Raw genomic sequence first — 72,089 nt, 5'->3', positions numbered from 1 at the left:
TATAGGAGCTATATCCAAATCTGAACCGATTTCGATATAAATTGGCACATATATTTCTAGGCCATTATCCATCACACATTCTAAATTTCAGCGCAATTGAATATATATAGCGTGCTTGGTGCATAAAATACAGCAAATCGGCCGAAAATATATATGGAAGCTATATTCAAATCTGAACCGATCTCGATATAATTTAGCAGATTTATTTCTAGAACAAATTCCGTCAGACTCTCCAAATTTCAGCGAAATTGGACATATATAGCGTGTTTGGTGTATCAAATGTGGAAAATCGGCCGAAAATATACATTGGAGCCATATCCAAATCTGAACCGATTTCGATATAATTCGGCACATTTATGTCTAGGCCAAATTCCGTTGCACATTCCAAATTTCAGCGAAATTGGACATATATAGCGTGTTTGGTGCATCAAATGCGGAAAATCTGCCGAAAATATATATGGGAGCTATATCCAAATCTGAACCGATTTCAAAATAAATTTGCACATATATTTCTAGGCCAATATCCATCACACATTCTAAATTTCAGCGAAATTGGACATATATAGCGTGTTTGGTGCATAAAATAAGGAAATCGGCCGAAAATATATGTAGATGGGAGCTATATCCAAATCTGAACCAAACTCGATATAATTTGGCACATTTATTTCTAAAACGAATTCCGCCGCACATTCCAAATTTCATTGAAATTGGACATAAATAGCATGTTTGGTACATAAAATAAGGAAATCGGCCGAAAATATATGTATGAGCTATATCCAAATCTGAACCGATTTGAATAAAATTTAGTAAATTTATTTCTACACCAAATTCCGTCACACATACAAAATCTGGAGATTGTATCTGTAATAGTTCTAAAGATATTTGCATACAAAATCTAAATTTTTTGGAGGTACCTCCGGTTTTGATGCTATATCTCCAGATCAACGCGTAATTTCAAAAAATGATATAGCCTATTTTCATTCCAGGCCATGTAGCAATGTACCCTTAACATTTCAGTAAGATCTGTTCAGCGGTTTTCGAGTCTATAAGGCACAAACAAACAAACAGACAAACAAATTTCAATTTTATATATATAGATACCTTATAACGGTGTTCAACTTTTAATAGCGCACTTAAAAGAAATATTCCATATTTCAGCAAGACAAAACATTTGCAACTCACTCCGCTGCTATATAAATAAGGCTCAAATTATGATTTTTATACCCTCCACCATAGGATGGGGGTATATTAAGTTTGTCACTACGTTTGTAACTACTCGAAATAATCATTGTAGACCCCACAAAGTATATATATTCTTGATCAGCGTGCAATTCTACATCGATATAGCCATGTCCGTCCGTCTGTGGAAATCACTCTAGCGTCCGAACGGATTGACGTAGGTTGATGAAATTTTGGGAAAATATGTTAAATTTACGTAGGACTTTTTTTTTGGACGTATAGCCCCCATACAAAATGACGCGTGACGCGTCGTCGTTTTAAGGAATTTTTAAGATATTTGGCCCATTTTACCACCGAATTGGTTGTAATTTGATACTTTGTGTATCCAGAGGTCAAACAATATTCCTACCAAAGTTGGGTTATATAGGTCCACGTTTTGGTATAGCCCCCATATAAGGCCCCATATAAAGTACGCGTCATTTTAATATATTTTGAATGTATTAGACCCATTTGATCACAGAATTGGTGGTAATTTGGTATTTTGTGTCTTCAGAGGCCAGAAAACATTCCTACCAAAGTTGGGTTATATAGGTCCACGTTTTGGTATAGCCCCCACATAAGGCCCCTTATAAAGTACACGTCATTTTAATATATTTTGAATGTATTAGACCCATTTGACCAAAGAATCGGTTATAACTTTGTATTTTGTGTTTCCAGAGGCTAAAAAACATTTCTACCATAAAATGTTTATATAGGTCCACGTGTTGATATAGCCCCCATAATACAATATCTCCCGATTTTCGATATTTTGAACGTTTTAGCCTCATTATTACACCGAGATGGCTGAAATTTGGTATTTAGTCTTCTTTAGGCGTATAAAACTTTCCCTTAGAAATTTGTAGGTATAGGTCCACGCCATCATATAGCCCCCATAGAACGGTACCTTCCGAATTTCGGTATTTTGAAGGTTGTGGCCACATTAATCCAACGAAATTCCTGAAATTTGTGGTGGAGGGTATAAAAAGTTCGGCCCGACCGAACTTAACGCTTTTCTTACTTGTTTGCATTATTTTTGGGTCACATCCAGATTTTTATTAGTTAAGGGTCTCTTTAAGACTGAATACACCAATTTATAAAGTTAGAAAATCTACATAATGGATAGGAACATAATAAAAGGCCTAGGAAATCGTATAACTGGGGAATATAATCTAGTATTATCCCTCAAAATAACTTATAGTTGAATACGAAGTCCACTCAAAATAAATTCAAAGCATTTTTTCACGTTTTTGTGTGATTTAGTCGGCTGAAGTTCATATAACGAGGGCCTGATGTGAATAACGCCCCCATATCGGGCCCATTTATGAAGGTTCCTTAAAACGACAGAAGTGACAAATGTTGTGTTTGTATCAGAATTAACCTTAGAAAAAACATTACGATAATATAATAACATTTGGACGATATACAGACTGAAATTGTTTCAGTCTATTTCAGTAGAACGATCTAGTTCACTACGCAGTTCCAATCATCCACATCGTATGTATGAAAAAACTGCGTATACGTAATTTCACACGTAATTTTGACATTACTCATACTTTTTATACCCTCCACCATAGTATGGAGGGTATATTAAGTTTGTTTTTCCGTTTGTAACGCATTGAAATACTCATTTGCGACCCTATAAAGTATATATATTCTTGATCAGGGTAAAATTCTAAGTCGATCTGAGCACGTCCGTCCGTCCGTCCGTCCGTCCGTCCGTCTGTGGTAATCACTCTAGCATCCACAAAAATGGAGATAGGACGCTGAAATTTTGGGAAAATGCGTCTTTTGTTAGCAGGCAGGTCAAGTTCGATGATGGGCTATATCGGTCCACGTTTTGGTATAGCCCCCATATAACTGTACCCCCCGATTTACGGTATTTTGACGTTTTTAGCTACATTTTCAGACCGATTTGGCTATAATTTGACATTTAGGGTTCTTAAGTGTCAATAAACATATATAACAAAATTTGTGGACATAGGTCCACGTTTTGGTATAGCCCCCATATAACGGTACCCCCCGATTTGCGGTATTTTGACGTTTTTAGCTACATTTTTAGACCGATTTAGCTATAATTTGATGTTTAGGGTTCTTAAGTATCAATAAACTTATATAACAAAAGTTGTGGACATAGGTCCACGTTTTGGTATAGCCCCCATATAACGGTACCGCCCGATATACGGTATTTTGACGTTTTTAGCTACATTATCAGACCGATGTAGCTATAATTTGACATTTAGGGTTCTTAAGTGTTAATAAACTTATATATTAGAAGTTGTGAACATAGGTCCACGTTTTGGTATAGCCCCCATATAACGGTACCCCCCGATTTGCGGTATTTTGACGTTTTTAGCTACATTTTTAGACCGATTTAGCTATAATTTGACATTTAGGGTTCTTAAGTATCAATAAACTTATATAACAAAAGTTGTGGACATATGTCCACGTTTTGGTATAGCCCCCATATAACGGTACCCCCCGATATACGGTATTTTGACGATTTTAGCTACATTATCAGACCGATGTAGCTATAATTTGACATTTAGGGTTCTTAATTGTTAATAAACTTATATATTAGAAGTTGTGAACATAGGTCCACGTTTTGGTATAGCCCCCATATAACGGTACCCCCCGATTTGCGGTATTTTGGCGTTTTTAGCTACATTTTTAGACCGATTTAGCTATAATTTGACATTTAGGGTTCTTAAGTATCAATAAACTTATATAACAAAAGTTGTGGACATAGGTCCACGTTTTGGTATAGCCCCCATATAACGGTACCCCCCCGATTTACGGTATTTTGACGGTTTTAGCTACATTTTCAGACCGACTTAGCTATATTTTGACATTTAGGGTTCTTAAGTGTAATTAAACTTATTTAACAAAACTTGTGGACATAGGTCCACGTTTTGGTATAGCCCCCATATAACGGTAGCCCATTTGGCAATTTTAGCTACAATTTTTAACAGAACTAACTGTAATTTGACATTTGAAGGTTGTAGTGGTCACCACACATCTGCATCAACAATTTTCAACATAGCCCCAATATAACGATACTTCCCGATTTTCGGTACTTTGAGGATTTTACTTAAAATGTTTAACCGAACGTAGGTCCGTGTTTTTGTATATCCCCAAAACAAACCTCCCGATTTTCCGTACGTTAGCTTTATTTTTTGGGGCGAACTTTCTGTAATTTGAAATTCAAAAGTCAACAAAAATTCTGCAACAAAAATTGTTAATTTAAGTTCATATTTTCGTATAGCCCAGATACCTCCGAACTAGCTGTTAATGACATTTAAAGTTCCCACGTTATGTACCGATTTTCGATATTTTGAGGATTCTAGCTAAATTTTTTAACCGAATTATCAAAAACTGTCAACATAGGCCCATGTTTTATTTTAACCCCTATATAACAGTACCTCCCAATTTCTAGCCCACCAAAAATTGTCAACAGTTAGATATAGGCACCATAAAAAAGGGCCTCCCGAATGAAGCATTTTATGTACATTATCTGACATTTTAACGTACTACCTTAAAGTTGGGGACAAGAATGAATATTTTATGGTGGAGGGTATGAAAAGTTCGGCCCGGCCGAACTTAATGCTTTTTTGTTTGTTGGAACTAAGGCAGTGAACTAGGATCTAGATTGTCCAACTCTAATACAGACACCATCTCGCCATTACCAACTTAATTATTTGTTGCATTATGCCTGGTGGGGCATTAGTCGCCAGTAAGTTTGAGAATATGGCAAGAGGGGCTTCCATTTATAGTCCAAGTGCTTTTATATAATCGTAATATTTTTCTATGGTTAATTCCGATACAGAACTAACATTTTTCACTTCTGTCGTTTTAAGGAACCTCCATAAATGGGCCCGATATGGGGCCGTTATTCACATCAGGCCCTCGTTATATGGACTTCAGCAGACTAAATCACACAAAAACGTGAAAAAATGCATTTAATTTATTTTGAGTGGTATTTTGAGGGATATAAGGTATTTTGAGGGATAATACTAGATTATATTCCCCTGTCATACGATTTCCTAGGCCTTTTCCAAACGTGTCAAGTGTCAAATAAAAATTATATTAAAATGTTATGCTCCTATTCATTATGTAGCTTTTCTAACTTTATAAATTTGTGTATTCAGTCTTAAAGAGACCCTTAACTAATAAAAATCTGGATGTTACCCAAAATAATGCAAAAAAATCATCATTTGAGCGTTATTTATATAGCAGCGGAGTGAGTTGCAAATGTTTTGTCATGCCCAAATATGGCATATTTCTTTTAAGTGCGCTATTAAAAGTGGAACACCGTTATAAGGTATAAAAACTAATTGTGGGTGTTTCCTTTGGAGTATGAAGAACACCTTAATGCTGAAAAATTGAGCAAAAAGTTGATTTTTACAAATATTATAGCGCTAAAACTAAATTGTATGTGTCTGTTGCAAATGTTTTGTCCGATACAGTATATGCAGCCTATTTTCACCAGGATTATACCGGTACATTCCCTGAAATTTGTAGGAAAATCGGCTCAGAAGTTTCAGAGATAGAAATTGGGCGTGGTCGGGTCTTAAGGTCCCAAAATAAGTACCTAGGGTAGGAGAATCGAAGGCAGGGTGGTTCGTCGCAGAGTGGTTCGATATGTAGAAGTTCAGAGCGGGGTGGTTGGGAGGTTGGTCCCGAACGGGGTGGTTCAGAGTTGTTCGGAAGAATTAATTCAATCACTCGTTTCATTTTTGCTAAAATAGCGGTTTTATTACATCAGACATAGTGAAGGTACCAAACCCCTCCGAAATTCAACACAATGTATAGCCTATTTTAACCACGGGTCCTCCCTGTACATTCTCTGAAATTTTCAGGAAAATCGGTTCAGTAGTATGTAACGTATTTAAAAAGTGGGCGTGATAGAATAGGCTATAGGGGAAGTAGCCCGCCCCTTCCGAAATTCAACAAAATTTGTAGCCTATTTTAACCAGGGGCCATCCCTGTACATTCCCTGGCAATGTAAGGCAAATCGGTTTAGTAGTTTTTGTAGAAATTAATAAAATTGAAATTTAAAAAAAGTGGGCGTAAAGGTGGGGTTGGTCAAAATTTCTTTGCATAATAACCCAAGTCGGGTTTTGGCGTACATTTTACAGAAAAAATTATCGAAATCGCTCCAGCCGTTCTCATCTGATGCCATTACCAACGAACGACATTTGATTTTTATTTGTATAGATATGACATTTTTAATGATATAGGATATAGGGGAAGTACCCCTGCCCCAAGTCGGTTTATGGCGCACATTTTACAGAAAGAATTATCGAAATCGGTCCAGACGTTCTCAACTGATGCCATTACCAACGAACGACATTTGATTTTTATTTATATAGATATGACAGAAAAGCAAAAAGGTTAATTTCAATACATTTTAAATACCCAAATAAACACCAAAAAAATGAATCTATTCGGTATTTATCATAGTGCAAGAAAGAAGGTGATACAATAATACCAACTGATGTCTTCATTTGCTGTCAAAAATTTTTTTAATCAAAAATAAATAACAATATTTTCACTTCTATTAAGAATTTGTGTTTACAACATCTTTACTTAAGCTCAATGAAGAAAATTTTACCGTTTTCTTCTACATTTTGGGGATATTTCGCGCAAAAAAAATTGACAGCAAATGAAGACTACGGCCTAAATTCGCCCATTGGATCACCTTGTTAAATTCGCCTTGGTATTTATCCAAGTTTTGGGTAAATACCGAGTAGAATCATATCTATATAAATGATGTATTTTTACCAGTGCGCATGCTTGTTATTAATTAGAAAGAGGGTAATAACAATCATACGCAGTTGGGTTCAAAGCTAAAAATACAACAACAACCCAGGAAAGTATCGAATTCGAGCGGAGCCGACTATATGATACCTTACACCACTGTGAATATGTAAAATATATATGGAAGCTCCGAATCTAGACCGATTTCAATATAATTAGGCAAACTTATTTCCTGAGTGAATTCCGTCACATATTCCAAATTTCATACCAATTGGACAGATTTAGCGTATTTGGTACATTAAATACCTCAAATCTGCCGAAAGTATATATGAGTGCTATATCCAAATCTGAACCGATTTCGATATAATTTGGCACATTTATTTCTATACCAAATTCAGTCACACATTTCATCGAAATTTGACAGATATAGTGTGTTTGGTGCATCAAATACATGAAGTCGGCTGGAAATACTTATATATGGGAGTGAGTTATGTCCTAATCTGGACCGATTTTCACAAAAACCAATAGCGTTCCTCCTATGGCTGAAAAATATCTTCCCGAAATTTTTGCCAAATCAGATAATAAATGCGACCCGCACGTTGCGAACAAATATGTATGAGCAAGCGGACAAGCATGTACCCTAAAAGGAACTATGGGCCTGTGTCGTTTCATTATTCATATATGTTATAAGGGAAATGTGAAAAATTTTTTAATATTCTATGTGAAGAAAAGATTGTTAAATATTCGTAAAATCTTACTCAATAATCGTGAAATTTGAAAAAATTGAATACTGTTTTAATGTTAACCATTTTTTTTTTAAATAAAGGACCATCTGTCCGTAATAAAATTGCTTAAAAAATTGTTTTAAATCAAAACTTTACGGGGAATCTAATAATAAGATGCAAAATCTACATTTATATAAAAGATTTTCCATTGAGGAAGAAAATCGGGTTGTTGAGATAAATCCATAGACTTCTTAAACGGAAATAGAGTTCAAATAAACCGTTTTAATTTATATGCAGTTTGAAAATATGTGTTAATAATCGCGTAATTATTAAAATCACTTTGTCCTCATGGGGTTTTCAGTCACATCAAAACCATACCTTCCAACATGTACATAATTTTCTGAATTTATTATAGAGGCTAAGATGCAGCGTCCACTGTGGAAATCTACATCGATATAAATATCCATTTTGGTACGGTTAATCAAGAACCGTGGAAGTAGCAACCCACTATATTTGGTATAACAAATGTGTATATCGCGTAATTATCAAAATCATTTTGTACCCTTAAATTTGTATATATTTTTAAAAAAATAATTTTGAGGTTAAGATGTAGGATCGGCAGTATCTTAGTGCCCAAGTACCTATAAAACGTCGCTATTCCTTGGCTTGCCAATTCTGCGTTCACCGACATGTGACTCGAATTTATACGACTTTTTAGCGGGTTCATCATCGCCTAGCCAACGCAATAGCTGCATCTCGATACGTTTAACTATATTGATGTCGTTGTATAGCAGATACAGCTCGTGGTTCATGCGACGTCGATATTCACCGTCAACGCAGATTGGTCCGTAGATCTTTCTAAGAATTTTTCTCTCAAACACTCCAAGCACTGCCATGTCTGCTTGCGCAAGTACCCATGCTTCGGAGCCATACATTAGCACGGGTAGTATCAGTGTTTTGTAAAGCGTTATTTTTGTTTGACGAGATGTGGCTTTGTTTTTAAACTGCTTACTTAAGTCAAAGTAGCATCTGTTGGCCAATACAATTCTTCTTTTTAAGTCACAACTGATGTCGTATGTTGTGTTTACGACGGTGACGAGGCAGACGAAGTCTTTTACTTCCTCAAAATTATAGGAACCAACTTCAACAGTTGATACGAGCTCAATGGACGCATTGCGCGTCGGCACCATCAACTTGGTCTTCCCGCCGTTTACCGTCAGACCCACATTAGCAGATTCATAAATGTATCAGTTACTTCCTTTAATGATCGTCCCATGATGCCTATATCATCAGCATAATCAAGTAGCATGTGGCTATTGGTGTAGATTGTGCCACTTCTTTTGATGGTTGCTTTGCGGGGATACCAAATTCAGACATGGCTTGGAATACCTTTGAACGTAGCGGGCTGTCGATCTGCATCTCTTCGGTCTTCTCCAGGATTTGTCGCAGGGTAAATATCTGGTCAATGGTGGACTTGCCAGGTCTAAAGCCTCATTGGTATGGCCCAATTATCTCGTTGACCATAGGCTTTAGTCGTTCGCATAATATCCCTGACACGATCTTGTAGGCAACCTGGAGTAGACTTATGTCCCTATAGTTAGAGCATACAGTCTTATCTCCTTTCTTGTCGACAGGGCACAGGATACTAAGGTTCCAATCGTTGGGTACTCGTTCTTCCTGCCAGATGGTGCTAGCTAGCTGATGAATTAACCTTATCAGCGTGTCGCCTCCGGTTTTGAACGGCTCGGCTGGTAGCCATCGGCTTCTACTGCCTTGTTATTCTTCAGCCGATTTATTGCTGTCTTTACCTCATCTTGGCTGGGCGGTATACATTCAATACCATATTCTGCGATTGGATCTGTTGTATCTTCGTCGTCTTCGCTGCTATTGGATACCAACAGGTTTGAAAAATGTTCGCTCCATATCCAGAGCACACTATCTGTATCAGTTACCGAATTACCCTGCTGGTCTCTTCAGGAGGTGGTGCCTGTACCAAATCCATCAGTTTAATGCTTCACTCTTTGGTAGAATTTTAGGACTTTAGGACTCCCGCTTTTCCAGCGGAAAAGATGTTTCTCCTCTCTCCTTTTCTCCCGATAACTCTCTCGTGCGCTACGCGTTGCTACTGATTGTAGAGTAGCCCTATATGCCGCATTTTTCTCTTCGGTAGCCACACGACACTCCTGGTCATACCATGGATTCCTCTGGCATCCAAGTATGGATTTTGCGGCTGTTTGCATGGAGAGGGCAGTGCTTTGCCATTGCGCTGATATGTTATCGGGTTTAGGAGTGCTTTGATTAAGCAATTGGGCTAGTTGAGTGGAGTATGCTGTGACTATCTGTTGTGATTTCAGCTTACCGATGTCTTACTTTCGTGTTGTGTCTGTTCGTACTTTGTTTGCTACGTTTAACCGGGTGAGTACCTTTGCTGCAATAAGGTAGTGGTCCGAGTCTCCTCGGAAAAAACGCACATCCAACACGCTCCATGAATGTCTTCCATCTATCACAACGTGATCAATTTGATTTCTTGTTTTCTGATCTGGTGCCCTTATGGATGTCGAGATGTTTAAATCTGGTGGTTATAACTACCATGTTTTTTTGCCGCTGCGAAGTCTATCGGCCTCATACCATTGTCAGATGTTTCATTGTGGAGACTGAATTGTCCGACTGTTGGGCCAAAAATATTCTCCTTTCCAATTTTGGCATTAAAATCGCCTAGAATAATTGTAATGTCATGGGCAGGGCAACGGTCATATGTTTCTTCTAAGCGCTCGTAAAATATATCTTTGGTCTGTTCGTCTTTGTCTTCAGTGGGAGCATGAGCGCAAATAAGGCTGATGTTAAAGAGGGTTACTAACACGACGCCCAAACCCAAGTTTTTAACGTTCTTATGGGTGAACGCGGGGCACATGTTAGTTCACTACCTTTAACGGATGTTAAAGGCAGCTACCCCAGGTGACACCACGGGTGGTCAGTGTCCACTTGAGATGAGAGAGGGACCAAGATAAATCCTTAACTTTGCCATGTTAAAGCAGGTCATGACCGTTCATTGGTATCTCTCATCCCCTACGTCACCCTTTCATTAAAAATATATGAAAATTGAAAAGCCTGTTATTCGCGAATTAGTTAAAATCAGTTGATACAAATCCGTTTTTAGATACAGATAATCAATCTCTTTCAATATTTATGCATATTTCGCTGTTTCGCATAGCGGCCAAAGTGTGCCTTCAGTTGCATCACACAGTGCAAAAACCTTAAAGTGGGTAGAAGTCGCTCAATATGGATACGATTTTGGGGCGCATCCGATTTCGGTAGAACCCATGAAAAATACGTCTAGATTTAAATTAATAAGACAGACAACAAAGCAAGTTAAATAAAAAAATTAATTAAGTGCAGATTAAGGGCTGTTCGAGGCTCGTTCGAAAATTTTTAGCGAAAGTACTTCATGTGGAAATGTGGTGCAAAAAAAAAGATAATGTTATCAGTCATCTGATAACAGACCTGTTTCTTTACGTGCAAGAATCTTCAAGTTTTACAACTTTTTACTAGAATGTGTTACTTTACTTGATGTAAGCATACAATTGATAGGAGAGCATTTCAGAACTGTTGCTACGTTTGCAACTTCTACCATTTTTAAAAGTAAAGGAACAGACCAAACTTTAACTTATTTTTTATATTATATTTGTCGTGACCGCCCACATAAAAGGGACTACTTACTACTCGTTAATGGAATCAAATAGTACAAAAGCTCAATGCAAAGAATTTGCAAATTTTTAACCAAAAAGAAGACAATGTGTGACCACGACACAATTTACCAACAAAAATGAAACTTTTTCTATCGTTTGGAGAGACGTGCACAACACAATGCAAACAGAGAACCCAGAGTGTGCTGTCAAACAACCAACATACCTACCGACCACCCATCCATCCAGTCAGTAAATGGCCAGTCGGCAGAAACAACGATGACGACGACGAGATGCACGTTAATTGCACCAAACCAAAAGTGCAAAAGCTTTATCAACAAGTTCCGAGAATGAGAATATGACGAATATGACGAGCAATTGCAAAAGCTTTTGGCTTAGTGTTGTTAACTACTGAATGCTGCTTTATAGCAAAAAAGAAAACAAAACAAGCATAGACCGACCCGACGGACTGATGAAAAACACAGCAGTTGCTTGCTGCATTTCTTTGCCAATGTGTTTTGGTATCATAGGCAAATGACGTCATATCTAGAAAAGAAAAAAGCTCGGCACACTTTTGACTCTTGAGAATTGAATTTGTGGGGCAATTGGAAACTTGGTTTGTTTTTTTTGTTGTTGTTTGTTTTTGTTTACTGCTGGGCCACTTGTCCTAGCAGCATTTGTCATATTTGTGCCACACAAGAGCAGCGCATTATAAGAAAGACAAAACGCCAATGCAACTGATGCGTTGTCGTTACGCAAGTTGGGGTATGGTTACAGGGCCTACTTCTCTATACGCACATATGTAAATGTATACATTCGTAGTTAGCTGGCACTGCATTTAACCTCCCCGACTAACAGCGTACCTAAATGAGTCATGGGGTGGGACATTTGAACTATACACGAACAGTTAGTTGGCTGGCTTTTGGCGTTTTTAGTGCTTAGTTAATTGGTTGACGCGTTATTGATTTCGACTCGCAGCAGTGATTTGCATGTAATTTGCAGTAAAGATGTCAGTCAGTCGACCAGCCAGCTAAGCTACTGCAACTGCATTACAGCTTTTTGGGTACGTGTATTTCGCTGTATGAGTGCTGTCTGTGTATCGGTGTTTTTGCGCGCTTTTTGTGTGCTTAGTCAGTTTGTACTCAACAGCCGTTGAGTTTGGTTGGGCTTTTTTGCTCGTGCTAATATTCTAAACTGCATAACGGGTCTGTCTAACGCGCGCACCGCCACTAATAGGGGGCAGAAAATTAGACACTCGTACAGCACACACACATACACTAAGAAGGTACGAAAGCGACAGTTGCATACACACACAAATGTATGTGTGTGTCACGTTGTGTGCGCGTTTCTGTGACAACTATTTGGGAGCATTCATTTGTTTTGTTGCAACCTAATTTCGGATTGCTTTCGCACGGAACGAAAGAAGCAAATGTTTTGGAAGGAAAAGTAGGAGGACCTGTTAACATCATATACTGCATATTGCAATTTCTTGACTTTCGTTTTTATCGAAAAAATTGTTTTGCAGTTGTGGCAGGAGGCTTGCCACTGCATTGCCGTATTTGTCATTTGGCTGAGTATCCATCCACAGAGTCGAATACAACATTACCACACCAGGAGTAGTTAGAAAACAACAACCATTACCACGTCACACGTAGGCACCATCGCTGCAAGTGCGGCACTTTGCGACGACGACGGTCAGTCGCACAATTCAAGGAACGCCGCCACCCACAGTAAAAGTGCTATTAGCACCAACCAGGCGAACCAATCCGCCACCACGACCACAACAATGAGTACACGCAAAGATGATCCCGTATTCAATGTGAAATTCGTGCAACTGGTAGAATCAAAACCTTGCCTGTGGAATTCAACATTGCCCGAGTACAGCAAAAAAGATGAAATCCAAAAAGCTTGGCAAGAGGTGGCCAATGAAACAAAAGATACGGGTAAGTGTAACCACAACAGCACCACCACCACTAAATGTGCCTTAGCTTAGCTGGCGTGCTAGCACCAGTATGCATGTGGGTAAATTGCTTAGATTGTTGCATTCATTCTTACTTGATTCTCTAGTTCTAAACGACGCAATGGCATATGGGTAAATCTGTTTGAACATTAGTCTTACGGTTGAATTTGCTCCAATGGAAGATGGTGTAACATCTACTTTTGATCTCTTTCGATTTGAAGTGTGCAAAACATTTTCTATGAAAAATGCGTACCCACATTGATGTTTTGTTGTTGAAACTAAAAGAGGGTGTGTGTGCGAGTTTGTCACGTTGTGTGTTAATTTTTCGCATCTATGTCACTTGAACGTGGGGCTATACATACACACACTTAGAAAAGCGTTTCGGACACCGCCACCACCGATACATCGTGTTGCTGTTTTGCTGTCCGTAGGTATGTAAGCTTCTTATTCGGTGCATTTTATGATTCGCACACAAAAACACAACTGGACGCACATAAGTACAACATTGTGCAAAAGTGCATACATACTATGTACATACATATGTGCATACGTACATTATATTCTCGTCGTCTTCGCGTGTGCATGACTCGCGACATTGGAGAAAAATACTTGCATGTGCTATTGAATAGTTTTTGTATAGTTGTTGTTGTTGCTATTGTTCTATTAGACTTCTGTTTCTAAATATTTATTTTCTGTGTTCGTATCTAAGAGTAAGTTATGGTTTGAACGAAAGCTTTTTCATTGTTGTTACGATTTTCGCATTTTGCGCCGTTTGCACTTTGGTTGTTTGTTGTATTCAACAAATATCAGTAGCTCTTGATGTCGATGCAAAGAGACCTTTTACGCATCATCTAACCAAAGTTGCTACATTCTATAAAAGCGTCAATAAATCTAATGAGTTCTACGAATATTAACGTGGTATGCAATGCCACCGTGCAATTGCGTGACTGCCTTGCACGCAGTAGGTCGAGGAATCGAGACTCTTTTTTTACGACCAAAATAATTGTAAAATAAGCGACACCCCTCAAAACACATAGTGGAATAATACAAGCATGTTTACTTTCAAGACATCTATTTAATCTCTATTCTGGATGGAATTCTGATATACACCAATAACTTTGTGCAACACAAAAATTAGGGATTCGGTTTTGTTGAAGTCAATGGATGCCGAAAATAGCTTTGGGTTTATATGTCACTTCATAAAGTTATTTTATATCGGTTATATGCTGTTTATATTAGAGCTTCTTGCAGGGTTAACCTTCTTTATGAGGATTTGTTTGAAATATAAGCAATGGAATTGACATTTTAAACCCAGTCGGTTTGTTAAATCCGGTTATATATAAACGGGGCATTAAAGTACAGAAAAAACGGATTTTCTTAGATTTTAAATTGTAAACACAACTTATTTGTTCATAACGGATTTATATTACGTTTTATATGCTGCGCCACACAGTGTCACGACCGTGGCCAAAAATGGTAAAAACTAAATACTTCGTTGAACAAATTTATTGATGGGGAGTGATAGAAAACACATTAATTAAGAAGAATCTGAATTTTGGTACTGATACGTGAAGTAGTTTTTGCTATATGAGGATTTAAATCCGACAATTTTAGTTAATACGTATTTTTACAGTGTTTTTTCTAAAATTAATAAATTATATTATACGTTAATATTTAAAATTTAAAAGTAACGGTCGCTGAAAAAATGGTTCCTAAGTTCTCTTTGGATGTAATAAACTTGGCTACACCTTTGTTTGCATGTAAATATTAAACATATGGTGTTTACATTTACCCAAACATGTATTACTAAGTTTATTAATTTTCTGAAGCAAATTTTAAATTAAGTGGAGTGGGAAAAAAATTGTATAAAAGTGTATATCGATATTTTTTACTGTATGAGTAGTAAAAAGTGAGTACTTCAAATATATAAAGGTCCCAGCTGCAGAGGTTTGCAGACGAATGTGTCACTTCTCTTTTGCAGCGACCACCTCACTGAGAGGATACCCCCTTTTTTAACAAATCGTTTTGCGGTGTTGGCTATAGCCCGAAAACGAATGAACCGATCATCATATATTTTTGTGGGCTTATTAAGTACCTAATAGTCTTGCTTTAAAACGAGAGAATTTTTAAAAATATACATTTTAAAAAAATATGTGAACAGCGAAAATCAAAATTCGATTTTTTACAAAAAATTGACCGTTTTTTGACCACTAATCGGTCAAAATTTTTTTTAAAGGAAATTTCTCATATATATAGACAAGAGTTTGATATATTCAATATGCTCACAAACAATATGAGGACTAAACACCAAATTTCAGTCATATCGGGTGGATATTGAGGCCACAACACTCAAAACACCGAAAATGAGGAGGCACGGTTCTATGGGGGCTATAGGAAGACGAGGACCTATACCGACATATTTCTGGTCGAAGGTTATAAGTCCCCCAACGCAGACTTAATACCAATTTTCAGCCATTTCGGTGTGATAATCAGGCTAAAACCTCCAAAATACCGAAAATCGGGAGGTACCGTCCTATGGGGGCTATATGAAGGCCTGGACCTATGCAGACAAATTTCATGGTGAAGGTATAATGCCCCCTGCGAAGACTAAATACCAAATTTCAGCAATTTCGGTGTAATAATGAGGCTAAAATCTTCAAAATACCGATAATCGGGAGGCACCGTTATATGAGAGCTATATCAAAACGTGGATCTAGGCCCACAATTCTCTGTTGGAATGTTTGATACCTCTGCCGAAGACTAACCACAAAATTTGAATACTTTCGGTTGGTCATTGTGTCTTAAACATTCAAAATACCGAAAATCGGGAGGTACGGTTCTATGGGGGCTATATCAAAACGTGGACCGACCAACCCAAATTTTTGTCCTGAAGATTGTAAGTCAATAATAGGTACGTGTACCAAAATTGATGCACTTACGACAACTCCTTCTATTTTTGGCCACAGTTAATATGAACTCGCGACATAGTGCGCCATAATATGGAGGGTATAATTAAATTTGTATATATCGCGTTGAGCCTAGAAAGAGAGAAAATCAAAAAAAAAAAAAAATCACCGGAGGGTTTTTTATATAAATCGCTGTCAAAGTTCACATTGGTACGGGTTTGTAAGGTTTTCACGATTTTGCTTGGAAACCGCAAGTTCTATGGAAATGGGGCTAGATAAAATGTTGTAGCAGTTAAAATTCTATATCTCAAAAATTATAAAACCTAGGAACAAACCATAAAGGTCAATCCGTCTTTAGCCCCATTTTCGATTTCAAGCAAAATAGTGAAAACCTAAAAATGTGACTTTTGACCGCGATGTATTTAGAATATTATTAATATATGTATTTTTCCTACCCAAATTTTTCCGACTTTAAATTTTATGCTGATCAAGAATATCACGGTGCGCCTTAACCAACTTTAAATGAAAGGAGCTTACACCTCGGAAGTTTTTGCAGAATCCACACTACAATGTTCATAGATAAGAATAATTAAAAAAACTAAAAAAAAATCGCCGGAGGGCTTTTTAAATAAATCGCGGTCAAAGTTCACATTGTTAGGGGTTTGTAAGGTTTTCACGATTTTGCTTGGAAATCGCAAGTTCCATGGAAATGGGGCTAGATAAAATGTTGTAGCAGTTTAAATTCTCTACAAGATTGCGTTCACGATATTTTCGTACGTTTTACCGTTTCTGAGATATAGTAGTTGAAATTGGGGCAATGCACTGACTGTATCACCTCCTTATAAAACAATGTCATGCACGGTGCGCCTTAACTAACTTTAAATGAAAACCGCTTACACCTGCGAAGTTTCTGTGCATTCTGAAACAGCATTGTTCACAGATGAGAAAAATTAAAAAATTTAAAAAAATCGCTGAAGGGATTTCTAACTAAATCGCGGTAAAAATCAGATTTTTAGGGTTTTTTAGGTTTTCACGATTTTGTTTGAAATCGAAAATGGGGATCGACCTTTAGGATTTATTCGTAGGTTTTATAATTTTTGAGATATAGAAGTTCAGGTCACATTTTTAGGGTTTTTATTAGGTTTGCACGATTTTGCTTGCAAACGCCAAGTCTTATCGAAATAGGACAAAAGAAAATCTTATAGCTGTGAAAATACTCTACAAGATTAGCTTTTGTAATTTTTTGCCTAGGTTGTAGCATTTTAGAGATATATAAGTTTATGTTGGAAAACTGCAGTCATGGCTTTGTTTTATAAGGAGGCGATACAGTCAGTGCCTTGTCCCAATTTCAACTACTATATCTCAGAAACTGTAAAACCTACGAAAATATCGTGAATGTCAATCTTTTAGAGAATTTTAACTGCTACAACATTTTATCTAGCCCCATTTACATAGAACTTGCGGTTTCCAAGCAAAATCGTAAAAACCTAAGAAACCCCTAACAATGTGTGTGTGGAATCTGCAAAAACTTCCGAGATGTAAGTAAAGTTGGTTAAGGCACACCGTGATATTCTTGATCAGCATAAAATTCAAAGTCAAAAATTGTGGGTATAGATGTATGTTTTAATACTGTCCCCATATAAGAAGTATTGCGGGTTCTCGGATTGGAAAGTATACCGCTCGATGTGAAGTTTTTTTTTAAGGATTAGTCTACTGCAGTGACTGTAACATGGTATTTCAGACTCTGAATGGGTAAAAACGTGTTTAAAAGAAGCCATATTCTTCAGTTAGCGCGACGGAAGAGTTAAGTACTTTCATAAGCGAATGAAAACTAATTGTTCCAGTTTAATTCAATATAATATTCGAACTTAACGCTGTTCTTAATGTTTTATTAATAGTACTTTTGTATTTCTCCACATTGGAGCCCCAGTGCGTATGAGCGTGCGTATGATTGTTATCAATTAGAAAGATTATAACAACAATGATACGCACTGGTGTTCCAATGTTAAAAAATACAAAATATTTATAAACAACTGAGCAAAGGCTATAGTCGGGACGGGGCCGACCATGTGATACCCTACACCACTACCCCTGTGCATAAGCTTTTCACTGGTAAACATTTCTTTTAGGGAATATAATCCGACTACCACCAAACATAATATGCCTCTTTCTCTCTGGGACCCCCATAAGCAACAAAAATTTCGCGACCATCCGATTAAAATTGATTGCAAAAAAATCGAAGAATTGGATGCATCACCGACTATTGCGGTATCTCTCATCTTTGACAATGTAAAGGTAATGTTTTCTTCTTTTAAGAATAAAACTTTGAATTTGTCTCCACATGAGTTTTTCCCCATTCCGACCCCTAAATATTATCCGACTATCACCAAAATCAATAGGCTTCTTCCCCTGTGGGGCCCCCATCAATCCCAAAAATTTCGTGACTATCCGATCAAAATTCCAACGTGTAGCGTGATTACAAAGAAATCGGAAAATGGGATGCATCACCGTCTATTGCGATATCTCTGTTGTTTGACCACCTACGACAACCTACTTTACATAGTTGTAAAGGTGATATTTTCTACTTGCCAGGTTTTGCTTTTGATATACCTCTTAAAGAAACAGAGATATTGGCTTCGAAGTAAAACATTGACTTTTTCTCCAAATAAGTTTTTTGCCCATACGGACCCCTGAATATTATCCGACCATCATCAAAATCAATAGGCTTCTTCCCCTCCGGAACCCTCATCTATCCCACTCCAAAAAATGTTTATTGTCTTTTTATTGGGAGGATATTCAGATATGCGGATAGTGTAGAATCATTTTGAAAGAAGACATTCAAACTTTTGATTTGATTTTTATTTACATGTATTATCTCGCATATTTTCAGAAATATACCGTAATGAACCAAAATTGTCAAAATGTTGTTAACCTTTGGATTTTGTTATTTCTAATAGAAAACTGATGCTGTACTATGCTGTGACAATTCAATTCAATAGCAAAGCCGCTTTGAATCTGCTACGCCTATTTATGATATTCTTCCAACGCTCTTGTGTGTTGACAGATCAGTAGTGCGATTCTCTAACTCATTTTTTGAGTTACCGACAAAAATCGGTAAAATTAAAACGCAAAATTATGAATGAAAAGTTCAAATAAAAGTTGACAACACTCTTGCTATCAGTAGAACTTTACAACTGCTTTTTATTCGTCGGTAACTTACAAAAAACAATCGGTAATTACCGAAATTATAAGCATTTCAATTTTTCCGACAATTGTCGGTAAAGCACTACAGATGAGATGTAACAACTAAAAACTGCTTTAAATACTCTTACCACAAATTGTACTGAGTGTAAAACCTTAAAAATATATATCAGAAGTCCCCATATAAAAAACATGGACCTTAAAAATTCTTAGACCCTGTTGCAGTTTTAGACCTCAGCATTCTACGAAATATTTAGTTGGTGTGTATACTTTACATTAAAGTTCAGGCGGTATTTCTTAATAGCTACGGTTATCTATTGATGAAACCGCCTTTTCCTGTTTTTTTCATTCAATTTTAGGTCAATAGTTACTTTAAGGAAACCCAGTAAGGAAAGGATCAAGTCGGGCGAGGCCGACTATATGATACCCTACATCACTATGAATATGTAAAATATATATGGGAGCTATATTCAAATCTCAACCCATTTCAAAATAATTTGACAACCTTATTTCTAGACCGAATTCAATCACACATCCCAAATTTCATAAAGATTGGAGAGATATAGCGAGTTTGGTGTATCAAATACCTCATGTCTGCCGAAAATATATGCATATGGGAGCTTGGATATATCGGAACCCATTTCAATATAATTTGACACATTTATTTCTAGACCAAATTCCGTCACACATTGCAATTTCCATCAAAATTTAACAGATATAACGAGTTTGGTGCATCAAATACCTCAGATTCAGACATGGAATTGGTTAAGATTTCGACATTATTTGGCACATTTAATTCTATATCAAATTTCTTCATACACTCAAAATATTATTGAAATCGGAAATACATATATAGCGTGCTTGGTACATAAAATACATGAAATCGACCGAAACTGTATATGGGATTTATATTCAAATCTGAACCGATTCTTGCCAAAAGCAATAGCGTTCTTCTTATGGCTATAAAAATGATCTTCCCCAATTTTTAGCCGAATATGACAATATATACCATCTGTTCGTTGCGAACGGATAAACGGACGCACATTTATAAATCGACACAGAAAGTGATTCTATGTATATCCGCCAAAGGAACTATGGGTCTATATCGTTTCCTTATGTATGTTACATAAAAAAGCACCAAGACATAGTACACACAGTGTGGTGTAGGGTATAAAATCTGATACTCCATTCATACCAGAGAATTTAAACTGATAAACTGGTCAGTACGATTGCACGTTCAATATACAGTATGCAAAACTCATATTCGAACACCCTTCAAAATGAGTAAAATCAAGTGCATTAATTTCTTGGATAGAGAATATTTACGAATAATTAACATAAAACAAATTTTTCTTAACTAGTTCCATCATTTAACATAGATGGCGTTAAGAGTCGAGGGAAAATTCATATTGGAACACCTCAAGGCACAGCAGTTTTCCTGCTTTTCTAGGTAAAGTGTGACTTGTTTGTACTTGAATATCCTTGCGGAGGCCTCTGGTGTTTAGAAACATAAAATTAAGTAATGTTAACGTTGGAAAATTTTTAAAAATTGAATTGTTAAAAAATATAGTAAATTTTCTAAAAAACTAAGCAATATTCTTCAAGAAATACAGTAATGACCAAATTTTTATGGATGTTGCTAAAAATAGCGAATCCTTGTAGTTCTAGGACAAAATACGTGGTTCTTAGTAGAAATAAATGTTGTCAGCCCATAAAATGTAAACCTGCCTAATTTTATGGTAAGACATTTATAATTTCTACGTGTGAAAATGAATAAGTATCCTGCAGTAAGTGGTTTAAAATGCATTATAATTTGAGAATACAATTCATTTTGCAACAATAATTAACGATAATTGCAAAAAAAATAGTTTTTGAAAGTCGAAATGTTGGCAGAGTAAAACTGAAATTTTAGGTAGGTAAATAATGGGGTAATAAAGATTTTTTATCTGAAACGTAGCTCATTTGTTATAGAAAATTAAAAAAAAAACATAGATTGCATTTCGACATTTCAATCCAGGTTTGCCCAGTGATTTTCCATAATTATTGCAGTAACGTGAATTTCGGAATCCTTCCCAAGTATTCAAAACCTACTTATACCACTTAGTGAAGGATACGTGTTCATTTTCATGCGTATACATGAGAAATGTCCTACCATAAGCTCAGACAGGCTTAAATTCTCATGAGCTGGCAGCATTTATTTTTTTAAGGACCACGTGTTTTGTCATAGAACAAATAAGATTAGCTATTTTTAGAAGTATCCATCCAACATTTTCCATTACTGTTAATTTTTTGAACAATATTGCTTAGTGTTGTAGAAAATTTAAAATAATTTTAATCAATTCAATTTTTTAAAAAAATTTCCAACGTTAACATTACTAAATTTTATGTTTCTGAACATCAGAGGCCTCCTCAAGAATATTTAAGTACAAAAAAGTCACACATTACCTAGAAAAATCCTTTAAAGAAAGCAAAAGTGTAGTACCTTAAGGTGTTCGAATATGAATTTCGCTTCGACTCTGAACGACATCTACTTTAAATGATGGAACTAGTTAAAATATATTTTTGTTTCGTGTAAATTATTCTTAAATATTCTCCTTTCAATAATTGAATGCACTTGGTTCTGCCATATCTGCAATAAATAACGATTTTAGTCATTTTTTAAGGGTGTTCGAGTATGAGTTTTCCATTCTGTATTTCTATTCTTCTCTGTGTGAATATACAGTAACGACATGTGACTTCAGAAAATTCCGGAAAGGAGTAAAAAAGTAAAATCAATCTAACTCTCTTGCATAAAAATATGAGTGTTTTTTACAGGAAATAAGAAATAAAAAGATATATATTAAAAATGTCAAACGTCAATAAAGAAGCTATAATAATAAAAATATTAAAGAATAACAGTGTTTGATATGATTTTGTTTAGATAGACTCAATTTGTAGGGTAATCCAACTATAGTCTTCCATACCTCCGCCCCACAGTGGTTCAGATTCGTGTTTCCTGGTCAAAGCTTAACTTTTGAAGAGATTGAGATACATATTTTCATATTTTTTTGTAGCACAGTGTAATTAACACATCGGTAAATCTTGTGCCAGACTATGAGAAATTTCAATAGAAAACTCTTTTCCACTCTCTTTTAAAATTGACGTCCACACACATATAGGAATCATATGAAATTTTTGATATTTTTATTGCCTTACATTGGTCTGAGAATTGCGAATTTAAACACAAAGAATAATTTCAGATCACAGAACCTTGTGTACAGAGTTTCCCCCCTTTCAACCTTTTGACTATAAACTCATTTTCACGTTATTGCAAATTTTCATAGTCTGACACAAGACTAATGCTTCTAATGTCTTCTTTAGTGGAATTCTGTAACTCATTTTTCGAGTTACCGACAAAAATCGGTAAAATTAAAACGCAAAATTATGAATGGAAAGTTCAAATAAAAGTTGTCAACACTCTTGCTATCGGTAGAACTTTACGACTGGTTTTTATTCGTCGCTAATTTACCGAAAAACATTAATGACCGAAATTATAAGTATTTTTATTTTACGGACATTTGTCGGTAACTCAAAAAATGAGTTAGAGAATCGCACTACTAAATGAGGAGCACGGTGCTCGTGAAGCCGTTATTGAGATATAGAAGTTCAAATTGGGACAATGCATTGACTGTATCGCCTCCTTATAAAACAATGTCATGACTGCAATTTCCCAACTTAAACTTATATAACTCGAAATTGGACAACCTAGGAAAAAAAATTACGAAAGCTAATCTTGTAGAGACTTTTCACAACTAAAAGATTCTCTCTATTACCATTTCGATAAGACTTACCTTTTCAAGCAAATCGTGAAAACCTAAAAAAAGCTAAAAATGAGTGAACTGAACATCTATATATCTCAAAAATGGTAAACCCTAGGAACAAATCATGACTGTCAATCCTCTAGAGAATTCTCACAGCTACAATATTTTCTTTAGCCCCATTTCGATAGGACTTGCGGTTTCCAACCTAAAAATTGCAAACCTAAAATAAACCTAAAAATGCGAATTTTGACCGCGATTTATTTAATAATCCCTCTAGCGATTTTTTCTTGTTTTTGGATTTTTCTAACCTATGAACAAAATCCGCAAAAACTTCCCAGGTGTAAGCGGTTTTCACTTAAAGTTATTTAAGTCGCACTATGTATGACATTGTATCATTAGGTAGCGATACAATCAATGCATTGTCCCAATTTGAACTTCTATATCTCAATAACGGTAAAACCTGCGAAATTATCGTAAATGCCAGTTTTGTAGAGAATTTTCATAGATACAACATTTTTGTTAGCCCCATTTCCATTACGGTTTCCGAAATCTAAAAAACCCCTAAAGATGTCAACTTGAATCGCAGATTATTTTAAAAGCGCTCCGCGATTTTTTTGTTTTTTTTTTTTTTTATTTTTCTCATCTATGAACATTGTAGTTTCAGAAACCACAGAAACTTCCCAGGTGTAAGCACCTTCCATTTAAAGTTGCTTCAAGAGCACCATGTGAGTTGTACAAAAACTATTCATGCAAACTTCGTTACCATTATGTCTACCAAAAATTTATGTTTTCTTCATGTAATCTGAAATAAGAATTTAAAACGGGAGTTTATATTATAGTTTTTTAGTTTTTTAATATTTTTTATTTGTATAGTTTATTTATTGTACGAGGGCGTTTCGGAAACTTCTTAGCCTATCAATGAAAGAGAATAGTTAGTTTTTCAAAAATATTTTTATTTTTCAATATAATCTCCTGAAACTTCAATACACTTAGTCCAACGCTTTTCTATCAATTCTATCCTTTGATTAAAATAGTTTTCCTCAAGGTCTTCAAAATAGTGGTTTACAACTGTAATTGCATCTTCATTTGAGGTAAAACGCTTGCCAGCAAGGAATTTTTTTAGATTTTGGAACAAGTAAAAGTCACTGGGAGCTAAATCAGGAGAATAAGGTGGGTGGTCAAGCAACTCGTACTTTAATTCGTTGATTTTAGCCATTGTTAAAACCATCTTGTGCGCTGGTGCGTTGTCTTGATGAAAATTATTTTTTTGTTGTAAGCCAGGAAGTTTTTCTCGAATTTGTACATTTAATTGATCCAAAAGGTTGCAATAGTACTCTGAATTTATTGTTTTACCCTTTTGCAGATAGTCAATCAATAAAATACCTTTGAAGTCCCAAAAAACCGTTGCCATAACCTTACCAGCCGATTGAATTGTTTTTGCCTTCTTTGGGGCACTTCCTCCAGCTTCAGTCCATTGTTTGGATTGTTCTTTTGTCTCTGGAGTATAGTGGTGGATCCATGTCTCATCAACAGTTATGAAACGACGCTTAAAATCCATTTTATTTCGCTTAAAACGATCCAAACAAGCTTGAGAAATGTTCATTCTTATGCGTTTTTGATCGACTGTTAACAAATGCGGCACCCATCTTGCAGAATGCTTTTTCATCTGTAGTTCTTCATGCAAAATTAAATGGACTCGATTATTTGAGATGCCCATGATATTAGCAATTTCACGAACTTTTATTCGTCGATCATTTAATACCATATCATGCACTTTGGCTACAATTTTTGTTGTTGTTGCTGTTTTTGGACGTCCACTACGTGGTTCTTCTTCAATGCTTGTACGACCACGTTTAAATTCAGCAACCCAATGTTTTACTGTTGCATATGAAGGAGCACTTTCACCTAACACATTCACCATATCATTATGAATTTCTTGTCCCGATAAACCATTTTTATGTAAATATTTAATGACAGCACGCATTTCTAATTTTTTCATTGTAAACAAATTGCGGATGCGTCTTTTTTGAACACCTGTTTCTATATGAAGGAGTTGCCAGATCAAAACAAAATTTAACAGAGATGGAAGTTTCCAAAACACTTAACTTTTTTCTGTTTATACCGCGCTTTTTGTGCTAGGCTAAGAAGTTTCCGAACTGCCCTCGTATTGACCTTTTAATTTTGACCATGAATTCTTCTGCAACTGCTACACCGAATCAAAGACATAAAGTAATAAAGACCAGACAAAATGCATTCAACAAAAAAATGTTTACGAAACTATGTATAGAAACCCTTAACATGTTGCAGTTAATTCAAAATCGCAACCATGGAGGAACATTTCATGTAATGGTATCAGAAACGAAATTTATGAATTCAAGGATCTATTCAAGAATAATTTCATGTCAATTGGATCGGTAAATTCGGTTAAATACGTAAAAATGTATACAAGATAAAAATGTTATTTCACCATATCGTAACATAACATTATGTTAAATTCAAAATCCATTCACTGAAGAATGATAGCAAAATAATGTCTTATCTTGTTGTATTTATGTCTTTGACCGAATTTGTTATTCAAATATTTGGAGTAACAAAAAATGAAATTGACCTGAAACAAGTGAGCGAAGGCTATAGTCGGGACGGGACCGACTATGTGATACCCTACACCTCTACCCCTGTGGATAATCTTTTCACTGGTAAAAATTCAATTAATTAAAAACTTCTTTCTTTTAGGGAGTTACTAAAGTTATTATAAAAGCCAGGGTGCACAGTGCGTAATATGGGAAGTTTAGTGGAACTTTAAGGGATTTTGGAAGTACATAAAATTATTTAAATTTTAATTGAATTCGTTAACTAAGTACTCCACTGCAAATAACCCATACTCAGTTTGCCGATTTACTCCGCGAAACGACTTAAAAATGCACTTAAAGTTGCACTTTCGTTTCATAATTTTTTTCTAAAACATATAATTTGGATTCATTAAAAAAATAGCCTGGCGCGGACAAATGGTAGGTCAGTATGCCATGATTTATTTTTCTTAATATTTTACAAAACTATTATAATATTTGACTCTCATAAAAAATGCAAAAACTCTTATTGTTTTCGTGCAATTTTAATCGGAAAGAAGTGCTTTTTTGAATTTTTCAAAATAATTTTTTTATTTTCCGTGGATATTTCAAAAGTGATTCCCGTACATTCACGTTTAAAGATATATATGATCTGAAAGATAGGGGTCTCCTATGTTCGCAAAGCTAAAAAACAGCTGCGGTAACGTGCGGTCTTCGGAGAAATTCAAGTTTTTTAAAATGACTTCGGAAACTTCATTTAATTGCATTTTCGAAAGTGGAAGGTAAATGCGGCGATGAACGCCGTTGTTGACTGTGTTTTGAAGAAATGGACTCACTAATGTTAACAAATGATGATTTCTGTTAAATTAAGAATCCTCTCGCAATTTTTAATAGTTTTGACCTGTAAATGTTGGTGATTTATATATATAGTGCAACATTTGTGGATGCTGTGGTACAAGTACCAATATACGTTAAAAATTGTAATGCAGTTCCAACCTGACCTTGATCTGAGAGACATTGTTAATAAAATTAATGGTACAAACCTGCTAAATAGACCAATAAACATTATAGCTACAAATGAAAACAAAAAAATATTGACATTTACTCCTTAATGATGTGTAGGGTTGTGGGGCTTCACTCAGAAGTGGACCTATGTTGACAGCTTTTATGTGAGGAGGATTTTTATTCGCTAACATCTTAAAATTTACATTTCATCAAAATCTGTTACAATTTTTGTCTTCAACATTTAAAATACCTAATATGAGGGAACCCGTCATATGGGGGCTATACCAAAAACGCGTACCTACGATGTTAATATTTCCCACAGAGTTTTTCTATCTACAAAGAACATAAAATGCCAAAATAATCCAAATACGTTGGAAAATGTGTCTGTAACATTTAAAATATGTCCCATCGACCGGTACCGTTCAATGGGTTCTATACCAAAACGCGAACCTATATTGAAAATATTTTGTACATAAGTTTTCTATCCGCTGAAAACTCAATATACCAATTTGCAGCAAAATCGATTGAAAAATGAATGTAAAACGTAAAAACGACAGCCGCCGTTACATAAACGCTACGGGAAACCGCGGGCCTATGTGGCCCAATTTGAGCCCCACAATATCCACTAATATAAGAAACATTTTTGCAAAATTTTAGGAATCTACGCTCTTTACTTTAAAAGTTATTAGTACAGTTCCACTAAAGTGCTCATATTTCGCACTGTGGGGTGGTTGGATTTTATACTAAACTAGAGGACCCGGCGAACTTCGTCTCGCAGTCTGTTAGGTATTGAACTTGATGAATTTTGTTCAGACATATAATAAAATTATTGCTATCACGCAGAGTATCCGAGACCAAGTGAAAATAATTTTTTGCTTTGAACAATTTAGGCCGATTTATAATCTTTACATTGCATCATCACGTCCATGTTCGTTTCACAATCTATGGTTTTCAGAAAGGTTCGGAAGATGGGATCCTTTTTTGTTGAGATAAAATTGTGACAACTCTATAACATAATAATTAACTGAATTTCAACGCTGTATGAGCGATTATTGATTATTGAATTTTTGTAGTCGCTATATTGGATTTTTCCATTAAACATTTTTGATGAATCGATTAGAAAGTTAGAATCAAATATATTTTATAATCGAAAGAAATGCAGGTAATGCCGCGATTCAAGGGCACAGTTTGGAAATTTTTCAGAAAAGTTAGACCGATTTGAAAAGATAAGTAAGATCGTTTTGTGGTGACCACCTTCATTATTCGTCTAAATTTCTTCCTTTGTGGTGTATAAAAATGACACTCTTCTCGTGCAAATTCCCTGTTATATGCGATCTGCCGAATTCTACATGCAATTGGTGATATAAAATCAAACATTATTAAGATTACTATCACACTGGGTTGAAAGACGATTTAGAATCTTTGATGTAGTAAGAGATATTTTCCAAGTAAATAGAAAATTGTACTTGTATTTAATTTTTGCCCAATTATGCGAAGTTATTGTTCATCAGATTTTAATTAATGTACTTAATTGAGCCATATGAACTAAATAGTTTTTATTAAAAAAATGGTATCTAGCTAAGATATGTGCATCACACATTAACCTCTAAGAGACGATCGTTTTGGTAACTGGTTAGGTTTATCGCATCAGACATATTAGATGTGGTTAGACAATTTTCTATATTCGGAAACTCATATTTATACGGACAGTCTTCCTATTTGTTCGCATGTACGATTTAAATTTGTTAAAATTAGTTGAACTGTTGTTGATGCAAATTAATATTACCGTTCGATAGAGTTCATTTATCCTCTTAAAGCAAACTCAAGCAATTGTTGCTAATATGGGTAGCTATAGGGTCCGGGATTTCATAAAAGGGGTGGGTCCCTCTTCGTTGAGATTAAATTATGAATATTTTTCGGAAACTTAATGTATCCATTTGCAATATCGAAATGAATAGACGCTGAGATTTTTATTTTATATAGAACATGTGTTTTAATTTTAATAACGCGTGAGTGAATTGGTAATATTCAAGATGGGTGGTCGCAATTTTAGATGAAGCAACTTCTATGGTCATTTCTATTTTGGACGTATGTCACCCATGTGCCGCTTAGAATTTTTAGAATTAAAGATTTTGTATAATGAAATATGAGAATATAAAGTCCAAGTTATGTGTATGATAGGGAAAGTTATGACTCTTATTTTTTATTGGCATAGGCAATTGTCATAATTAAATTGTCCACTGAAGCTGTATAATCCAATAGTTGACCCAATAAACTGGCAGAATTCAAAGAGAAGAGTGTGAGCAGTAAGTAGTCAGTTAGGCAAACGTAAATTCTCATGAGCTGGCAGCATTTATTTTTTTAAGGACCACGTGTTTTGTCATAGAACAAATAAGATTAGCTATTTTTAGAAGTATCCATCCAACATTTTCCATTACTGTTAATTTTTTGAACAATATTGCTTAGTGTTGTAGAAAATTTAAAATAATTTTAATCAATTCAATTTTTTAAAAAAATTTCCAACGTTAACATTACTAAATTTTATGTTTCTGAACATCAGAGGCCTCCTCAAGAATATTTAAGTACAAAAAAGTCACACATTACCTAGAAAAATCCTTTAAAGAAAGCAAAAGTGTAGTACCTTAAGGTGTTCGAATATGAATTTCGCTTCGACTCTGAACGACATCTACTTTAAATGATGGAACTAGTTAAAATATATTTTTGTTTCGTGTAAATTATTCTTAAATATTCTCCTTTCAATAATTGAATGCACTTGGTTCTGCCATATCTGCTATAAATAACGATTTTAGTCATTTTTTAAGGGTGTTCGAGTATGAGTTTTCCATTCTGTATTTCTATTCTTCTCTGTGTGAATATACAGTAACGACATGTGACTTCAGAAAATTCCGGAAAGGAGTAAAAAAGTAAAATCAATCTAACTCTCTTGCATAAAAATATGAGTGTTTTTTACAGGAAATAAGAAATAAAAAGATATATATTAAAAATGTCAAACGTCAATAAAGAAGCTATAATAATAAAAATATTAAAGAATAACAGTGTTTGATATGATTTTGTTTAGATAGACTCAATTTGTAGGGTAATCCAACTATAGTCTTCCATACCTCCGCCCCACAGTGGTTCAGATTCGTGTTTCCTGGTCAAAGCTTAACTTTTGAAGAGATTGAGATACATATTTTCATATTTTTTTGTAGCACAGTGTAATTAACACATCGGTAAATCTTGTGCCAGACTATGAGAAATTTCAATAGAAAACTCTTTTCCACTCTCTTTTAAAATTGACGTCCACACACATATAGGAATCATATGAAATTTTTGATATTTTTATTGCCTTACATTGGTCTGAGAATTGCGAATTTAAACACAAAGAATAATTTCAGATCACAGAACCTTGTGTACAGAGTTTCCCCCCTTTCAACCTTTTGACTATAAACTCATTTTCACGTTATTGCAAATTTTCATAGTCTGACACAAGACTAATGCTTCTAATGTCTTCTTTAGTGGAATTCTGTAACTCATTTTTCGAGTTACCGACAAAAATCGGTAAAATTAAAACGCAAAATTATGAATGGAAAGTTCAAATAAAAGTTGTCAACACTCTTGCTATCGGTAGAACTTTACGACTGGTTTTTATTCGTCGCTAATTTACCGAAAAACATTAATGACCGAAATTATAAGTATTTTTATTTTACGGACATTTGTCGGTAACTCAAAAAATGAGTTAGAGAATCGCACTACTAAATGAGGAGCACGGTGCTCGTGAAGCCGTTATTGAGATATAGAAGTTCAAATTGGGACAATGCATTGACTGTATCGCCTCCTTATAAAACAATGTCATGACTGCAATTTCCCAACTTAAACTTATATAACTCGAAATTGGACAACCTAGGAAAAAAAATTACGAAAGCTAATCTTGTAGAGACTTTTCACAACTAAAAGATTCTCTCTATTACCATTTCGATAAGACTTACCTTTTCAAGCAAATCGTGAAAACCTAAAAAAAGCTAAAAATGAGTGAACTGAACATCTATATATCTCAAAAATGGTAAACCCTAGGAACAAATCATGACTGTCAATCCTCTAGAGAATTCTCACAGCTACAATATTTTCTTTAGCCCCATTTCGATAGGACTTGCGGTTTCCAACCTAAAAATTGCAAACCTAAAATAAACCTAAAAATGCGAATTTTGACCGCGATTTATTTAATAATCCCTCTAGCGATTTTTTCTTGTTTTTGGATTTTTCTAACCTATGAACAAAATCCGCAAAAACTTCCCAGGTGTAAGCGGTTTTCACTTAAAGTTATTTAAGTCGCACTATGTATGACATTGTATCATTAGGTAGCGATACAATCAATGCATTGTCCCAATTTGAACTTCTATATCTCAATAACGGTAAAACCTGCGAAATTATCGTAAATGCCAGTTTTGTAGAGAATTTTCATAGATACAACATTTTTGTTAGCCCCATTTCCATTGCGGTTTCCGAAATCTAAAAAACCCCTAAAGATGTCAACTTGAATCGCAGATTATTTTAAAAGCGCTCCGCGATTTTTTTGTTTTTTTTTTTTATTTTTCTCATCTATGAACATTGTAGTTTCAGAAACCACAGAAACTTCCCAGGTGTAAGCACCTTCCATTTAAAGTTGCTTCAAGAGCACCATGTGAGTTGTACAAAAACTATTCATGCAAACTTCGTTACCATTATGTCTACCAAAAATTTATGTTTTCTTCATGTAATCTGAAATAAGAATTTAAAACGGGAGTTTATATTATAGTTTTTTAGTTTTTTAATATTTTTTATTTGTATAGTTTATTTATTGTACGAGGGCGTTTCGGAAACTTCTTAGCCTATCAATGAAAGAGAATAGTTAGTTTTTCAAAAATATTTTTATTTTTCAATATAATCTCCTGAAACTTCAATACACTTAGTCCAACGCTTTTCTATCAATTCTATCCTTTGATTAAAATAGTTTTCCTCAAGGTCTTCAAAATAGTGGTTTACACTGTAATTGCATCTTCATTTGAGGTAAAACGCTTGCCAGCAAGGAATTTTTTTAGATTTTGGAACAAGTAAAAGTCACTGGGAGCTAAATCAGGAGAATAAGGTGGGTGGTCAAGCAACTCGTACTTTAATTCGTTGATTTTAGCCATTGTTAAAACCATCTTGTGCGCTGGTGCGTTGTCTTGATGAAAATTATTTTTTTGTTGTAAGCCAGGAAGTTTTTCTCGAATTTGTACATTTAATTGATCCAAAAGGTTGCAATAGTACTCTGAATTTATTGTTTTACCCTTTTGCAGATAGTCAATCAATAAAATACCTTTGAAGTCCCAAAAAACCGTTGCCATAACCTTACCAGCCGATTGAATTGTTTTTGCCTTCTTTGGGGCACTTCCTCCAGCTTCAGTCCATTGTTTGGATTGTTCTTTTGTCTCTGGAGTATAGTGGTGGATCCATGTCTCATCAACAGTTATGAAACGACGCTTAAAATCCATTTTATTTCGCTTAAAACGATCCAAACAAGCTTGAGAAATGTTCATTCTTATGCGTTTTTGATCGACTGTTAACAAATGCGGCACCCATCTTGCAGAATGCTTTTTCATCTGTAGTTCTTCATGCAAAATTAAATGGACTCGATTATTTGAGATGCCCATGATATTAGCAATTTCACGAACTTTTATTCGTCGATCATTTAATACCATATCATGCACTTTGGCTACAATTTTTGTTGTTGTTGCTGTTTTTGGACGTCCACTACGTGGTTCTTCTTCAATGCTTGTACGACCACGTTTAAATTCAGCAACCCAATGTTTTACTGTTGCATATGAAGGAGCACTTTCACCTAACACATTCACCATATCATTATGAATTTCTTGTCCCGATAAACCATTTTTATGTAAATATTTAATGACAGCACGCATTTCTAATTTTTTCATTGTAAACAAATTGCGGATGCGTCTTTTTTGAACACCTGTTTCTATATGAAGGAGTTGCCAGATCAAAACAAAATTTAACAGAGATGGAAGTTTCCAAAACACTTAACTTTTTTCTGTTTATACCGCGCTTTTTGTGCTAGGCTAAGAAGTTTCCGAACTGCCCTCGTATTGACCTTTTAATTTTGACCATGAATTCTTCTGCAACTGCTACACCGAATCAAAGACATAAAGTAATAAAGACCAGACAAAATGCATTCAACAAAAAAATGTTTACGAAACTATGTATAGAAACCCTTAACATGTTGCAGTTAATTCAAAATCGCAACCATGGAGGAACATTTCATGTAATGGTATCAGAAACGAAATTTATGAATTCAAGGATCTATTCAAGAATAATTTCATGTCAATTGGATCGGTAAATTCGGTTAAATACGTAAAAATGTATACAAGATAAAAATGTTATTTCACCATATCGTAACATAACATTATGTTAAATTCAAAATCCATTCACTGAAGAATGATAGCAAAATAATGTCTTATCTTGTTGTATTTATGTCTTTGACCGAATTTGTTATTCAAATATTTGGAGTAACAAAAAATGAAATTGACCTGAAACAAGTGAGCGAAGGCTATAGTCGGGACGGGACCGACTATGTGATACCCTACACCTCTACCCCTGTGGATAATCTTTTCACTGGTAAAAATTCAATTAATTAAAAACTTCTTTCTTTTAGGGAGTTACTAAAGTTATTATAAAAGCCAGGGTGCACAGTGCGTAATATGGGAAGTTTAGTGGAACTTTAAGGGATTTTGGAAGTACATAAAATTATTTAAATTTTAATTGAATTCGTTAACTAAGTACTCCACTGCAAATAACCCATACTCAGTTTGCCGATTTACTCCGCGAAACGACTTAAAAATGCACTTAAAGTTGCACTTTCGTTTCATAATTTTTTTCTAAAACATATAATTTGGATTCATTAAAAAAATAGCCTGGCGCGGACAAATGGTAGGTCAGTATGCCATGATTTATTTTTCTTAATATTTTACAAAACTATTATAATATTTGACTCTCATAAAAAATGCAAAAACTCTTATTGTTTTCGTGCAATTTTAATCGGAAAGAAGTGCTTTTTTGAATTTTTCAAAATAATTTTTTTATTTTCCGTGGATATTTCAAAAGTGATTCCCGTACATTCACGTTTAAAGATATATATGATCTGAAAGATAGGGGTCTCCTATGTTCGCAAAGCTAAAAAACAGCTGCGGTAACGTGCGGTCTTCGGAGAAATTCAAGTTTTTTAAAATGACTTCGGAAACTTCATTTAATTGCATTTTCGAAAGTGGAAGGTAAATGCGGCGATGAACGCCGTTGTTGACTGTGTTTTGAAGAAATGGACTCACTAATGTTAACAAATGATGATTTCTGTTAAATTAAGAATCCTCTCGCAATTTTTAATAGTTTTGACCTGTAAATGTTGGTGATTTATATATATAGTGCAACATTTGTGGATGCTGTGGTACAAGTACCAATATACGTTAAAAATTGTAATGCAGTTCCAACCTGACCTTGATCTGAGAGACATTGTTAATAAAATTAATGGTACAAACCTGCTAAATAGACCAATAAACATTATAGCTACAAATGAAAACAAAAAAATATTGACATTTACTCCTTAATGATGTGTAGGGTTGTGGGGCTTCACTCAGAAGTGGACCTATGTTGACAGCTTTTATGTGAGGAGGATTTTTATTCGCTAACATCTTAAAATTTACATTTCATCAAAATCTGTTACAATTTTTGTCTTCAACATTTAAAATACCTAATATGAGGGAACCCGTCATATGGGGGCTATACCAAAAACGCGTACCTACGATGTTAATATTTCCCACAGAGTTTTTCTATCTACAAAGAACATAAAATGCCAAAATAATCCAAATACGTTGGAAAATGTGTCTGTAACATTTAAAATATGTCCCATCGACCGGTACCGTTCAATGGGTTCTATACCAAAACGCGAACCTATATTGAAAATATTTTGTACATAAGTTTTCTATCCGCTGAAAACTCAATATACCAATTTGCAGCAAAATCGATTGAAAAATGAATGTAAAACGTAAAAACGACAGCCGCCGTTACATAAACGCTACGGGAAACCGCGGGCCTATGTGGCCCAATTTGAGCCCCACAATATCCACTAATATAAGAAACATTTTTGCAAAATTTTAGGAATCTACGCTCTTTACTTTAAAAGTTATTAGTACAGTTCCACTAAAGTGTTCATATTTCGCACTGTGGGGTGGTTGGATTTTATACTAAACTAGAGGACCCGGCGAACTTCGTCTCGCAGTCTGTTAGGTATTGAACTTGATGAATTTTGTTCAGACATATAATAAAATTATTGCTATCACGCAGAGTATCCGAGACCAAGTGAAAATAATTTTTTGCTTTGAACAATTTAGGCCGATTTATAATCTTTACATTGCATCATCACGTCCATGTTCGTTTCACAATCTATGGTTTTCAGAAAGGTTCGGAAGATGGGATCCTTTTTTGTTGAGATAAAATTGTGACAACTCTATAACATAATAATTAACTGAATTTCAACGCTGTATGAGCGATTATTGATTATTGAATTTTTGTAGTCGCTATATTGGATTTTTCCATTAAACATTTTTGATGAATCGATTAGAAAGTTAGAATCAAATATATTTTATAATCGAAAGAAATGCAGGTAATGCCGCGATTCAAGGGCACAGTTTGGAAATTTTTCAGAAAAGTTAGACCGATTTGAAAAGATAAGTAAGATCGTTTTGTGGTGACCACCTTCATTATTCGTCTAAATTTCTTCCTTTGTGGTGTATAAAAATGACACTCTTCTCGTGCAAATTCCCTGTTATATGCGATCTGCCGAATTCTACATGCAATTGGTGATATAAAATCAAACATTATTAAGATTACTATCACACTGGGTTGAAAGACGATTTAGAATCTTTGATGTAGTAAGAGATATTTTCCAAGTAAATAGAAAATTGTACTTGTATTTAATTTTTGCCCAATTATGCGAAGTTATTGTTCATCAGATTTTAATTAATGTACTTAATTGAGCCATATGAACTAAATAGTTTTTATTAAAAAAATGGTATCTAGCTAAGATATGTGCATCACACATTAACCTCTAAGAGACGATCGTTTTGGTAACTGGTTAGGTTTATCGCATCAGACATATTAGATGTGGTTAGACAATTTTCTATATTCGGAAACTCATATTTATACGGACAGTCTTCCTATTTGTTCGCATGTACGATTTAAATTTGTTAAAATTAGTTGAACTGTTGTTGATGCAAATTAATATTACCGTTCGATAGAGTTCATTTATCCTCTTAAAGCAAACTCAAGCAATTGTTGCTAATATGGGTAGCTATAGGGTCCGGGATTTCATAAAAGGGGTGGGTCCCTCTTCGTTGAGATTAAATTATGAATATTTTTCGGAAACTTAATGTATCCATTTGCAATATCGAAATGAATAGACGCTGAGATTTTTATTTTATATAGAACATGTGTTTTAATTTTAATAACGCGTGAGTGAATTGGTAATATTCAAGATGGGTGGTCGCAATTTTAGATGAAGCAACTTCTATGGTCATTTCTATTTTGGACGTATGTCACCCATGTGCCGCTTAGAATTTTTAGAATTAAAGATTTTGTATAATGAAATATGAGAATATAAAGTCCAAGTTATGTGTATGATAGGGAAAGTTATGACTCTTATTTTTTATTGGCATAGGCAATTGTCATAATTAAATTGTCCACTGAAGCTGTATAATCCAATAGTTGACCCAATAAACTGGCAGAATTCAAAGAGAAGAGTGTGAGCAGTAAGTAGTCAGTTAGGCAAACGTAATAAAGCTCCATTCAAACCGCCATTGGTCACCATTATGGACCAATTCAAGAAGAGGTCGGGTTCAGACTGGAATAGACCCCTATTGTTTGGCAGTGATCGTGAAATGGAAATGGTAGCTTGCAATTTAATGTGATAATCAGATAATATTTACCTGTTTAAATGGACCAGAACTTTTGTGTGAAAATTAGTAACATTTTTAGTATAATGACTTGAAAATTGGTAACATTTTTATTATAATGACTCCTGGAACATATGTTCCACACACGTAAGTTATATTCAGAAGAGGAAATCTTGACCTTTCCATTGAAGTCGATTATATTGAAGTACATGGTCAGATAACAGAGTTGCAGCCTTTTATATACAGAGATCTCACAGATTTAATTGTGGGAAGTGTAAACATAATCAAACTAGACGTCGCAGCTATAGTTCAATACTGACAACTTTTTGCACGAGGTAAGAGGTTTAGTCAAGGAAAATGCCAGTAACTTTGGATAATGACCGGATAGTAACTTTGGATAATGATCGGATACGAGGGCAGTTCGGAAACTTCTTAGCCTAGCACAAAAAGCGCGGTATAAACAGAAAAAAGTTAAGTGTCTGGAAACTTCCATCTCTGTTATGAATACATGTTTGTTTCGATCTGGCAACTCCTTCATATAGAAACAGGTGTTCAAAAAAGACGCATCCGCAATTTTTTTACAATGGAAAAATTAGAAATGCGTGCTGTCATTAAATATTTATAAAAAAAGGTTTATCGGGACAAGAAATTCATAATGATATGGTGAATGTGTTAGGTGAAAGTGCAACAGTAAAAAATTGGGTTGCTGAATTTATACGTGGTCGTACAAGCATTGAAGATGAACTACGTAGTGGACGTCCAAAAACAGCAACAACAACAGAAATTGTAGCCAAAGTGCATGATATGGTATTAAATGATCGACGAATAAAAGTGCGTGAAATTGCTAATATCATGGGCATCTCAAATGATCGAGTCCATTTAATTTTGCATGAAGAACTACAGATGAAAAAGCTTTCTGCAAGATGGGTGCCGCATTTGTTAACAGTCGATCAAAAACGCATAAGAATGAACATTTCTCAAGCTTGTTTGGATCGTTTTAAGCGAAATAAAATGGATTTTAAGTGTCGTTTCATAACTGTTGATGAGACATGGATCCACCACTATACTCCAGAGACAAAAGAACAATCCAAACAATGGACTGAAGCTGGAGGAAGTGCCCCAAAGAAGGCAAAAACAATTCAATCGGCTGGTAAGGTTATGGCAACGGTTTTTTGGGACTTCAAAGGTATTTTATTGATTGACTATCTGCAAAAGGGTAAAACAATAAATTCAGAGTACTATTGCAACCTTTTGGATCAATCAAATGTACAAATTCGAGAAAAAGGTCCTGGCTTACAACACAAAAAAATAATTTTTCATCAAGACAACGCACCAGCGCACAAGATGGTTTTAATAATGGCTAAAATCAACGAATTAAAGTACGAGTTGCTTCACCACCCACTTTATTCTCCTGATTTAGCTCCCAGTGACTTTTACTTGTTCCCAAATCTAAAAAAATCCTTGCTGGCAAGCGTTTTACCTCAAATGAAGATGCAATTTTAGTTGTAAACCACTATTTTGAAGACCTTGAGGAAAACTATTTTAATCAAGGGATAGAATTGCTAGAAAAGCGTTGGACTAAGTGTATTGAAGTTTCAGGAGATTATATTGAAAAATAAAAATATTTTTGAAAAACTAACTATTCTCTTTCATTGATAGGCTAAGAAGTTTCCGAACCGCCCTCGTAGATAGATCAGATAGTGGTGAAATTGGCCATAATTTGTTGTTGGAAAAATATCTAAATATAATTTTTGGTGCATGTTTGAAATTCTGTGGGGCATATTCCTAAAAGTTAGGAAAGTGAAACTTGAAAACCATGAAAGTTATATCAATATAATGGAAAATGTATTAAAATCATATCAATATAATGGAACTACTGTCTAACATATACATATGTACATAGGTTCCTTTATCGTTTAGGTTTGTGTGTAAGGAAGTGTATTTACCTTTCATGCTACAAAATGTCGCAATAATGACAGAAAAGTTTTTCTTTCAATCATGATAGAGAAATACCTATTTTTTATTGTGAAAATTACAATGCTGTACGAGGTTTTGAAATTTTTGTAAAAGTAATGTAATATCCTCGAAATATTGTTGTTTTTTCAATGATCAATTCGCTCGGTGCGCCTGAACTAACTTTAAATGAGAAGTGCTTACACCTGGGAAGTTTTTACGGATTCTGGAACAACAATGTTCAAAGAGACTAAAGAAAATGTTGTAGCAATGAAAACTCTCTTTAGTCTCATGTCGATAGGAGTTGCCGTTTCCAAGCAAAATCCTGAAAACATAAAAAAAGCTTAAAAATGTAAACTTAAAATGCCTCCAGTGTTTTTTTTTTTGTTTTTGAATTTTTCTCATCTATGAACATTACTGTTTCAGAATCCGCAAAAACTTCCCAGGTGAAATAAATAGCCCAGTGAAAATAGAAATTGAAATAGCATAAACTCCCACAAAGGGTTTGCTATTTGAAGCAATGTCCTAAAAGTCCCCATCAATCCCATGCGTACAAAAAAGTTATTCGGGGTCAAAGGTCAAAATTTAAGGTTTTTTTTTAGGTTTTCGAAATTTTTGTTGAAAACTGTGGGACTAATCAAAAAGTAACTGGAGTAAATGTTGTAGACGGAAAAATTCCCTGCAACAGTGGTCTGTGTGAATTTTTCTTAGAAGGAACCATTCTTGAGATATAGCTGTTCTAAAACATCATTTATATGCATACTAGCAAAGTGCCCGCTACTTCGTGTTCGGAAAAGATATAAAAGAACAAATAAACAATAGTTTATGGAAATGGCGAACACTGAAAATTATGTTGCACTAATACCAATTTTAATCAATATTAAATTTTGTTTAAGTACTGTTCGCAGTCACCTTTTTTGAAGCATTTTAATTAAGGGCTTTCTGTGCTCAGAAGGTAAAACATTCTTGTAAACCAATAAAGCCAAAACCAACTTAAGTACCATTTACTACTTTCCGTACAAATAATTGCGAATTTCCAAAACTACCTCTAGATCTGAATCCTTCACTTCAACAGTAATCTTAATCAAAACCACTTCCCAAACTTGATTCCCACCCAAATATGAAGATTCCAGCTATATCCGTTAAAATATACAATTGATACAAAATTTAGTAGCTTTTAGTACTTTTCGTACACTTGTAGTCTGAATTTCCAAAAATCCCTTAGGTACATCTTTCTACCACTCTATTAGTAACCCTCATTCCAGATTTCAGAATTCTAGCTCTTCCCGTTTGCCTAATACAAAGGGTACAATATTTAGTACCTTTTAGTACTTTTCGTACCCTTCCAGTTCGAATTAAAAAAAAACCGTCCATCTCACCCCTACACACCAACAGCAACCCACACTCAAAATTTCAAGCTAAACAACGGCTGAAGCTAACCGTTTCGTCTGGGCAATGATCTGTCAGTTCACTAAGCTCTTTTTTATAATAAGAATAGCAAAGTGCCCGCTACTTCGTATGAGGAAAGGATATAAAACAAAAAAAGAAAATAACACATATTAAATTTGAAGGATATTCGATAAAAATTTAACAAGTTGTAGCAACATCGCGAAAAGATATATATGGGGGCTATATAAAATCTGAACCGATATATCTCAAACGGTTGCAGGGATGGGTAGAATGTTTTTACACATTTCGTTTCGAAAGAGATGTCCAATTATCGGAAATCAAGAAATATTAAGAATTTATACTTTTTTATCAAATTTAAATTTTAAATTCTTGATAACGGTACTTTGCCCATGTGCAGTTTATGTCAACTTTTTGTACTAAAATTTTATATTTATAGCCCACCCGTCAAATCCCCATCCCCATTACCTGGAAATATTTTTCATATTTAAAGAGCTATAACTTCATTATGAATGCACATATTGATAAAATTCCTTCAGATTCGTTGTATCGGATGTGTTTACTTTAAGAAGAAAAACATAAATACGAGTATACGTAAAAGTTAACATCACATTTTTTGATTTTTGTCCACGCGGCAACACTGTGCGGCGTTCCGTGGAAACGGGCTTTAAAATAATAGCGTAGAAAATTAAAATATCAAAAATGCTCATCTTAACAAAATTTAAAATTATATGTTGCGAATTGAAAGAAACGAATGGCCGCCAAAATGATTACTTTAAATAATGTTTTTAGTAAAGCCACAAGGGTTTTCGCTTCGGAGTGGTATTTTCAATGTCCAAAATTGGTTACTTAGCGCTTAGAGGGCAGATAACAGTTGTGTTCTCTTTAATTGATTTTAAAATTTATTGTGGAAAACAATATTTCTTAATACTCTTCATAGACATTCTTTAAGGATCATTCTTAGGAACACATAATTTACGAATTCTTAAAATTTGTTTCAAAGACATAAATATAACAAGATAGGACATTGTATGTTATCAGTCTTCAGTGAATGGCTTTTAAATTCAAAGACATAAATACAACAAGATAAGACATTTTTTTGTTATCATTCTTCAGTGAATGGCTTTTGAATTTAACATAATGTTATATTACGATATGGTGATGTAACATTATTTTCTTTTATAAACTTTTACGTATTTAACCGAATTTATCGATCCAATTGACATAGAATTATTCTTGAATAGATCCTTGAATTCATAAATTTCTTTTCTGATACCATTACATGAAATGTTCCTCCTTGGTTGCGATTTTGAATTAACTGCAACCTGTTAAGGGTAATGTTTCTATAAAAAGTTTCGTAAACATTTTTTTGTGTAGCCTTAGTTGTATTTATGTATTTGTTAAATTTAACATAATAGCTGTGTCTTTTTACGTGATAATTAGTAATAATTATTACTAATGTTGCAAATTTTGACAGTTGTGTAAAGGACATGTTGCTGAAAAAATGTTTCAGCAACATTTAGTAAGTAAAAGGACACCCCTAATGTAATTTTACCATGTGGTTAAATAACATTATTTTCTTTTATACGTTTTGTACGTATTTAGCATAATTTAATTATCGTATTGCATGGAATTCTTCTAGAATAGATCATTGAATTCATAAATTTCGTTTCTGATAACATGCGATTTTAAATTATCTGCAAGCTGCATTGTGTCTGTTAAGGGTAATGTTTCTATACATTGTTTATAAACATTTTTTGTTGCATACATTTTGTCTAGTCTTATTTGTTCTATGTCTTTGTTTATTAAATGGTCTGCTTAGTACTGCAAGAATCTACTAATTTTTACTATTTTTTCGATAACATAAAGGAAAAAATGTTAGCGTAGTAAAAAATAGTAGCTTCTTGTAGGTTCTGGAACAGAGCAAACATTTATTTAAAATGAAACTCTTCATGGCGGATTTGATAAATTATGTTTCTTCTAATCCATTTTTGTGAGGTTTATTGTTCCATATATGAATGAAAATCCATTTAAAGTAACTTGAAAAATCCCGGGGTTCGGGATTCAGGATTTCGGGATCGCCATCCCTAGTACGTACTTCTTAAACCACCTCCGTAGGCCAACGCTACACACCAACACTCACCCTGATTTCAAAAAATACAGACTCAAACTCTACCCCTACAGCCAATAACAAAGTAAATGTCACTTAGTCCCGATTTATATTAGGCGATTTTCCTTCCGACAATTTTTCTCATTCTCTTCTAAACTTGCCTCTTGCGTTTATACAGGCAATTCTGTTTCTGCAAGTTTTGTTTTCAAAACATTGGAAATAATGTCAAAAACGAAAAATATAAAAATATATAAAAGGAATTGCCTGAAAATTGCCGGTACGAGCAATTTTTTCCATTTCTATTCCCCTAACGTGTCTCTCCTACAAATGGAGACTTGCCGCAAGTAATGTAAATTGGGCGTTAGTAATTTTTGAAAATTTATGGTACGTATTTCGACAACCAAATATAAGTAAGGAGTTTGCATGAATTACAACAACTAACAATTCAAAACAACAACATGGTTTTATGGGAACTAAATGTCAATGGCAACATTTGAGTACTAGGGTCTTTCCAAAATAGTTCAGAAAAATGTACAAGAAATAAGTGAAAAGTTTTAAAATTTAATTTTAATTGTCATCGAAATTTCTCTATACATAATGTGATACATTCTACAATTCATATATATATTATGCGGCAATGAATATAACAGATTGGAAATCTATTTAAGAAATTTTGGAATATTCTGGGTAGATCCTAATAAAGTCTGACAATTCAGTTTATACAAATTTCAAAAGCGTATGATTGTCACACATTATATTCCATTTAGCGATTTTTTGTTGTTTTTGGATTTTTCTCATCTATGAACATTGCTGTTTCAAAATCCGCAAAAACTTCCCTGGTGTAAGCGGTTTTCACTTAAAGTTATTTAAGGCGCACCATGCATAACATTGTAATATAAGGAGGCGATACAGTCAATCCATTGTCCTAATTTGAACTTCTATATCTCAAAAACGGTAAAGCATAGGAAAATACCATACAGGTATAGAGAATTTTCATAGCTACAACATTTTCTTTTGTCATATTTCGATAGGACTTGCGGTTTCCAAACAAAATCGTGAAAAACTAAAAAATCCCTTAAAAATGCCAAATATTACACCATGGTATGAACCCTACACTGACATTAATATCAAATAATGACAGTAATATTAATTCCAAATCTCAGGATTCCAGCTGTATTCGTTCGTCCAATATCAATTTGTACCAAACTTAGTTTGGTACATTAGCTTCGTTTCCGTACTTTTTAATAGTAAAACTCGTAAAAGAGAAAACTGCAAAAAATTTGTTTTCACACACAAGTTTTATTAAATAGTTCGGGAACGGAAAAATGGAAAATACGTCAAAAAAACTGGAACAAATGTCAAAGTCGGCGTATCAGCCAATCAGACGCCGGCAACCATGTTACTATTTTTTTACTCGCCCAAATTTGTCGTGTAAAAAGTTTTTAAAGAGAGCGTCATTCAACGCCATTTTTGTTTAAAGAGAAGTGAACATTTTACAACTTTTTTATGTACGGGAACGCTTTTTCGAGTAAAATGTGTAAAAGTCGTAAAAATTGTAAAAACTTTTTAGTTCTGGAACACAGCTATTATTTGATTAAGTACTATTCGTACCCATAAGTACGATTATCCAAAACTCCTTCACTTAAACAATAACCTTAATTCCAAATAACAGGAGTCCAGTGCTATCCATGAACTCAAATCCAAATTGTACCATTTAGTACATTTCGTACCTATAAATACGAATTTCCAAAACTACCTCAATCCTACACACCAACATTAATCTCGATTCCAAATTTCGGTATTCCAGCTCTATCCGTTCACCCCAATCCCCATTGTACCAAATTTAGTACCACTTAGTACTCTTCGTACCCATAAGTACGAATTTCCAAAACTAACCCAATCCTACACTCCAACAGAAATCTCATTTGATTCTCATTTCAATTGTCAAGCTTTTAGCTTATTCCGTTCACATGATACCAAATTTAGTACTTTTCGCACACTTGTGGGTCGAATTTCCAAAATCCCTTTGGTACATCTTTTTAACTCTCCATCAGTGACCCTCATTCCAAATTTAACAACTCTAGCTCTACCGGTTCGCCTAATACAAAGGGTACCATATTTAGCACTTTTCGTACTCTTCTAGTCGGAATTTCTCAAAACCCAGCCTTATCTGACGCCTTGGTCCGAAGGCTGATCTACACCCAAAATTTCAATATTCTAGGTTCACCCGTTTCGTCTGGGCGGTGATGAATCAATCAGTCAGTGAGTCAATTTTTTTACTCTTTTATTAATATAGATACACACGCATTCAGTCAAACCGCCTAAAATAACTAGGGTAACTGGGTCTGTACCCTAAAAAAATATGTGCCTCTGTAAAGAGCGCAATTATACATGCCTTTCAAAAAATTCTAACAAAATCGGACAGTGTTAAACAGAGCTATTCCATGAAAGAGTAATTTTATGCCAAATTAGCCCTTTTAAGCAACATGTGTAGTCGTAAGCCCAACTGGAACGACTCCAACGAAAACTCTCCGATTTGATTGAATTTTTGTCCAAATGTAGAGCTTACAACATTTTCCTTAGCCCCATTTCGATAGGACTTGCGGTTTCCAAGCAAAATCGTGAAAACCTGAAAAAACCTACAAATGTGAACTTTGATCGCGATTTATTAAAAATTCCATCCAGCGAGGTCTATCTTGTAAAGAATTTTCATAGCTGCAACATTTTCTTTTGTTTTATTTCGAAAGGACGTGCGGTTTCCAAGCAAAATCGTGAAAACCTAAAAAAACCCTTAAAAATGCCAACTTGAATCGTGATTTATTTAAAAAGCGCTTAGGCGATTGTTTTTGTTTTTTGATTTTTCTTATCTATGAACATTGTAGTTTCAGAATCCGCAAAAACTTCCCCGGCGTAAGCACCTTCCATTTAAAGTTGCTTCAAGGGCACCGTGTCATACCATAGAGGTCGATCTTGTAGAGAATTTTCATAGCTCCAACATTTCCTTTTGCCTTATTTCGATACGACTTGCGGTTTCCAAGCAAAATCGTGAAAACCTAAAAAACCCTTAAAAATGCCAACTTCAATCGCGATTTATTTAAAAAGCACTTCGGCGATTGTTTTTGTTTTTTGATTTTTCTCATCTATGAACATTGTAGTTTCAGAATCCGCAAAAACTTCCCAGGAGTAAGGACCTTCCATTTAAAGTTGCTTCAAGGGCACCGTTCCGTTATTGTAGAAAATGTTTAAATCTTCAACTTTCACTTTAGCCGGTTTTTCATAAGTCTTACTGTTTTTAAGAAAATTCCAAAATACTGGATAAGTCCTCCGAAAAATTACCCTTGACCCCGAACAACATCTTTTGCACACCTGGGATTGATGTGGACTTTTAGGACATTACTTCTAACATCAAACCCTAGCTCTCCACCAAAATTCAGCTTTGTGGGAATTTTTGCTATTTGGGCTATAAACACCTTTAAATTAAAGTTAGTTCAGGAACACCGTGTTCGGTAAAAATAACCGAAAGCAAGTTATAATGGTTTTTTTTCTAATCCAAATTTTAATTTTTTTAAGAAAACGGCCCGTTTGTCCATTATAAAATAAAGAAAATAACACATGACGTGTCACAATTACATAAAATAAATTTCATGGAAAAATAGTGCTCAGAGGAAGTGGTGTAGGGAATTACATGGTCGGCCCCATCCGACTATAGCCTTCTCTTACTTGCTTTTTATGAGTTTTATGAAAAACCAAAGAGTATTTTTTAATTTTAAATTTTTTGAAAAAATATTTTTTACTTGTATAGTTTATTTATTGACGATTGACCATTTTAATAGATAGGAAGAAAAGAAAACAAAAAAAAACTCATACTTTGACGCAAAATATTTAAAAAGTGAGCAAAGACTATAGTCGGGAGGGGGCCGACTATGTGATACCCTACACCACTACCACTGTGCATAAGATTTTCACAGGTAAACATTTGTTTTAAGGAATATTATCTGACTACCACCAAACTCAATATGCTCATTCCTCTCTGGGACTTCCATTAGCCAATAAACTTTACTGATTACAAAAAATGGAAAACTTGGACGCATTACCGACTATTGTGATATCTCCCTTGTTTGACCACTTTCGCCTACCTATATCTTCGATATCTTCGTTGTTTGGCCACCTTCGACAGCCTACTTTACATCGTTAGAAATGTGATATTTGCTACTTTCATTGCTTTTAATATACCCATTATAGAGGCTGAGATATTTGCTTTGGATAAAACGTTGACTTTTTCTCCAAATAAGTTTTTTGGCCATTCTGACCTCTAAATATTACCGACCATCACCAAAAAATCAAAAGGCTTCTTCCCCTTCGGGACCCCCATCAACACCCCAAATTTGGCGATCAAAATTGTGACCTGTAGCGTGATTACAAGGTTTAGATGGCCAGACGGACGGACGCACATGGCAAGATCGACTCAGCTCGTCGAGACATTTATTTTGTTATACATAAGTATAGGTCTACGGGCATTATTTCGATGCGTTACAAACTTTTTATCCAAAACCAACTTATAATACCCTCCCCACATAGGGGGAGAGGGGAGTTTAATAACGAAACTAGGTCATCTGAGCTTTAAATTAGTACAAAATGTGATAAAACATCAGCGTTTTGCAAAAGGCGCTAAGGTATCTAGTTTTGATATTTTGAAGTTTTTATTTAAATGAATTCAAAGAAAATCCCAAACATGAAACAAGTAGACTTTAAATTTGGTACACCTTTTAGTTTTCAGAGGACCTTAGTCTTTAATTTAATACATATTGTATCGATGTTGTCAGTCCAATTCTTTGAGTTGTCCAAAAGAATCGATTTACTTTTATGAAAATACCTGAATTTCGGCAGTACGACTTCAAATATTTTGTTCTAGTAGTTAGTTACCAGATGACTTAGTGTTAAAAGTTAGGTTGGCGAATAAATTTGGTATATCCCTAAAAGAAATATTTATCAGTGAAAAGCCTATGCACAGTGGTAGTGGTGTAGGGCAACACATATGTAGTTCGCCCGCATCGGCTATTGTCTTTGCTTACTTCTTTTAAACACATTATTATTAAAAACTGTTTTTTTTTTCTTTTTCAGTACGAAATTGCCGTGAAAGATGGCGCACAATACGCAGTAGTTTTCTGCGTTCGTTAAAACTCTCACGTACCAGTACTGGCCGGGGCAAACGAAAATATTATCTATCAAAGTATTTACAATTTCTAATACCGTATACAAAGACCCGCCTTAAGAACAGTGCCAGCATTATAGCTCAACGCAAGGCAGCTGCATCCGGTAACATTCCGCCTATGACTCGTATAAGCAATATGCCCACAGTTAGTAGTGATGATACCAAAGATTCCAGCAATTCAGCAGATGTTGCAGCCATTGCCGAAGCCGATGTTGTAGTTTCGACAAACGACGGAGCCATAGTTGGCAATAGTATAGCACAGTTACCATGGCCACAGCCTCTAAACCTACAAGCCATAAAACAGGAGAAGGATGTCGTGAGCATTGCTCCCTTACCATTAACAGCAAATGCAGCAACAACTTCAACGTCATTCAATGCAACAGCAAACTTGCCGGCGAATGGAAACAGACCCTGCATAAATAGTTCTGTGGCAGCATCATGTATACCAACGCCAACCAACAACTTAAACAGTGGCATTAAAAACCACCCCTTTAAACCAGTTACCATGGCACCCAACAACAATCCAGCCATTAGTAATTCATTTCCACATCTGACGGATAGTCGAAATTCAAGTGGTTCATTGGATTTGACAGACTTTGCTGAATGGTTTAAGTGTAGAAGTGATTATCAGCGCCATTATCAGATGACATCATCAATACCGGACGCCGATCAGTTCTTTTTAAATAGTTTACTCCCTTATCTGAAAGAGATGTCCGGCAAACAAAACAGACGTTTTCGTCAGAAGGTCGTTGCATTGATTGATAACATTCTTGATAATGCCGATGAAGTCGGAACCATCGTTTTGGAATAAGACAAACATAATATTGGATGCCGACGAAGTATTTAAATGTACATAATATTTTAAAATTTGTTAAAAAAAACAGTAGAAGCATTTTGCGTAGAATTGTTTTGTTTCATATTCATAATTAGCTCATTCACACCAAAAACTAAATGATAAAAAATAAATACCTTTGGAAATGCATACTATAGACAACATTGACAATTTTTTTGTGTTCTTATGGCAAAACCTAAATTGTTGCGTGTAGGTTATTCAAAATACATCGGGATGGAAAATTAGAAATTTCAAAAAGTACTAAAATGGTACTTTTTCGGTGAAATGGTACTTTTTTTGGAGAATATTGTTTTTCAGTTTGTAACGTATTGGTTTGTAGGCTGGCGAAGGTGGTCAAACAAGGGAGATACCACAACAGTCGGTAATGCATCCAATTCTTCCATTTTTTGCAATCACGCTACAGGTTGCAATTTTGATCGGATGGTCACGAAATTTTGGTTGCTTATGGGGGTCTCAGAGAGAAAGAGGCATATTATGTTTGGTGGTAGTCGGATTATATTCCCTAAAATAAATGTTTACCAGTGAAAAGCTTATACACAGGGGTAGTGGTATAGGGTATCACGTGGTCGGTCCCGTCCCGACTATAGCCTTTGCTCACTTGTTTTTATTATGTCAGATATGAAGCAGGCAAGGCTGCTTATGTACCCAGGCCTTAAGGGTTTATCCCTAGTTGTGCAGACCAAAAAAAAGAAACTCCTTTTTCATGAATTTCTTTTTCAAAGAAACTACAAATATTTTGAGTTGTTCTTTCTATCATCTGAAAGAGCACATCTTATACTGCACTAGCTGACCCGGGTCCGAGTTGCTTGTCCGTTTTTTGGATTCTCCGTGTATACTTTAGTAATCTATCTAGTATTTATTTAGATTTTTGAACCGAATTGACGATACTTAAGTATACTTCTTGAAACTTCATAATAGAAATCAATTTTTTGACCTAAGCCTCGTGTAATGGTTATTCCAGATATAAGATGGAAAACCTCTTTAAATATACACTCCACCATAAGAATAAATAATAATATAATTTAATATGAGATTCCGTTTGCAACACATCGAAATATTCATCGGAGACCCTATAAAGTATATATTGTTGATCGGCCTAAAATTTTAAGTCTTTATAATGGTATCCATCTGTCTGTTAAAATCAAGATACATAACATTACTCTAATGATGTTTGTTTTTGAAAATGGGTAAGAACTGTACCGATTTTCCATATCAGACATTAATGAATGATCGGAGAAAGTTCAAGTTTTCATATAGCATTCTTAGAACGGTACCTCTTGAATTTCCGCATGGAATTTCGGTATTTTCAAGGTTTTAGCCAAATAATTCAACCGAAATTGATATAATTTGGTATTTAGTCTCCCTAGGAGGCATAATACATTTCCGCAAAGTACTGTAGTCATATGTATACGTTTTCATATAGTCTCCATAGAACGGTACCTCTCGATATCGGTATTTTATTTTCTAACGGAAATGGCTGACATTTGGTATTTAGTCTTCGTTAAATATTCCCGCAGGGAATGATCGGTACAGATCCACGTTTCGATATAGCTCCCATATAACGTTTCCTCCCGATTTACGGTATTTTGAAGGTGTCAGTCACTTTATCTAACCGAAATGGCTGACATTGAAGCTTCAAAACTGGTTCCCAGAAATTTGTCGGTATACGTCCACTATGTGATATAGCCTCCATAAAACGGTACCTTCCGATGTTCTTTTGAAGGTTTTAGCCACATTATTGTCAATCTTGAAGAATTATATGTAGGAAAGCAGTAAAAATCATTTAATTTTTTATGTCACACAACTAATATTTAAAGGTAAATGAAATCACAATACCATAATTCACAATCATTGCAAATATTGTTTTCTCTGATATTTAACCAGTGGCCATCCTTGAAATTTTTTTTGAAAATTTCAGAAAAATAGATTTTGTGGTTTTGTAGATATAACAAATGTAATAAAGTTGACGTGATCGGATCTTTAGGTTCCAAACATGTACATAAGGTCAGAGACACAACCACTATTGTCCCGCAAAATAATATTAAAAAAAAAAACAATACATTCGTATTTTTATACCCTCCGCATTTATGCTAACGAGCGTAAATACACTTTCATACGGGCAAAATGTGCCTCATCAAAATAATGGTTCTAGACCCCAAGTATGTTTGGACGAAATGTGTTTCAGACAATTTGGAGTTGATTTAGCCATGTCCGTCCGTCTGTCTGTCTGTCTGGATGGAGCGCACGATATCTCTCGAACGGATCAACCAAAGTTTGGCTTTCGTAATATTTTGGACAAACTTAGTTAAAGTTCGATGATGGGTTATATCGGTTCACTCCTTCCGGTACCTCCCCCACAAAAGTTCGGAAAATTTGTGCGGACGATAACTCTTGAAGGAAGTAACCGATTTGGTCCATAATTTGCACATCAAGAAATTTCTACCAGACTTAGATGAGGTTCCAATATGGACTCAGTCGGTACCTCCCACACAAAATTTCGGAAAAGTTCAGTTTGGGACCTGCTCTCGAATCGCTTTGGTTTTTTTTGTAGCAACCTGTATTCACCCCTCATACGACGGTATAAGTTTCATCAGGGGCAAGTCCACACTTCCTGAGAAAATAGCCTGAAAGGTTCAAAAATCCCATTTAACACCGTGTGTATTGGTTGGAGCGCAAGATAACTCTCGAACGGATCTGCCGTTCGTAATATTTTGTGCAAACTTAGTTTAAGTTCGAAGATAAGCCATATCGGTCCACTCCTTCAGGTACCTCCCCCACAAAAGTTAAAAAATGTTCTTAAAAATTATGCGCACGATAACTCTTGATGACAGTAACCAATTTGGTCCATACATCCTAATATATCTACCAGATATAGATCAGGTTCGAATATGGACTATATTTGTCCACTCCTGCGGGCACCTCCCACACAAAATTTTGGACGAATTCACTTTAAGACCTGCTCGAATCACTTTGATTTTTTCTTGAAGCAACTTGCGTTCGCTGCCTTAATTACTTCAGTAAAACTTTTTTCAAGGGCAAGTCCACACTTCTTGATAAAACCCCCTATGGTACCATATGTAGTGGCTGGAGAGCTCGAATATTTCTTCGAATATTAGATGAAATTCGAAGGTGGCGCTTATAGGTCCACTCCTTCCGGTACCTCCCCCACAGAAGTTCGAAAATATTCGCAAAATGATACGCGCGATTTCTCATAGACGTAGCAACCGATTTGGTCCAAATGTTGGATCTCTAAATATTGTCGAAACTTAGTTTATGTTCAAATTTGGGCCCTGTCTGTCCAATCCAACATTTTTGTGTGGTTAGACGATCCTTTGGACATTTTACCGAAGGTTTTCCTAGTGGCCCTGTTTACAGCGATATTATGTTTTTCGTAGGCTAGTGTGATAAAAAGCCCTATCTATCGATATCCCCGCAAATTTTTGAGCTTTAATCCAATTCATACTTTTGTCGGTTCATACGCCCAAAATTTTTAAAAATTTTCAATCCACACAGGCTGATACTTTTTCACTTGTTTCAAATATTAAGTTATTAAAAATAGTATAGAACTCCATCCGTTCCGAAATTCAAAGAAATCTGAAACCTATTTTCACCAGTGCCACCGTTGTACTTTTTTTTGAACATTCAAAATCGGTTTGAGTCTATACAAAACGTACAAACATTGATATTTATAAATAAGAAGAAGATGAATTTCTTCTAAAAATTAAGCTGTTTGAAAAATATATAACTCCTAAGACTTTAGACGGGTCTGCAAGAAGAACGAAGCCTTTTGAAAGCCGCCAGAAACCGAAGCTTTTCGATAATTTAATAAAAATGCCATTTAATTGTGTAATATGTAGTTTTAGAAATTAGTTAAGTTAATATTTGCTCTGTTTCAGAACCTGCAAGAAGCTACTTTTTTTTACTACGATAACACTTTTTCCTTTACGTTATCACACGGTGCTCTTGAAACAATTTTAAATGGAAGGTGCTTACACCTTGGAAGTTTTTGCGGATTCTGAAACTACAATGTTCATAGATGAGAAAAATCAAAAAACAAAAAAATCGCCAGAGCGCTTTTTAAATAAATCGCGATATAAGTTGACATTTTTAGGGGTTGTTTAGGTTTTTACGATTTTGCTTAGAAACCGCAAGTCGAATTAAAATGGGACTAAAGAAAATGTTGTTGCTATGAAAATTCTCTACAAGATCGACGTTAATGGTATTTTCGTAGTTTTTACCATTTTTGAGATATAGAAGTTCAAATTGGGACAATTCAAATTCAATTCAATTCTGTATCGCCCCCTTATAAAACAATGTCATGAAGGGTGCGCCTTAACTAACTTTTGATGAAAACCGCTTACACAGGGGAAGTTTTTGTGAATTCTGAAACAGTAATGTTCATAGATGAGAAAAATCCAAAAACAAGAAAAAATCGCTGTAGGGATTTTTAAATAAATCGCGGTCAAAATTCGCATTTTTAGGTGTTTTATAGGTTTTCACGATTTTGCTTGGAAACCGCAAGTCCAATCGAAATGGAGCTAAAGAAAATGTTGTAGCTGTGAAAATTCTGAAGAGGATAGTCGTTTATTATTTGTTCCCAGCCTGTACCATTTTTGAGATAAAGAAGCTCAGTTTAAATTTTTAGATTTTTTGTTAGGGTTTCACGATTTTGCTTGAATACGGTAAGTCTTATCGATATGGGACCTGAGAAAATCTTAAAGCTGTGAAAATTCTCTACAAGACTGGTTTTAGTAACTTATCCTAAGTTGTACCATTTTTTTTAGATATATGAGTTTAAGTTGGGAATTTGCAGTCATCACATCTTCTCTATTATATAAAACTCAAATGACGTTCGTACGTGAATCAAAAACTCTACCAATTTACAACCGATTTGTTTCGCGTTTGTCTTAAAATGTTCGTATTTATCCAAGGAAGGATCTAGGAAAATATATTTTGAAGAAAGATTGCCAGAGAATATGGTCTGAAAATATTCGTATTTTTCCAAGGAAAGATCTGATGTATTTTATTTTTGAGATATCGCGAAAATTTGCAAAAATATATTTTGAAGAGGGATTTTCAGAGAATAATGCTGCATAGTATATAATATATAAATCATTGAAATTCCACGTTGATCTGGAGATATAGCATAGGTATCGGAGGTATCTCCAAAAAAAAAATGTTAAAGTTGTAGGCGGATATCTTTAGAACGGTAATAGATTTAGTGTCTAAAATGTGGATGTGTAGCGGAAAATGATTTAGACGTAAGTATGCTAAATTATATTGAAATTTGCATATACATAGCTCCCATAAATATTTTCGGCCGATTTCATGTATTTGATGCACCAAACATGCTATGTATATCCAATTTCAATGAATGTTCATCGCGCAATTTTTCCCACATATGTAAATGTTTTTTGAACAGTAAGATGCAGCTGAAGGCACACTTTGGCCGCTGAGTGAAAAGTGGAAAAATCGCTACGTATTGATAAAGATGCACTCGCTGTATCTGAATTTATACTTTTATTAACTTTTTTTTTTTTTCTTTGGTTGTAATTTTAATATTACTTTCTATTTCATAATCCTATTGTTTATCAAAGTAAGTAAATACACTTTCGGGTTTGTCATCGCATTTTCCCTAAAGAAATTTCAGCAAAGTCCGTCAGTCCTTGCATCGAAATTTAGCGAAATAGTAGAATAACTCCCAAAAATGTTTTTTTTTTCTATTTTTCGTATTAAACAAAAAATATATTTTTGAAATAATATTCCAAAAATAAGTTTTCATGTTTTGTTGTTGCTCTAATATGGCTGTTCTAAATCCTATCTTTAAAATTTTGGTCTCATATTTTTCTACGCGTTGTCTAGAATCTGTATGTATTTTTAATTTATTTTTTCGGGTTTTATTTGGACTCTAAATTAGAATAAATTAAATATACTCCACGATTTTTTCAGTATTTCTTGATTTTCCGCGAAAATAGAAATACATTTAGTAAATATTTAGGCATCTACGGATAAATATTAAATGCTGTTAACGCTTTATATATACATTTTCTTATTACAGCAAAAATGGAATTTTTAAATATTTTTTCTTATGCAAAATCAATTTCTATATTTCTCCGCATATTTCTAACGCGCTTTCGTGTTTGCATTATGTAGTGTCAACTAACATTCTATACGCACCAGCTGCGATTGACTTTTTCATTCATCTCTATGTCAATTTTTATTTTAATAGATTTTAGTTTCCATTTTATTCAAACAATTTGCGTGGAAACTTATGCGAAAATAGTTTAAAAAACGTGAGATTGGTCTAAATTGTAAGTGATTATTATTAGCTTCGATTTGCTACTTTTATTTTCAGCATGGTTTTGGAAAATCTAATATGAAGACGCTAAAGGAACGACCGGATATGCTGCCGGAATCATTGTAATTTTTGGGGAATCAAGAATCACGTCATTTTGTATACAACATTTTAAAATATAACGAATGAAGAGCATTGATTCAAAATGACTAACCGTTACTATTGATATGATTATCATCATTATTTTCTGTGGCTAAAAAAAAATGAATTATGAAAAAATCTGATAAAATTCTTCATTCTGTTGTTATGTCCACATTGCGTAGGATATACTGCAATAATATGTATTTGCCAATGTCTGTTCGTAAGCGACTTGCTTTTGCTTTGTTGATGTCTCGGCTTAGCTACTGCATTGAGGTTATTTCTGGCACTAACCAAGGGAATTAGAAGAGGATTGAGAAGCTTTACAAAATGGTTTTGCGCTTTGTTTATAAATTGAAGCGTCGGGACCATGTCACGAGCTACTCTCTAAATTTTTTGGGGGTACCGTTTAACAGTTACGTTAGTCAACGTTTAGTGATAACGTTTTACAAGATGATTTGTACTAATTGCCCCGATTTATTGCTTAAAAAATTTCACTTTTCCCATTCAACGCGACATACACTGCTAATTATACCTCGATTTACCTCTTCGATATTTGAGCGATCGTATATTATTAGAGTTGCACGTATTTGGAACCAGCTTCCTCCATTATTGCGCACATTTTCGTACACGGTACGTGTATTTAAACAAAAATATACAGATTTTGTTTTAAATCAGGTCTGATAAGTTATCCACAATAGGGGCACCAAGTATAGTAGTTCTCTTAGTTGATTTATATATTTTGTATGCTTATTACTGTTAACATATATATACATTTTTTTCCTCAGTTTGGATTTTTTATACATTGGGGGGGAACCAAATTCTTGGTCTTAAATTGTTAAGTTTACATTTAATATTAATTGCTTGAAATCATGTTGTATGATCCATTGAATTAAAGTAGAACTTACTGTAATGTAATTATTTGGCTGCCTTTAGCTTTTGCATTATTAAGTAAATAAAAATGAAATGAAATGAAATGAAAATTGTCATTTCAACACAACATTGAACTGATACTGGTATTGAGAAATGATTCTAGAAGGACACTGAATAAAAAGGCTTCAAAAATACTTCATATCTGCAATAATGTGCGTATAATAACAAGTTATCGCACTCCGCATTTGTTTTCTAGCAGTTCACATCGAGATGCCTGATGAGCTGAACTAACCCACCAGCGAATCGATCGTAGCATATATATAGTTGGGTGCGTGGTACTTCGCGGATTTCTATTTCTACAATGTCGCTTCCGGGTATGGTAAGCGGTTTATCATATGGCGAAGGTCCCCTACAGGATGTTATATTTGACTCAATATAAGAGTGAGAAATGTCAATGTTGGTTAGAGAAATGTTATGTTGATATATGTATATAGCCACGAAAAAATTGGACGGGCAGATTCGGGGGAACCAATGACTCTCAAAGAACCCAAATATTAAATGCAGTATTTTATGAATCAGCACTATTAGATCGGGTTTAACTTCTTAGGTATCGTTTTCAATGTAATTCACAATGCTGCAATAGGCAAAGCGGAAGTTGCAGTGGTAGGTACCGCGAGGGGACACTAATCTTCAATATTGTATTTGTTGATCACTATTTCTGAGGAATCATTCGAAGTTGTCCTAGCAATTGCATTATTAAAAGTAAAAACTTCGAAGTCAATAGAAATCGTAATTATAATAAGCGTGCAATTATATTTGGGAATGACTTAACCAATGCTACAGGCATTAACACGAACACATTGTCATCGAAGTAATTAGGTGAATAGGAAACAGAAACTGTTGGTCTGTTCCAAAACTGCAAGAGTCTACTAATTTGTAATATTTTTTCCGATAACTTTAATGTTATCGTAGAAAAATAGTAGTGGAACAAAGCATATATTTTACTTATGGCATATCTAAATCATTATCGAAGTAAAAATAATCAATACCATAGATGGAATATGCACTTGGAAAAAAATATTACCATGAATAAAATAATTTAAATATTAAAAAATTTGTAACATTAAATGTTAATAAATGTATAGTCATTCCTTCGTATATTATCTTAGTCGGGGTAGCGAAGCACACCGGGTTCAGCTAGTTGTTTTATAAGGGGGCGATACAGAATTGAATTGAATTTGAATTGTCCCAATTTGAACTTCCATATCTCAAAAACGGTAAAACCGACGAGAATACCATAAAGATCAATCTTGTAGAGAATTTTCATAGCTACAACATTTTTTTCAGTCCCATTTTGATAGGACTTGCGGTTTCTAAGCAAAATCGTGAAAACCTAAACAACACCTAAAAATGTCAACTTAAATCGAGATTTATTTAAAAAGCGCTCCGGCGATTTTTTTTTTGTTTTTTGATTTTTCTCATCTATAAACATTGTAGTTTCAGAATCCACAAAAACTTCCGAGGTGTAAGCACCTTCCATTTAAAATTGTTTCAAGAGCACCGTGTGCAGTATTGAAACAGACCATATAGTAGTTGAATGATCGAGAACATCCGAATACGTATTGGCAGATAAAGAAGAAGAAGAAGTACTTTTGTTATTGAAGATAGATTTTATCGGTCCATGTTTTAAATAGACTCCAAAAAAACTTACCATATTTTCGGAATTTTGAAGGTTTGGAATTTAGATGTATACCACTATGTTGTCGAAAATTGTCGATATAGGTCCATAGTGCCCGTAGAATAATATCGCCATATTTCCATATTTTGGTGGTTTTAGCAGCAATGTACAATAGAGACGTATGCAATTTTGATCTTGGTCTTTTGTCGAGGTACAAACATTTCTTACCGAATATGTTCGTTGAAACTCCACGTTGATGCTTGGACTTCCTAACATTTCTTACAGAAAAAAATTGGTAAATATCCATGTTTTGAAGCAGGAAACACGGCAAATTTAACACTGTACTCTGTGTATTCTTGATCACCTATATACCTATGATTGGCGTAATTTCAAATCCTATGACTGGCGGTTAGGCCGGGGCGATTTGAAAACCTTAATGGGCCCTTCGCGTTTCTTATTCCTGTCCTCGTTTTTTGAACATTTTGGCACATAACAGCAAAACCATTGAGATTTTCGATCGAACACAAGGACAACAAAAAAACTATAACTGAATTTCTCACAATTTTCAAAATAAATATTGAACAAAACAAAAAAAAAAAAACATTATATTTTTGAAAATTATGAGAAATTCAGTTATAGTTTTTTTTGTGAGGGTTTTCAGACTAAAACCACTATAACTTAGCCATTTGTTAACCAATTTAAGAATCAATCAATAGAAATTCGTTGTGAAGAAAAGAAGATATGTCCGTTTAAATTTGAAAATGTAAGAAACCCAGATTTTCACTACTTTTACCGTTATAAAAAAATAAAACGAATTGATACAAACGAACTAAAGCTATTGTCGTTGTCCATGGATCCCAACACGATATAATTTTGCATCAGAACGCTTCAATATTTTTCTGGTCAACTTTTGTAGCACAGTGCCATTTATCGACATTTTTCGAAAAGTCTGCACCTTCTCAAGGCCAAAACTGCCTGAAGGAGCGTTCCAATGCCCCGGCCTACTGGCAACAAAAACAAGTATAACATAATTTTATGTCACCATATTGGAACATAACATTATGTTAGACCTCCGTTATGTTAGACCTCTGCCGATATATAGTAGCAATGTAAATGTCCCATCTTGTTATATTTTATGTCTTTGAATATAAGGTGTAAGTGATAATCATACGGTTTTGAACTTTTTTTATAAACTGAATTGTCAGAATATATTAGGATCTACCCCGAATATTCTAATATTTAATAAATAGACTTCCAATCTGTTCTACTCAGTGCCGCATAATAAATATATGAAGTGTAGAATGTATCACTTTATGTACAGAGTAATTTCGATGCCAATTCAAATTAAATTTTTAATCTTTTTATTTATTTCCTGTAAATTTTTCTGAACTATTTTGGAAAGATCCTAGTATTCAAATGTTGCTATTGACATTTAATTCCCATAAAACCATGTTGTTATTGTAATTGTAAATATGGACTAATAATGACAATTTTAAATATTTGATTTTCGTAAAAAAAAAAGAATTTTTATTGATAAAACTGAAACATAAAATGTCACTTACAGTTTGTGCCTATATGCTTTTCGCTGAAAATAGAAAAAAGGTGAACAAATAAATAAGTCAACAACAAAAGCCTCCAACGAAATGTGAAGAAACAATTAACTTTCTTCAAGATATATTTTTGCATATTTTCGCGGATTTTTCGCGATATCTCAAAAATAAAATACGTCAGATCTTTCGTTGGATAAATATAAACATTTTAAGACAAACGCGAAGCAAATCGTTTGGAAATTGGTCGAGTTTTTGATTAACGTACGAACGCCATTTGAGTTTTATATAATAGACTAGCTGAACCCGGTACGCTTCGCTACCCCGACCAAGATAAAATATAATGGAATGCTATACTTATATTGAAATTATTCTTTAAAATACTTTAATACATAAATATAGAAGATATGAAGGCTTTGGGTATTTTTTGTATGGTGCAGGTACTAAGACTCCTGCTAAATCCCTTCCTACTATAACTACACCTAAGTGGGTGACATTTGCAAATGTCATATCGTCACCATAAATGTCCCCTTTAAAGAAGATAATTAAATTAGGAATAACGTTAAGATTGAATTTTTCCAAGGTCATATATCAAGCTGTTGTGACACCTTAAATTACTATTAGGATAACTCCCACTTGCATTGACAATGAGGATAAGGACATGTCTTAAGTAAATAAAGGTAACTGTTTCCCCTTCGCCCATCCCACCTAAGAAGTCTCTCAGATATATGATATTTAATAATTTTAGCCTTTATTTTTTCCAACTAAAAGTACACGCATACTAAAATGATGACTTCTACTGACTTCAAAGACACTTCCTTAAATAATGAATCAGAGATTCAATATTTTGTTATTATTCCTTATCTCTACTCATGTGATATTTTATAACAAAAGGATGACCTGAAATCTGAACGGTTTTCAAAATATTTTTTCGAACATTTTTTAGTCCAAATTCTGCACACAATTTACAAATCTCGGCCGATTTCAATATAACTAATATATAGTCCCAATTCATTCACACTTAAAAACTTCATTGAAATTGGACATTCATAGCGTGTTGGTGCATCAGATACCTCATATCGGCCAAAATTTTATATGAGAGCTACATCCAAATCTGGACCGATTTCGATATATTTTGGCACATTTATTTGTAGGCAAAATTTCGTAACATATTCCAAAATTTATTGCAATCGGGCATATATTGCATGTTTCGTGCGTCAAATAGATTAAAAGAAAATTTAATAAAATATAGCTTTTTTAAGAACGACTTTATGCCGTAATGGCGAAATGAAAGAAATAACTACTTTTTTACACCGCTATGTGGTATTTTCGATATTTGTAAAATATACTAAAAATGTATGACCCTAGTTCATATTTTTTTAATCTGCATAAAATGCAGATTAAACCCGAAGGCTTTCGATAATTGAATAAAAACGTATTTAAATAATTTTAACAATTAGTTAAGTTTATTATAGTAACACGAAATTATAATTGTATAATCGGGAACATTCGAATACAAATTGAATTGTAAAATATGATTTTATCGTTCGTTGTTTTAAAATAGACTCCATAGAACAGTGCCATATTTTCGGTTTTTTGAAGGTTTGGAAATTAGATGTATACCACTATGTTGTAGAAAATTGTTGGTATAGACTTATAGTGTCCGTAAAACAATACCTACATATTTTCGATATTTTGTTGGTGTTAGGCACATTGTACAATAAAAGCGTGTGCAATATTTATCTTGATCTTCGGTCGAGGTACAAACATTTCTTGCCGAAGATGTTCGGCGAAGCTCCATGTTTCGGCATAGCACCCATAGAACGACACCGCCCGAAAGCGGTATTTTTGGTGTTGAGCATCAATCACTGCGCTGTGGGTATTCTTGATCACCTATATACCATTGATTGCGGTAATTTCGAATTTTCAGACTCGTGGTACCGGAATATGAACACAACCACATAAAAGATGTTTTGTCGTTACTTACGGTTACAAAATTAACATCGGAATGTATTTGGTTTCCCAAATAATAAAACAAAAAAATGTAAACTTGAATATAAACATTTTAAGACAATCGCGAAACAAAACAGTGGTAAATTGGTCGAATTTTTGATCCACGTACGAACGACATTTGAGTTTTATATAATAGAAGTGGCGACATTGAAATATGATAGAACATGTAGCAACCACATAATAAGCTTTTGTCGTTACTTACGGTCACAAAATTAACACCGAAATATATTTACTTTCGGAAATGTAGATATTTTCTTACTAAACCAATAATAATAATAATAATTGCCTCTCTCGAAACCACTAATAATCGTTGACAATATGTATCTTTTTAATTTCTTTTAAATAATTTCAATGTAAATTAAATTGATTGTCGTAAATAAAACATTTTAGAACTTTCAAATATTGATAAAAACATAAAATATCACAATTTGTGCATATTAGGAAAAGTCAGAAATTTTTAATATTCCATTTGAAAAAAATTAAAAAAATTGTCGTTATGGCGGTCACAATTCCGATTATTAGAAAATATCTTATAAAAACGCTATTCATTACATCGAGAAACATTTTTAATTTATATCTTCCTACATACTATATGTTTACTGAGGTCCCATAACTTTAGTAAAAAAGTTGTAAATATTCGTAGAAATTAGGAAATAATTCAAACCAATTGGTAGTTTGCAACTTGTTTTAATAAAATTCAAGCTGTTTATGCATCCGAAAAATATATAAAAATATGTACGTAATCTAAACATCGGGAAGATTCAAATGAAAATGAAAACTATACAAATCCGTTTAGTGGTTTGCATATTATAGGAAAAACGAACAAATATATTGAGGAAAATTATAAAATTTTTGTTAGAGAAAATATCTATTAAAATTTATTTTGTGAGTTAGTTGAAGAAAATGGTCGGAGTTATTCTTCTATTTTAGTACAATTTTACATTTCAAAAATCACATTTTTTATTATATTCACTTCTCGAATACACGCTAACATCTAACGGAAGATCAAGTTCAAATAGATTTTGGGTTCCTTAAAATGGTGTATAATCTTGAAATAAAACTCTATCGGGTAATGTTCATTTTGAAATGCGTGTGAATCGCGAAATCCTCAAAATAGCTTGATGTGCATGTGTTTTACCAATACACCGAATTCTTCTCTTTTAATTTGTACACATTTGCCAGGATTTACTTTGGCCGCTAAGATTTAGCATCACCTGCAGCGTAGTGTGCAAACAACGGTATAAAGCTTATAATTTGCACAAAGTTCATACACTTTTTATGCGCATCCGATTTCACTATCATCCAAGAAAAAAAAAACATCGATCTAAACCTATTTCGATAAAATCCACCAAGAACCGTGGATGTAGCATCACACACTATTTTTGGGATAAATCGGATACAGCTCCCATGCCACTACATTTTTTAAACCACTGTTTTCGCAAAAACGCGAGTGATGTGCCAGTTTCTTCTTTGAAAAGGGAACGATCCACAGAAAACGCGACTAAATCCGCGATATTTCCAAAAACATTTTACGCACATTTTTCGGTGTTTGCAGTTGCTGTTTTCGCTGTTCTTGTGGATGGATTTTCACGATTTATGATTTATATGATCCGGACCGTCAAAAAACTAAAATATCTTGGGGTCCCAGCACAATCAAACGGATATTGTAAATACTGTACCCCAAAAATAGGGGTTTTCGGAAAAATATCGCACTAAATTTTGGCCTTTGTCAGTGGATTACTCTGATGCTGTCTGGGCTACATGGTCAATATACATAAGGGGGATGCAGTGGAAATTTTGAAATGTGATACATTAGAAGTGTAATCTTCATTCAGTGGAAATTTTGAAATGTGATACATTAGAAGTGTAATCTTCATTTTTATTCTTCTACTTTTACTTTGGACAGATATCCGTTATTTAAACGTTATTTAAAATAACAACGTAAAAAAATCGTTTGCTTCAACGTGTTTTTATTCATTTAGCGGTCATAGCTTCCGCGAAAATTGACTTTTTAGGCACATTTGTGAGCGTTAATTAAAAACACTTCGTTTGATGCAACTATGGTCATATTTCGTGGTACACTGCAATATTTCGCGAACTATAACTGTGCAAACCTTGGGTTCATCAATGTTAAATTTTCGTCATATACACTTTTCGCTATAAATTTGAAAAAGTTGGAAATAAGCAAGTGGACAGCAAAAGCCTCCAACAAAATGTGGAGAAACAGTTAACTTTCTTCAAAATATATTTTTGCAAATGTTAGCGGATTTTTTTGCGCTAAAAAATTGAAAAAGGTGGAAATAAGCAAGTCGACAACAAAAGCCTGCAACGAAATGTGAGGAAAGAATGAACTTTCTTCAAAATATATTTTTGCAAATTTTAGCGGATTTTTCGCGATATCTCAAAAATAAAATACGTCAGATCCTTCCTCGGATAAATACGAACATTTTACGACAAACGCGAAACAAATCGGTCGTAAATTGGTCGAGTTTTTGATTCACGTACGAACGTCATTTGAGTTTTATATAATAGAAGAAGATAGCTGAACCCGGTGCGCTTCGCTACCCCTTTAGATTGATATGCATTTGAAATCAAATTCAAAAATTTAAAGTAAAGTATTTATTGTAATGCTTTAGGATATACAATGTTTTTTTGTTTTTCCTTCAGGAGAGTAAACAAACAAATCGGCCGGTCTATCAACACGTGGACATGCAACGTAGAGCTAACCATGAGAAAAGCAAGAACATGCTAAATTTAGGCCGCATACCCGAAGAGTCTGTCCTTGGGATTTATTTATAGTCATTGCAAATGCCAAACGTACAGGAAACTGCAATCTTTAAAAATTGAAGGGCGTTTCTGTTGCTATTAGCAACATCAGTACATCTGAACCTATATACTTCCCAGTAATAATCGTTGCCTCAATTAAATAGTTATGTAGTTTTTTTTATTGTTAACCTTGTACCATTGCAAATGCGAGGTGGGTCTATGTTTCTTAATAAAATAATAGGAACACCAACTTTTAGCACTAAATTATGTGGTTTAAAGCCTGGAAGATCCAACGAATTTAGGAATTCAACTGGATAGGTAACCGCGTCGTCTTCAGTTGCCACAGTATCAATGGATTTGTACGTTCGTGCATTTCCTGAAATTCTATTGACTGAAATTCTTTCAATATAATTTACCAATTTGTTTTGTAGACCAATTTCAGCCTCATATTCCAAATTTCATTGAAAGTGGGCTTACATAGCGTGTTTGGTGCATCAAATACATGAAATCGGCCAAAAATATATATGGGAGCTATATGTAAATCTGAACCGATTTCAATATAATTTGACAATTTTTTTTTTGTAGATCAATTTCCGCCACATATTTCAAATTTCATTGAAATTGGACATACATAAGGTGTTTATTGCATAAAATACATGAAATCGGCCAAAAATATATGTTATGCTATGTATGGAGCATAACATGGTACTTTTGTATGGTGCAGGAGGTAACGCTCCTCTTAAAATAGGTACTCTTACGTAGGTCACATTTACAAATTATACTCTTATGTGGAATGTGACATTTAGTATGTGGTATTTAGTAAATGTAACCTCGGTTAATTTCTTTCTGACTATAAGTACACGCGAACTATAATGAAGACTTTTACTGACATCAAAATCGCTTCTTAAATAACGAATCAGAAATTCAATATTTTATTATTATCCCTTATGTATACACGTGTGATATTTTTTAATAAAAGAACAAACTGAAATCTGAACTGATTTCACAATAGTTCTGCACATATTTTACAAATCTTGACAGATTTCAATCTAATTTTTCAATCATAATTGGACATACATACAATATTATCATCGTAGATACGCGTTTTTGGTATACATAAAATCTGTCAACATAGGTCCACTTCTGGGTGAAGCCCCACAACCGTAAACATCCATTAAGGAGTAAAATGTCAATAATTTTTTGTTTTCATTTGTAGCTATAATATTTATTGGTCTATTTAGTCTATGGTACAGACCATTACTTTTATTAATAATGTCTCTCAGATCAAGTTCAGGTTGGAACTGCATTAAAATTTTTAACGTATAATGGTTATAATGGTACTTGCACCACAGCATCCAAAAATGTTGCACTATATATAAATCACTAACATTTACAGGTCAAAACTATGAAAAATTGCGAGAGGGCTCTTAATTTAACAGAAATCATCATTTGTTGCAATTAGTGAGTTCATTTCTTGAAAACACAGTCATTAATGGCGTTCACTGCCGCGTTTACCTTCCACTTTGGAAAATGCAATTAAATGAAAATTCCAAAGTCACTAAAAAAACTTGAATTTCTCCGAAGACCGCACGTTACCGCAGCTGTTTTATGGCCTTGCGAACAGAGGAGACCCGAAACTTTCAGATCATATATATCTTAACACGGAAATGTACGGAAATCACCTTTGAAATATCCACGGAAAAGAAAAAAAATAATTTTGAAAACTTCAAAAAAGCACTTCATTCCTATTAAAATTGCATGAAAACAAAAAGAGTTTTTTGCATTTTTTAAAGAGTAAAATATCATAATTGTTTTGTAAAATATTAAGAAAAAATAATCATGGCATACTGACTTACCATTTGTCCGCGCCACGCTATTTTTTTAATGAATCCAAATAATATTTCTCAGAAAAAAAAAATATGAAACCAAAGTGCAACTTTAAGTGCATCTTTAAGATGGTTTCGCGGAGTAAATCGCCAAACTGAGTATGGATCTTTTGCAGTGGAGTGCTTAGCTAACGAATTCAATAAAAATTTAATTAATTTTATGTACTTCAAAATTCCTTAAAGTTCTACTAAATTTTCCATATTTCGCACTGTGACACACTCCAAATTTCAAAGAAATTGGACATATTTATATAGCGTGCTAATATACATATATGTGAGCTATATTCAAATCTAAAGCGATTTCAATATAATTTGGTATACTTATTTCTACACCAAATTCCGTCACACAATCCAAATTTCAATGAAATTGAACATACATAGCTCGTTTATTGCATCAAATACGTGAAATCGGCTGAAAATATGTTCGTGAGCTATATCCAAATATTAACCGATTTCAATATCAAAAATATGTGAGGCCAAAAAATCAAACGGTCTAAAAAGATGTAACTGGAACCTTTTGCAATACATTAAAAAAACCATATTGTCTTATTTTAGAAGGAAGTAAAACCTAGTATTATTCAATGCAATATGGAATTTGTAGTAGTTATTTCAATAGGTTCGGGTTAGATCTTTATAGCCTGTTTGATTTTTTTTTTGTCATGTGGGTTAGTCCTTTTTGGCGCTTAGCGTCACATATGTGGTATCTTTATTCAATTCTCAACTGATTTAATATAATTTGGCAAATATATTTCTAAACCACATTCCAAATTTCAATGAAATTGGACGTACATAGCGTGGACATACATCAAATATCCCAAAAATAAAATACGTCAGATCCTTCCTTGGATAAATACGAACGTTCTGAGACAATATTCTCTGACAATCTTTCTTCAAAATATTTTTTGTAAATTTTCGCGGATTTCTCGCGACATCTCAAAAATAAAATACGTCAGTTTCTTCTTTGGATAAGTACGAAAATTTTGAGACAATATTTTCTAACAATATTTCTTCAAAATATATGTTTGCAAATTTTCGCGGTTTTTTCGCCCTATCTCAAAAATAAAATACGTCAGATCCTTCCTTGGATAAATACGAACATTTTGAGGCAATATTCCCTTATAATCTTTCTTCAAAATATATTTTTGCAAATTTTCGCGGTTTTTTCTCCCTATCTCAGAAATAAAATACGTGAGATCCTTCCTTGGATATACGAACATTTTGAGACAATTTTCTCTGACAATCTTTCTTCAAAATATATTTTTGCAAATATTAGCGTATTTTTCGCGATATCTCAAAAATAAAATACGTCAGATCCTTCCTTGGATAAATACGAACATTTTAAAACACAGACTTCAAATTAATTACTAACACCCCTTCTCCATATTTTCAATATTGCAAAGTAATAAATTTATACATAGATACAAAATCTTAAAATTCATTTCATTAATTACTTGAGCCAATTAAATTCCTTAAACTACATATCTTAAGTCTTTGTACTGGCTTCGTGAGAATATTCGCAAGCATCGACTCCGTTGGACAATATTCATATATAACAGCTCCAGACGGACATAAGTCTAGCACAAAATAATACTTCACGTCGATATGCTTACTTCTCGGATTCACTTTCTCATCCTGGAGTATTTTCAAACAACTTTGATTATCCTCAAAAACTTTGGGCGTTGGAATATCTATTTTGAATTCCTTCATAAGTTGAACCAACCACAAAAGTTCTTGAGATGCTTCCGCAAGAGCGACATACTCAGCCTCAGTTGAAGACAACGTAACATTTGATTGCTTTCGGCTAGCATAAGACAGAACCGCATCAACAAGTTGTGGATTTACGCCCGTTGATTTCTCCACCCCAATCGGCATCAGAATAGCCCGTAAGAATCAAAGCATTTTTATAGCCTACACACATCTTCATACTTTTTGTCCCTTTTAAGTATCGTAGAACTCTTTTTTACTTCTGTCCAGTCCACATCCGTAGGACCACTAACTTTTCTAGATAGAACAGACACAGCCAAGGAAATATCTGGACGAGTATTATTTGAAATATACAGCAACGAACCAATAGCTTTTCTATACAAGTTATTATTTTCAAATAAAATTCCACTTCCATTTTTCAAATATCCGGGATCCATTGGGATTGAAGAAATTTTAGAATTTTCCAGACCAAATTCTTTGATCAATTTATCTATATAACGCTCTTGAGATAAATAGTACACATTATCCTCCAAATTTACTTCGATTCCCAAATAAAACTTCAAATCGCCCATCTCGGTTATTTCAAAGCTCGACTTAAGAACTTTTACAACTTTTGCAAACTCGACATCCTTCTTGGTTGCCACGATAATATCGTCCACGTAGATCAACACATATATCATTGAATCTCCATCACCTTTAACGTACAAACAAGGCTCGCTCGGCTTTTCCCCTTCTGAATCCAGAATCAATCAAACGAAGATTCCAACAACGAGGCGACTGTTTCAATCCATACAAGCTGCGTTTCAATTTACATACAAGGTGTTCATTTCCAGGTAAAGCAAAACCTTCAGGTTGATCTACATAAATATCAGCATCCAACTCACCGTATAAAAAGGCAGTTTTAATATCGATGTGTTTTACCTTCATATCATGGTAACTTGCAATTGCCAATAAACTGCGAATGGTTGACTGCTTCACGACCGGTGCAAAAATTTCGTCATAGTTTTCGCCATACTTCTGAGAAAATCCCTTTGCAACAAATCTCGTTTTATACTTTTTCTCTCCGTCAGCCGTTTCCTTACTGCCAACTCTTTTGTGGCCTTTAGGTAGTACCACCAAGTCCCATGTTCCATTTTTCTTCAACGCTTTCATTTCCGATTTCATGGCTTTCAGCCATTGCTCTCTATCTGGTCTAGACATAGCTTCCTCATATGATAATGGGCCTTCCCAAAAAACAAACTTTATAACCATATTTCTTGGCAGGTATGTATACCCTTATTTATTCTCGAGAAAACTCTACGCCCATCCACAGATACATCCCGTTGTATTTCCTCTACACATTCCTCGTTTGATGAAGTATTCGAATCATCCGATTCAAAACCATAAAAATTCTCCTCATCTGACACCACAGACGGAACTTCATTCACTTCCGTTGAATGAAAGTACACCACATTCTCATTAACTTTTTCATTTCCAGCAGAAAAACTATATGGTTCCAAAAATATTACATCTCTGCTATATGATAACTTTATTCGTCTTTATATCAAGTAAACGATATGCCTTTGAGTTTTCACAATATCCGACCAAGTGATCCTTTCCGCAACATCATCCAACTTCCGACGTTTTTGTTTATTTATGTGCACATATGCCTCACAACGAAACACTCGGATATGACTGAGGTTTACCAAACCATAGTTCAAAAGGCGTAACTTTAACAGATGCTGACAGCATACGATTTTGAATATAATTGGCATTTTTCACAGCCTCGGCCCCATATTTCAACTCAAAATTTGCATCAAACTGCATATATCTCCCCATTTCCATTAGGCTACGATTTTTTCATTCCGCCACTCCATTCTGCTCCGGATTGTAATGGGCAGTCAACTGATGTATTATACCTTTCCTTTTGAATTATTCTTCCATTCTCTTATTGACAAACTCTCCACCTCGATCCGTTCGAAGAACCTGCAAGCGTTTACCATACTGATTCTCGCACATTTCAAAAAATTCCTTTATTTTCTCAAATGCTTGATCTTTCGATGATAGAAAATACAATATGCAATAGCGGCTATAATCATCAATCAGTGTCAAGAAATATTTATTTCCCGAAGGTGTTATATTTTGCATAGGGCCACACAAATCGCAATGCACCAAATCCAATATTTCCTGCGATTTTGATTCCGATTTCTATGGAAAAACTTGCCTGGTTAGCTTCGCCCTCAAACACACTTCACATTCCGATACACAGTTGCATTTGTTTAATTCAATTCCATCAACAATATTTTTACTTACTGCAGTCTTTATTGTATGCAGATTTCTATGACCGAGCCGTCGCGCAGTGATCGAAATCACTGATCTAGCGGCGCAAAATTAATAACTTGGAAACGAATGGAGATATCTTTCTGAAATTTTGCACAAACTCAAGCTGTGTCTGTGGGTAATTATGGACTAAATATGAACAGCATCGGTTAATATTTTGGAATAGCCCCCGTATAACGGTACCTCCTGATATTTGCTATTTTGAGAATTTAAGCCACCCTTTCCTTTCAAATTTGTTGTAACTTGGTAGTTAGGGGTTCTAGTGGTCACTAAACGTTTCTGCCAAAAATATTGGACATAGGTCCACGTTTGGGTTAGGCCCCTTTTTAGGTACCTCCCGATTTTCAATACTTTGGGGATTGAGGCCACATTTTCCACCAAAATTAGCTGCAATTTTTTTTGTATTTGGGGTTTCCAGTGGATACAAACATTATCCACCAAAAACTTTAGACATAGGTCTACCTTTTGACATTTCCCCATATAACGGTAGTAACCGATTTCGTGAATTTTTGGGATCATGGCTAAATTATTCAGTTTAATTTGTTATTTCACATAGTTCGGTAGCCCAAGTTATAGAAAACCTATCCGCGGGGAATTTTGAGTACATTTTATTTAGCTGCCGTACCTAATTTCGTCCATCCATATTGTTCATATCACAATGTGGTCAAAATCTTAATTTTAACGTATTTCGTAAAATAAAATAAAAATAGTCGATTGGAAACAAAATTGAAACAAATATATATTTTAAAATTTCATAAATTATTATTTATTTATCACTTATGTAAATGGTGGGATATAAGGAAGGATATATTTTTATTAATCAGAATCGTCAGAAATAACTACTTCATCTTGGATATTGGAGTCTGAAAGCAAATTTAGTACATCATTGTCTTTTTCTATAATATTTCGGGAATTGTTAGATGTTTGTTTGGAAAGCGTTGAAATTAAAGGATCAGACGAGACGAGAAGGGAATGCATTAAATCTTCCATGGTATGTTTTCTTGAATTTTTGCGTGTGTGGTGCTCTCTATAGTTCCTAAAGTCCTTATTGCGTGCTTCCTGTGCTTCTTCTGACATCATGCCAATAGGAAGTGACACCGTACTAATAATATCTGCACCATAAATACCTTGTGCACGGAACGTGGCATATGGAACCAAGGGTACTTTTCCACAAAAATTTCTGCAGTTTTCAAACAATATATTCTGAATTCTTCTGTATTGACGTTATAGCCACAAGCCATAGTTCGTAAAATTACACTGAACCTAGAGATTAGCTCCTCACTAACGCCAGTTAATTGTGCAGCTAAAGTAGGTTGTTGAAAAAACCGTCTTGCAGTATTACCGGAATTTGTATTCCCTGAACCAGGTTTTGGAATGTCAACTAAAAGCTGCATCTGACGACTTAACTTTTCTTGTATATTCTGCTTCGTTTCTTGTAAAACACATTTGTCATGGTCACGAACTTGCCATTTTTGAATCGGCAACCTATATGCAATATGTAACACTCTAAAAATCGTATCCATGCGTGTAATGTGGATAAGCCGTAGTCATACATGTTAGTACGTATTGGCAGATTTTTAATGAACTTTAGTTCATTCATGACTTTAGGAGTGGCTCCACAAATACCACATGTTTGTGACGAACATTCAGCTATTATATTGAAAACTTTTCCATCAATCATTGTCAAGTGAAAACGGTGTTGAATTTGATACGTCTCAAATTGTGTTGAATTAATTTCAGATATTTGGTGTTTTACATTTTCAATTTCAGAGCTGACCAAGTTGGAAGTTTCTTTACCGCATATTAATTTAATTGGCCTACAGTATCGGGTAGAAGAAGGCCGAGAATTTTCCCATAGAATAACACTACCCGTTCTGATTTGTAGTGGAACAATACATATTGCCAATAAATATTCGTCATTCCTGTCGGATTCAGGGTCGCTTTGCATGTAGTTTGAGTGTCCACTACTACCATCACACCCCCACTTGTATATAGCAGTAATAACATCTTGAATGGGGCTTACGTAAGATCCTTGGTGGGATTCTACGATCCTTCTTATGGTATGGTCTACAAGTGCCTGTAGTGGCACTTCTGCAAATGTATCTCTTATTTGTAATCCGGCTAGATAGCATTTCTTCTTTGCTAATAGCAATGCATCATATGTCGGATATATATTAGCATTTCTTGCTTTGGCTCCTGACTGCATCAATTTATATGAATGTTTTGTGAAATCGCCATCCACATAGAGCGCTAAAGCTTCATCAGAACTATATGTCGTAACATGTTTTGGTTCAGAAGCAAAAGTTCTCTTTTTAATGGTTGCAGCATTTTCAGTCTCATAATGCACCATGGATACCACTTCCGATGCCGTTCTTTTCCCCTTTTTCCGCAAACTTACGCTTGAAGCCAACAAAAGCTCCTCGCAAGATGTTTTATTTACTAGATGCGAAACTTTTTTGATTTGTGTTTTATGTGTACATTGCGCAAAATCTTTTTCAGGTCGTCCCATGGAAATGTTACTTGCCTGCTCAACTAA

At 34.4% G+C, this 72,089-nt stretch overlaps 1 protein-coding gene across 1 annotated transcript; it reads left to right on the top strand.

Moving 5' to 3' along the window:
* The first annotated feature begins 12,505 nt into the window (after positions 1-12,505).
* On the top strand, positions 12,506-48,475 carry LOC141398647 (uncharacterized). Its single transcript, XM_073976151.1, has 3 exons — positions 12,506-12,829; positions 12,909-13,326; positions 47,391-48,475. The coding sequence occupies exons 2-3, from the start codon at positions 13,170-13,172 to the stop codon at positions 48,290-48,292; spliced, it is 1,059 nt and encodes a 352-aa protein (XP_073832252.1). The 5' UTR covers positions 12,506-12,829; positions 12,909-13,169; the 3' UTR covers positions 48,293-48,475.
* The last annotated feature ends 23,614 nt before the right edge of the window (positions 48,476-72,089 follow it).

This window comes from Musca autumnalis, unplaced genomic scaffold (assembly GCF_047663935.1).
Source record: "Musca autumnalis isolate F117 unplaced genomic scaffold, ASM4766393v1 scaffold_3, whole genome shotgun sequence".
In the NCBI taxonomy this organism is placed as follows: domain Eukaryota; kingdom Metazoa; phylum Arthropoda; class Insecta; order Diptera; family Muscidae; genus Musca; species Musca autumnalis.
Note: the sequence above shows the minus strand (reverse complement) of the source record. Positions and strands in the feature narration are given on the sequence as shown.

Excerpts from the sequence above, each read along its gene's own strand:
- LOC141398647 (XM_073976151.1), top strand. The coding sequence starts at position 13,170 with ATGAGTACACGCAAAGATGATCCCGTATTCAATGTGAAATTCGTGCAA. Across the intron at positions 13,327-47,390 it reads CAATGAAACAAAAGATACGG|TACGAAATTGCCGTGAAAGA; the intron begins GTAAGTGTAACC and ends TTTCTTTTTCAG.